The sequence below is a fragment of the Spinacia oleracea genome, chromosome 3, assembly GCF_020520425.1.
Source record: "Spinacia oleracea cultivar Varoflay chromosome 3, BTI_SOV_V1, whole genome shotgun sequence".
Lineage (NCBI taxonomy): Eukaryota > Viridiplantae > Streptophyta > Magnoliopsida > Caryophyllales > Amaranthaceae > Spinacia > Spinacia oleracea.
In genome coordinates, this window is record NC_079489.1 from 1,640,156 (window position 1) to 1,694,669 (window position 54,514).

A 54,514-nucleotide genomic window follows, 5' to 3' on the forward strand; every position below is an offset into this window, starting at 1 on the left:
CTGAAAAAGAACTCAAAAGATTGCACCTGAAATGCTGACAATTTGGAGGGAATATGATTGCTTTGAGCTATAAAAAAACAACAGGTACATTCTCTTCTTGTAAGTATATGACAAAAGGAATTTCACTAGTGTGTGATTTGAAATACGAAGTATAATATTGGCTTATGCTGTCAAAAAGGTACAGAGATAGCAAAACCCAGATTCAAGTACACTATAGGCCCGTTTGGTAGCCAGTAATAAATTGTGGAAATATGAATAAATCGAAGTGTTATTTGGCAAGAAAATAACATCGTGATATCCATGGTAATAAATTTTGTCTCAAACTTGGTGTTTTTCTTCATAAATTTGCATTCCCAGCTAATATCATTCCTCCAAATGGTAATGGATGGTAATGGAAATTTATAAAGAAAAAGAGATAATTACCATGGCAATGAATATTGATTTTCCCTACAAATTTACATACAGATTCATTCCCATTGACACCATTTATGTCCGGCTACCAAACAGGCCGTATGAACCTCGGTAGGCATCACCTGCAAGCGCCAGTGACCTCGCGATTCTGAAAACTCCGGATAATTGATCATTGTGACTTAAAATACCCGTTCAGTCGTCACATTTCAACAGTTGTCTGATTTAGAGCAGTGTATCTCCATCTCTCTTTCTCCACAAAATCTGCATCCAAGAACTGAGCTACAAAAGCCCAAAGCTTATAAGCATCTGCAAAAGTGGCTATGAATCCAAATGCAGCTGTAACTACTCTTACACCAAGGTTCTCCTTTCCTTTCGTCCTTTTGTTCCCTGAATTCTCCTTTGCTTCACATCTTCTCTTCTCAAGAACTTTAACCTTTTCCTGCTCATACTTTTCTGGGAACCAAATATGATGCAGAAACCCATAGCTTAAAGATATGCTTTTCCTATCAGCAAGTTTCTGTATTAGAATTGGCTCAACCTTTTCGCCTTTCCAATCAAACACATTGAAAGCCAAAGCTGGTCCTCGATCAAACTTTATCTTCGGTCCATAAATTTTTACCAATGGAACTTTCTTATCTGCATTTGGGTGTTGAAGCTTTGTCAACCCATTAATGAGCCAATTAACAAGGTACCTGCTTCTGCTATTTACAAGTGACAAACCTAATGAATCAATATGATCCAAACACCTACATTCAACTGGGGAGTTCCTTTTTCCATTGATTGTTGTGTTTCGCGGCTCTACAAAAAGATTACCAGCTTCATCTATTACTTCAATTTCTGAAACTTTTTCTCCATTGATCTTCACTCTAGTAGAGGACTCCCCCTTTTCCATTCTTGTTGCTTGGATAGGCATTGTACCTGAGAATGAATTGGATGATGATGAACCCAACTCAAGTTCTTGTTCAAACTCTGTTTCAGTACCAGAAGACTCATCAGGAAGATAAAACAACTTCCTTGCTGAAACAATACTTACAATTCCAGCAGTTGTTGAACTTTCCAGGTTCGAAATAGCCGATTTCTTGACAAAAAGACACCCAAATCCAGATGGGTTTTCCCCAAAAACCTTGTAAAAGGAGCAAATTAAGAAATCTGGTTGGAAGATTGAGAGTCCCAAACTATCCATATCTTTTGGTCCTACAGCACAGGCATCAAGAAGAACATGCCATCCATTCTCCTGTGCTACTTTCATCCACTGGTAAGAGTATCTAGCCCCTGTTACTCTTGATTGAAGCTGGAAAACAAAAAGCCCTCTTTTTTTGCTGATCAATCTTTTACTTGTAATCATACTCCTCAGTTTTGATGAGTGAATCCTTAACCTTGGCCAGGTAAACTCAGCTGCCATTGCTTGTGCTCCTCTCTTTTCTGAGCTATTGATCATTGCTTCTACTGCTTCACTGTCATGATCATAAACAGTGAGTAGCTTCTTACAAGAACCAAAAGGGAATGATTCTGCAACTAATCTGAAAGCTGATGTTCTGTTTGCTGTCAAAACAACAGAATAATCATCTTCACTGATATTCAGAAATTCCCTGATCCTCTTTTTTATTGCAGACTCCAATTTTGATTCATCTCCTGAATCAAGTAAGTGGTTCTTCAGATTCACTGACTTGTAAGATAAGTGGAACACCGGAAAATCCGAGCTATGAGGCTGCAGTGGAGGTGGCGAAGATGACGTTGATGGATACGTCAGAGAAAGCTGGTTGTGTAGCTGTGAGAAAGAGAACAAACCAATGCCAATGTAATCAAGACATACATGGTTAGAGAGAGAAAGATTGTAATACTCTTGTGCTCGAATTTCGTCTATTTGGTAAGTATCAGTGTAATGTGGATAAGTTCTGAGAAACTGATCAAAGGCTTCTTGCAGGGAAGGAAGGGAATCAGGGTTGTTAAACTCAGTGTTTGGGAATAAACATGAAGAAGTGGTGGAAGCAAACGTGCGCCGGTTTTCGGCCGAAGAATTTCTGGGTTTTGTAATGGTGGATTTATTATCAGCTTCATTTAGAGTGAAGAATGGAGTTGGGCAGCAACCATGGAAGCACAATTCTGTGACCTCCCTTGTTGAAGGTGCCTGCATTTCTTTTTTAGGTAACTTCTTCAAACTGTCTTGATTTTGTGCTCTCTTTTCATACACTATTGCATTTTGTTTTGAGGGTATTGCTTACTTTGGAAGTATTATAAAGCTATATCCCCACTTTAAATGCAAATTTTGGACAAACGTTCATAGTAAGGGCCATAGTGTTGTGACTTTTAACAGGTCATTTTACTAAAGAGACTCCCTTTTTGTCTTTCAATCTACACTAGTTGTGGACTGTCATTTATTTGACTAGTCTTGTATTTCTATTAGCCCTTTTTTTTTTCCCTGAATTTTTGATGATTGCAATCATTTGAGTGGAATGCTATCTGCACTATCTTCTTACCCTTTTTTATTTTTTTTGGGAAATTATCTACGGTAACCTTGTACGTAGTATTTTAGGTTCCTATGTCTATTTACGAAATGACCCTATGCTTCAAAACACGAAACTCCCTTCAGAGATAATTTCTCATAATGATTTTTTTTTTGGGTTAAGTTCAGGTTTTTTTTTTGTTTTAGAAAATGTCAAATGAGGGTTATTCTTGAACATAGAGTTTAATCAGATTTACAATAGATTGTTCCCCTTCTTTTTACACCAAGAATTCATCTAGAAAAGAGAGTGCATGTAGCATTCCTCGATCACTCGTTCCTCGGCTTTGATCTCTAGTTTATGAATCATGATTGGTCCTACCAAAGTACCAATGGAGTGTTAAAACCTCAAAGGGTAGTCATGATCTTTTCTATTTTTCATACAGAAAGGGTCATGATTCTCATACGATTCCTAGATTTTGGGTGAAGCTAAGTCTAAGAAATGAATAAATTTGAAAAAATGTAGCCGGACTTTATGGTTCAAATGTGTATGGGCAGGAATTTGTTGGATAAGTAAAGAATAGACTTTAATGTAGCATAATTACTCCCTGTTCCTGTCCCAAAATATACTCCGTAGTCATATTTTGTGTTTACAATACTTTCTCGGAAACAGATTTTGATATACCTCCATGTGAGTAGAGCATAAAAAATGTGGGTGTACGAAATTCATTTCCTTACGTTCTCTTTCTCTTGATATACCTGTCTGGCTGTCTGTCATGTTAAATTGTTAACTTTAATTTGGGACGGAGAAAGTATGATAAAGTAGTTCACCAATTTTTTTAAATAATGAAATTCCTACCCTTAAGTATCCAAAAAGCCTCTTCTTGTATTCAAACATATGACATTATTCATAATCCTCAGTGTTTAACCTATCAGCTCTAGAGGGAGTTTTCTTTTAAAATGATATTATGTAATCAGAGGATTCAGAGATACATATACAATTATACATGCACTCCATAAATAAAATGGGTAGTGTAGGTCTGAAAGGTAGTTGTAGTGGTAGCACTTTGATAACCACATGCTCTCTAATTAAAGATGGGCGGGCCAGGGCCCAGGGATGCAAAAGCACTTAAACGGTTATCATTAAGGCTTTGTTTGTTTTGACGGAAAACACTTTCTTGGAAAATAAATATCCCATTTCCCTTTGTTAAGAGTGAAAAACACTTTTTCCAAAGGTAGAAAACAATTTTTCCTATGGGAAAAACAACGTTCCTTTTTTAAAAGGAGGAATGTCACGTTTTCCTCTATAATCCCTTACCTTCCTTTTCATCTCCTTCTGCATCTTTCATTTTCACTTATGTGTTCTTTTTCTATTCATCTTTCATTTCCACTTCTATGTTATTTTTCAATTCCGTAATTTTCTTATATGGAAACAAACAAAGGAAAACTATTTTCTCTTGATGTTTTCCATGGAAAATCCTTTGAAAATGTTTTACGTTGAAACAAAAGGAGCCTAAGAGCTTAATATCTTCCAAGTCTTCTCATTTTTCTATCACCTGATCTTGGGGAGTTGAATAAGTCTCTGTGTTAAAAGTCAAAATTTGCAGCTATTGATTATGGATTCTTGTTTGACATGGTAATTAGTTGTCTGTGAACTTCACTGAAGTTATGTTTAGGCTCTATTCGACTTATTTTGTCTGAATTTATTTATCTTACCTGAACTTATGAAAAAACGTATCTTGTCTGGAATAAACTTATTTTTGTGTGAAAATATCTGAGATGAACTTATCTTATCTGAAGTTATTTTGAATAAAACATGTATTTAGTAGAAAACAATTTTAATTCTTACTTATCTGTTATAACTACAAGTCTACAATAACTCGAGAAAGGATTAGTCTATCTCTGAACGTGGATTAGCTCGAGAAACAACCATGGGTCTCACAAGTCACAACCACAATTAAGTTGAATGTGAATGATCCATCCTACTTGATAAATTTATGATGTTAAAAGCAGCCTGAGCCAGAGATTAGGATGTTTAAACTGTCAATTTCGTTGTATTGAAACATCTTATTCATGCATATCTTATCCTGTTTTAAATTCTCAGGGCTATAGCTTAACCAGTAACCACTCTTGTCACTTTATGAGTGAGACAAACACTATCGAGGTAAAAACTGGTAAATTAAACTTCAGATGCTCGAAATAGGATACGAAAAATTCGAGTATGGAAAGATCATTGGATAAACACCAAATCTTAAATGGTTCCATGCCTAAAAAAGGGTCAATAACTAGTTCCTAAGTTATTTTGGCATGTTTATTAGGATTATTATGAAAAACAATATCAAATTGGTGTTGTTGATACATATTGTGTTTGAATAATGGTGAAGTTTAAGTCACAATTCACTTTTAAAAACATAGGGATTATTATGATTTGAAACATGGTTATTACATCTAAGAAATTTGGTGTTTAATTTATTATAGTCACTATATGAATAATGATAAAGTTCCATATGTATGTAAACATAAGGTTACTATGATTCAAAAAATGGTTATTATATCTTAGAAATTTGGTGTCACCATATGATTTTTTTTTTTTTGACGTCACTATATGAATAATAAAGGTCCCATATGCATGTAAAACAAAGGTGCTCGAGAAAATTATTGGTTTTGAGTCTACACAAACATTACTGGTCGTCCACGCAAGAATAATTAGTGGATAAATTAAGCTTATAAGTAGTGAGGTCCTCCAAACAATAAGGTATACCCTCTTTTAGGATGTTCCTTTTCTGCATCTCCTAAGTAATGAGCTTCATATGTACCAGGAACATCAGCAACCACAGTCATTCTCTCATCTTTTGGTTCATAAAACTGGAAATTGGAATCAACAAACTGGATATTTGAAGCATAACAAGTTCTTGTGAAGTCGTCAGGTACGTATGTTCCTGAACCCATTCCTGCAGGATTGGGTACGTTTAAGGGGGTCGAGACTTTGCCTCCTAGTTGCACTACGTGTGCTGAATCCGCCATTGCCGGAAACAGCTCTTTTGGCCAGTAACCTACCGGTTCGTCTGCTGTATCGCCTAGGTTCTCAAACAGCCACCAGTTGCTTGTGTTTGGATCCTGTAAAGCATTATTACAGGTAGTACTTGTGTAAGATTGTAGGTTACTCGTTAAGTCTGTACATTTTTACTAGACCTGATTGTCATAAGCCCGGCCCTGCGAGAAAAGTAGCGGGTTTTGGGTAGAATTTATAGGTCAGGTATTAATTTGTTTGGCGGGTTTTGGGTAACTCAAAAGTCAAGACTAAAATTTTAGTTAAAAATTGACCTGACCCGAGAATTGCCTAAAAAGCCCGCTATGTTTGGCGCAAAATAGCAGGTTTTGGGCACATAGTATTGGCCCTGAGTCTGGCTCAACCTAAACCCGGCCCACATTTTGAGCAGGTCTACTTTTTACAACTATGTTTAACATTTCCGTTTAATAAAAGGGAAATTTGAGAGAGAAAAGACCTTAAAGGTTACCCTTTTTGTGAAAAACACATTTTCAATTGTTTTTTTTTTATAGAAACACTTTATAGGTTAGTAATTTTAATAAATATAACTTAAGGTCGGATTTCGGCTAAAAAGTCAAGTTTTTTAGCGTTGACTAACACTCTTTTCCTTCAACTATGTGCGCAAATTACACTTTTAACAATCACTGTAGGAATTTGCGCACTTATTTAGAGGGAAAATATGAGTGATCAAAGCTCGAAAACTTGGCTTTTTGGCCGGAATACGACCTCAATGTGTGTTTATTAACTAACATATAAGATGTTTTTTCACAAAAACTGTAACATAAAAGGTATTTTCTTACAAATTTCCCGTTTAATAAAATGTGTGGAGGATTATTACCCTGAAGATCTTGAATTCCATGGCATAAACATCTACACCAGGAACTGTAACTGGATGATTAGCTTCACCCATAATCCGTTTTTGGCTCACTTGAACATATCCTGGACAAACAGCATTAAAACATCCTGTGTTTTGAAGACCATCTCCCTGAAATCCAAATAACACATAAGAAAAGTCCGATATTATTATCATAATATACGGAGTACTACCTCCGTTTTATAATGATCTTTACACTTTCTGTTTTCGTATATTTTATAAGTTATTTACATTGCGCTTTATTCTATTTTTTGACATGAAAATTTACTATATTCACTCACCTTTTAACACATTTTTCCTCTTTGATTTTAATATTATGCAAATAGTAACTGTAAAGTTCATTATAAGATAGAGTAATACGAACTACGAAGTATATGACACTAATCAGTTTGATTAGCTCTCAAAGAAGCTTACAGTCCACAAACTGTAGGTTCTCGATAGACCATCCCCGTATAATCCTTGATTCACCTGCAAAATTTGAGACAAAATTTCAATCCACACATGATGAAAGATGGAATAGGGTCGGCCACTCGGCCCGTGGCATGAAAAGAGCACGGCCGGCACGGGCATGGAAAAATCATAGTCCTGTACGAGCACGAAGTCGTGGATCGGACTTGGGCCCCTTTTTATTTGGAAGGCACGATACGACAAAACAAAATATGTTAAATTGGCTAAAATTAGGCATAGATATGGAGGCCCAACCCGACACGAGGGAACGTAACATGGGTTTGGGTCGTGGTTGTGTTTCCTTTTTCAAAATTTTGGCCTGGCCCGGCATGAAACACGTGTGTTTGGTGTGGTTCGGGCCAGTTCAGGCCAGGCACGTGGGCTCGCGCGAAGCTCGAACCACCCCGGCCCACGTTGGGCCGTGCATGTGCTTCCTTTTTCAAAATTTAGCCTGGCTCGGCATGAAACAAGTGGGTTTGGTGTGGGTCGGTCTAGTTCAGGCCATGCACGTGGGCTCAGCGCGAAGCCCTGGCTGCCCCGGCCCACAACCATCTTTACACATGATCAATAGTTTGTAATTTGTCTATCATTTTTTATTACATGATTTTACGGATCAAAATTGATAAAGTGACTTACCGTCCACCCGTATTCTATACCGCTATATGAACCTTGAATGCCGGATCCAATCCACAATAGAGCCTGACTTATTTGGGAACTAATTTGATCTGTCAAATTATACACGCTGATTGATATTGCTGCTCCATATATTTGTTTGGAGGGATCATTTGTTGGAGTTGTAACTAGTCCAAACTGCTCAAAAGTTAGCTTATTAGCAAATGCATGTTCAAACAATATCAATGATAAAAATAGTTGTGGGCCGGCCCGACCTGACGCGGTACGGAAAGCACGACCCAACCCGGCACGAAGTCGTAGGTTGGACATGGACCGTACTTTTTGGAAAAAAGCATAAGAAGGCACGGCCCGTGAACCTTGGGCCATGTTTTGAAACTTTCGGCCCGACCCGACACGATTCAAAGTGGGCTTGGTGTAAGTCGGGCTCATTCTGGCCCACGGTCCGAAGCACGGCCAATCCCACAACCATCTTTATTTAATCAATCTATATAAAAGAATAACAATATAAAGCTCGAAAACATATAGCACGCAACTGGTACGTTCTATTCACCTGATTTTCACTATCTTTTCTGAACTTATTTTTTCTGAACTGACTTTTCCTGAAATAAGTGGAAATAAGGTGAACATAACTGAGCTTAGACGTACGATCATACTTACGTGCACGTTTGTTGCATGAGGTACCGATTCTGGGACGGGTCTTGAATGGTTAAGGGCCAAAGCTGTTTTAGCCCTAATCAAATCTTCCTTTGTAACCCTCTTGAAAGGCACAGTTCCATAAGGACACCCCTCAATTTCCCTTTGAATAGGTAATCTTGAATTCTTTTCTCTTCTCAATTTCATTCCTTTGGGAATAGAGCTAGGTCTCAACTAATTTGGTGAACAAAACTTTTAATTAGTCCACAGTATAACATAATAATTGAAAAGATAAACAGAAAAATAATAATAATTTAAGAATGGTGGACGATATACGTACCTGAAGCTTATGTTCTTTAAGTAACGGGTGGTCAAAAGCAGGTTGTTTGTAAATGTCTACGCAATCAATTAAATCGCCATTTTTCTACCATATAAGAGAAGGGAATATCAATTTCTTGTCACACATTTCTAAAGGAAATACTACCTCTTTTCCTTAATGTTATTTACACTTATTATGTACGAGCTTCAATGCAATATTTAACCACTTATATATCCAATTCCGTATGTGGAAAAATTATAAAAAAAATGATATTCTGAAAATACATAACGAGAAAAATCTTTCAAGATCTTGTATGATAACGTTTTAATGTATATAACACCCGTGAGAATTTACGGTCAAAATTTTTATACTTTGGACACATATTTCAAGGCGTAAAGAACTTTCAGGAACGAAGTTAATTATCAATTACTAGATTGTAAGAAGAAAAATGAAATTAACAATAAAAGCAAAAAAAAAAGTTTAGACCTTGAAGCTCATAATTTTTTTTGGTGCGAATGAGCCACAATGGCAATATAAATTACAAATGGAGACGGGGAGATTCGAACCTGAGACCTATTGTACGCAGGCCCTCAGTACCTTGAAGCTCATAATAGGTGGCTTATTCAAGATGTTGAGTTGCCTTTCAAGCTCCAAATCTTCTTCTTCTTTTGGTTTAAAATTACGGTTTCGTCCTTCGGCTCCGTGGCTTACAATACCAAGCAAAACAAGGATTAAAACAATATATATTGGGAATTTCATAATTGAACAAATTGAACAAAATGGTTTTAAAGAAGTTTCAAGATTTTCTATTGCTTGATTATTGTTGCATTTGATGGTATAAATAGATTGGTAACGTCCAATATGAATACAATAAATGCATAGAGGGGTTATCTTATGTATCCTATTGATCTGATTTATTTCTATAACTAAATTTCATGGACATAGTCTATTTAATTAAGTGTGAATAAACTGAATATGGTTGATGTTGATTGTGATTACATTCATGCAATCTGAATAATTAAGGAGTACCAATGAGATTTTTACCTATTGACAAAAATCGATACTAGAGAGTGATCGATGGATAGCTCAGTTGGTTAGAGATTTTATCCCTATTTAAGGTAATTCTGGGATCGATTCCCATCCCCGCCCTTATGGCTCATTTGAATTTTTTAAAAAAAAGCGATACTACCTATGTCACTGTTTTGAATATCGACTCCCTCATTTATAATTTATAATGCTCATATGGTTCATTTGTATCAATTAGAAAATATGAATATCGAATACAAATATACAATAAATGCATAGTACGTACTCCGTAGTACGGAGTAGTATTTGAGATTGTTATACACTTAGGCTCCGTTTGGTAGAGCGTAAAACGTTTTCAATGTAAAATGATTTTTCATGGAAAACATTTTTCAAGGAAAAACACCACTCCAAACTAGTTTTCCTTTGTTTGGTACCTTAAAGGAAAATGAGAGAAGATGGTAAAGATTGAGGGGAAGAAAGGAGAGGAGGTAAGGAGGAAGGAAGGAAAAGTGGTTTCCCTCCATTTCAAATGGAAAAGGGTTTTCCACATTTGAGGGAGTTATGTAAAATTGTTTTCCATCCCTTACCCAACCAAACAACGTAAAATGATTGAAAAAGTGAAAAATCGTTTTCCATGAAAACGTTTTACGCCCTACCAAACGGAGCCTTATACCAAACTATTTCAGAGTCGCGCCTCTCCTGAATTATGCGTCGTAATTTGAACATATTTTGTCTTTATTTAAGTATAGGAGCGGAGAATAGTTTATTATTTTTAAGTCAGAAAATAGTTTAATTCAGAGGAGTTGTGGCACTTTAGGAGTTGTACTTTTTTTTAAAAAGGGAAATATGTTTCTAGGGCAACGATAAAACACACACAACTTATTTGAGATCTATTATCAAATCAAAATAACATCTTTCTTTATTTCTTGTAATTCATTGATGGCAACAGTTATATTATAAATATCAAGAACAACAAAATGGAGTTATATCTATACTAATATATTAAAAGGTGCCGCGAAGAAAATATATGTGCCACGTAAAACTCTGTTTACGCCATGTCAGTGATCTTATTGACAACAAAAAGAAGTTGAACCATATGTTTTTAGTGTGTACGGAGTATGAGTTTATTCTTTTTTTAGTCATTACTAAGCATCTTGTAAATTGAAGTTGGTCGATATAACAATAAATTTAAACATTATATATTTTTTTAATTATTTTGGCAGTATTGTTGATGGGTATGATTGTTAATATAACCCGTCAGTGCTTTAAAGTAGGATATCAATCCTGACAATTTTGATGTTGATCTATTATCGATAATGGTTCTAGATGGTGCTAAGGTAGTATGTTAAAAAGAAAAAGTGAAAGAAAGAGCTAGAGGACATCCAATGTAAATTATATGCAATCCGTCACTTTTTAAATGAAAGAGTACGTTAGATAACATCACTCATTCAAATTATTTATTAGTATAAACTTCGACTCTGATCCAAACTTTTTCAAGTCTGATCTAACCTAAGTAACTTTTTCAAGTCTGATCTAAACCTAAGTTTGATCCTGTCCGGAAACTTGGATTGGAGTGGACTGTTGACGTTTCTCAGTCTATTTACACCTCTAAGACTCTTAAGTGTAATACAAATTACAAACGGGTCATGAGAATTCGAACGAGTGAGTGAGGAGCCGATAGATGGTGCACAAGCCATGAATCATGATTGGTATATGTCGTATATTTTTGCACCAACAAAAAGACAATAAGATAATAATTAAATAATTAAAAAAAAATAAGGTAAATGTGAAATGCAAGTAAGGTTAAGGCATAGATTGCTGCTCTCCATCCTCTCCCCTCTCTCATCTTGTAGGGTTTATTTTTTTGATCGTCGTAGGCCGGAAATAGTCTAATTTCTTTTGGAATTAGACTATTTTTAACCCTTTTCCTTTATTTAATTCAGTTATTGTCTTCTAAATTTAATAAATTTTAACCATGTGGGCGGAGTTCTTCCTTGTTTGTTAGTCTCCTTGTGGTGGAGTTAGTATTAGTATGTTTGGTTTGTCGTTTAGTGGATTTATGTAGAATTGGTTCGTTGGTAAAGTTTTATGCGGCATCGCAACAAATATCAATTTTTCGAGTACATTCAGATGAATTAAGTGGAAATCATCCTCGCGGCTACAACAAATCGTTAGACCCTCTCTCTGAAAAGGCTGCATGTGCAAGATTCATTCAACGACCGTAGTTTTGATGAAGGAAACCTTTATTTAATTCAATTTATCATGTATTTGTTAAATCTATATTTCTCTTGTAAATGTCGTATGACTCTTTATTAATGAATTAATTTTCCTTTTAAAAAAATAATTAAAAAATAAAAACGTGGAACTAAACACTCCACAAAAAAATCATATTTGATGGATATGCTTTAATGTGCTATTGATGGATATGCTTCAACGTGATAATGGTGCAGAAGTGGGAGAAGTGGGTAAGGAGGTGTTTGTTTTATTTCTGGATATGCAAATTGCGAAAGATAAAGTTCACATCCAGATTAAACTCATTCTATTATAGAAACCCTAATTTTATGGGGTTGTGAGTCGGTTCTTTTATCTCAACCCACTGTGTAGTACTTACCAACTAGTAATTTGTCTCTGTCAATGCATACAAATTTTGTAGTTTGTGGTGTAAGTAACGTATAAGCATGCAAAGTAACGCTTAAAGATTTGTTGTACGGAGGACGAACAATGTAATCAAGTAGTTTCTTTTCGATATTTTTTTAAAAATCGTTTCATATCTGTCGCTCTTTTCAACATTATCTCACTATAGGGAAATTACTCTATTGCATAATTAATGATATGAATAAATGATTTTGAATGTTCAAAATGACGTTTATTTCCATGCCTTATGCATAGTGCTTACCAGCGTGATCAATATCCAAGTAAGCAAGTAAGAGAGTTTGGAAATGATTTAAGTAAGCAAATAAGAGAGTTTGGAAATGATTTTTGTATTGATCGAGAATGATTACAAATGTATCGGTTGAATGTATAAATAAATGGGACAACCTATTTATAGGCACTAAATTAAGTTCTTAGAACATTCTACTCTAAGATATTATACAATACTCTTGCAAATAAACTATCTAGAATGCTCTCGCCTCCAAAGTCCAAACTCCCTTTCAAAAGACTTGACATACAAGAACCTTGCACAGATTACTAGAAGTTCTTCTAGAGATGACTCCATATCTAAATTCTAAGAAAAAATATAAAACTGGAATAAAAAACGATACCTAATAAGACTTTATTAATCAAATTCTATATCCAAATGAGTCGGTTGATAATAAAGTCAACGTGCAAACTGAAGCAATCCTTCGCACCAATAAAAACTTAATCTAAAATTCTTTTTAAATATTTCAAAACATGACAACAAAATAATAAAAATAAAAATAAAAATAAAATACAAATTATCCGTTAAATTTTGTTGATTTATTATCGTAAACCATATACTAGTAGACTAGTACTAGTGTACTACTCCGTACATGAAAACACGATAATTATGAAAACAAGTAGTAGACTAGTTCTAGGAACTTAAAGTGATAGTAAAATTAAAATTAAATGGTTAATTGTAAAAGTAGACTCATCTAAATATCAAGCTAGTTTAGTAAATTAACTTACCATTGCAATACAAATAGCTAGAAAGTTAATTAGCTTTAAATTTTAGGGCATGAAAAGCTAATTAGTTCAAATGCTTAACTAATTGGTTTCAGTGTTTAACTAATTAGTTCCAATACTTAACTAATTGTTTCATTGCTTAACTTACATGACACCAAAGTGGTATTTTATGTAAGACCACTTTATATATAAAGGTTTATAATTTGACAATTAGTTTGTCATTGGAAATGCTCTAATGTTCACAGGGTTCATTTGCACCAAGAAAATCTGAATACTGAGTACAATATATACAATAAATGCATAGTTCATAGGGTTGATTTTGGATCGTCATTTCGGGTCAAAATCGGGTAACGGATCGGATCATTCGGATCGGATCATTTAGATCGGGTCCGTTTTGCCAGGTCTATTAGAACGTAGTGCGGAATAGCATTTAGCATGGTTAGACGAAACTATTTCTATGTTTATTTATAATGTTTTCACTTTTATCAAAATTCTGATATTGGAAAAATGAGAAAAATTTGATGTCTCAATGGAATAGTGTGAGAGATTAATGACTCAATGCATGTAATTGGTTAAAATAATAGTTGGGCACAAATTTTAATAGAATATTAAAGGTGATAATATAAAAAGAAATGGAAAGAACATTTTGGGACATCCAAAAAGAAAAATGTAAAGAACAAAAAGAAATGAAGGGAGTATATAACGACAGGTACAAGGTCAAAGTAATCGTAAAAGATGAAAGTGGAAGTCCATAATTATTATGTTTGACCGATAAGTTTTTCAAATTCTTTGAATATCGACAATTAATTTAAAAGATAAGCTATCCAAGGTAACTAACATATCAATTTATGGCAAATTGAATAATGGAATTATAATTAGTTATTTTATTGCTCCTTGATATTAATAATTACTACGTAAGTTATAAAATTATGAGAATAAAGCCTTATGAGAATAAAGCCTTATAATGTGGACCATATACTTACGTTATTTTAATTCCTTACCTAAGCTATTTTATTTTATTTTGTTTAATTAGTTTCTTGAAAAATTGAATATACTTTTAATTGAAAAATATTTATTCAAGATATTTCTTGTTTAGTGTACATGATACCAAACAAGGTCGAAGTAATGGGATAGATTTTCACTCGATTATAAAACATACGTGCGCATTGAAGCAACCTCTTGCACAAATAAAAACTTAGCCCAAAATTTAAAATATTTCAAAACATGAAAACAAGATAATAACAATAAAATAAGATTTTCATCAGAAAAAAACAATAAAATAAGATATAAATGAACTGAAGAAGGAATTGAAGCTGCAGCCCCCTTGTTTCTGATTTTTGTTGTTCGAAGATATAGTTAGAATTAGTAGTTTTTTTTAATTTCTTTATTTGTAAAAATGTTAAAAGAACCGACAATGTGCCAATCAAATCCTCAAACCTTTGGTGGAACTTGATTTAAGTTAATAGGATGGCGAACTTTCATTAAAGAAGACAACTCAAATATAGGCATAGTAAATTATTCAATTCGAAGCAATTCGGCATTAGATACCGAAATAAGAGCAATCTACCACCTATTGAAATGGCTAAAATGGAAGAATTTGGATGAAATTGATATATTCACGGACTGTGTTCAAATCATACGTTTCATTCAAGATCCGACTACAAAACCGATCAAAATCTGGTGAGTACTACCGGAAATCAAAGAATTAGAGAAGAATTTTCCATTTGTAATATCAATTTTGTAGATAGGCAAGCAATAGAGGATGCCCACAAGCTCACAGTTCAGGCGAGAATATATGGGATTCATATTGCTAATTAGGCTTTTGTTTACTTAGTTATCCTCACAAATTTCAACTTTATTTTAAAAAACCATTTAGGTAAGTCCCCCAGTGATCCTCTAAATTCAAAATGACGTTTATTTCCATGCCTTATGCATATTGCCTATCCAAGTAAGCAAATGAGAGAGTTCGGAAATGATTTTTGTATTGATTGAGAATGATTATAAGTGTATTGGTTGAATGTATAAATGAGTGGACAACCTATTTATAGGTACCCAAGTCCATAGAACCTTCTACTCTAAGATATTATGTAGAAGAATAATATCATAAGATATTATTGTAATTGATCTGAAAGATAATATCAAGACTTTATTTTGATTTGATCTCCAGTATCTTTGTATCCTAGGAATGTATTATCTTTTTAATCCTGTATAGACGTATAGTATTATCTTATTCTCCTTACCTAGTATAGTTTATTACGTACCTAATTAGTCTAAACACTTGTACTAATATTCCTAATGAATAAAGCAACTATATTTCAAAACATGAAAAACAAAAACAATAAAATAATATACAAATTATCCATTAAATTTTTATTGATTTACATTATCGTGAAACCATAGGTAGTAGACGAGTACGAGTGTACTACATGAAAACAAGATAATTATTAATATTTGATAATAAGAACAAGATAATTATTAATATTTGAAAGATAATAAATTAATAGTGAAAAATTACCCAATTAGATAAATAATTTTATTGAAAGTATAATTTGTTACCCCTTATAACTCTTCACGGTTTATTTATTTTACCATATATATATATATATAAGCTATCCTTTTTTATTTTAAAAATTTGATTCAAACTAAAGAGGCGATACTTTACAACGAAATAGCCATGAAGATTGCTTTGTTTTTTCTTGTTCTTTGTATGCTCAATGCGTCCACGCTTGCAGAAAAACAGGTAAAATAAAAAATTTCACTCCCTCCGTTTTTAATTATTAGTCATGTTTTGATTTTTCAACTCGTTTCAACTCAATATTTAAACGAAAATATAAAAATTTGATATTGTTAAACTACACATTAAGACGAATGAATCTCACATGAATTATGTATTTTTAAATTTGAATTATGTATTGGAAAGAAATTAGAAAATTCTGAACAATATCAACATTCCAAAAGAGACTAATATTCGAGAACAGAACAGAACGCGAGTACTTAACATCAACATGCATTATTATTTTTTATATAAAAGTTCTAGATTCGTCACTTTTTATTTACGAATATTAACTATTTTTTTTGGTTATGCTATACAGTCGTACGTGGTTTATATGGGAGCACATTCTCATGGTCCAGATGCAACGTTAGAAGATTATAATCGAGTTACTGATTCTCATCATAATTTCCTTGCTAACTTCGTAGGAAGGTATGCTTATAAAATTGATTAATTATGGACATTAATTTTTTTAATTACTGATTATAACTAATTTTTACGGCGTATTATTATTATTTATTAAAGGTGAATAGCATTGATTTTGTAATTATTAAGTAATGGGTTTTTTTTTTTTTTTTTTTTTTTTTTTTTTTTTGTGATATAGGAATTGTTTAATTACTTATATTTACTTTAACAGATTATAACTAATTTTTACACATATTTTTTCATTAAAGGTGAATATAATTTATTTTGTATTAAAGGTGAATATAATTTATTTTGTATTAAAGGTGAATAGAATTTATTTTGTATTTATTAAGTAATGGTTTGTTGTGCAAATATAGTGTTGAAGAGGCAAGGGATGCACTATTTTACTCGTACACAAGGCATATCAATGGGTTTTCTGCCCTCCTCGATGAACATCAAGCCGCGAAAATTGCAGGTTTGCACTATTCATATATTAACTTTGATTTTTTTTTAAATAAAAATTAGTACACTAACTTTGACTTATTGTTGGGACTCGAGAAATAAATTAAGATATCATGATACTTTATCATCGTATAGTTATATTTTTAATGCTGATATCAACGGTCTTGTAAATTGTGCAGAACATCAAGATGTAATTTCTGTGTTTGCCGACAAGGCAAAGGAATTACACACAACACATTCATGGAATTTCATGTCGATGGAAAACAATGCTGGTGTTCCAAGTGATACATGGAAGGCAGCTAGGTTTGGGGAAGATACAATCATTGCCAATCTTGACACTGGTAAATTATTCAATTTACTCTTAATCATATTATTATAATCATATATTATATAAAAAAAATGTTATTATAATCATATATTATCAAAAAAATGTTATAAATACTCATATATTAAAAGACTGGCGTGACAACATTATTTTTCATGTCACGCCTTGCACCTAACATGTACGTATGTACGTTAGTAATTTATTTTGTGTTTGTGCTTACTGTAAATTAACTATGATCGATTAATTAGGTGTTTGGCCCGAATCTGAGAGCTTCAACGACGTAGGGTATGGGCCTATTCCATCTAGATGGAAAGGTTCTTGCGAGAACTCCGAAAGCTCCGGTTCACCCGTCCCTTGCAACCGGTATTACGCAGACCTTTTTTTTTTTTTTTTTCTCTGGAAAAGAACGGATTAATGATGTATGAGAAACTATATTTACTTAATATTTGGTCAAATTAGCAAATTAAGCATATCAAATATTTTTGTGTAATTAGTATATTAAACATATCGAATATTTTAGTCACACTATATAACATATTAATCCTATCATATTAATTTCAGTCAATTTTACCAATTGCTTGTTGGTTCAGTGGTGATTGAGGCTGAACTTGGTGGGGAGAACCCGTGTTCGAACCCTTACAACAACAATTGGGAGGGGATTGAAGCCTAACCACCGAATGCTAACACTTTCGGTCAATTTTTTTTTTTTTTTATAATAAATGTCTAAATAATAATCTTAAAATATTGTGAGTGTACCACTAATCTTTTTCTCTAAGAAAAGTAGGTGTATAAATAATGAGAAAATAGGGTTACTTAATATTTTGATGAAATTAACATATTAAATGTATCGATTAATTTAGTTAGTCGATCAAAATAGCAAAGTTTTTTTGTTTGTTATTATTTAGAGGAAATTAGCTCTAGATGAGCTAAAACTTTCACATTAATTTTTTTTAATTAATTTTATTTATTTTCAATTTTTCCAGATTCTTGTCCACATCCCTTCAGACTTACTTTTTTTCACTTTAGTCTCGTACTCATTCAAGATTTCTCATAATATAAAAATAGTAATTGAGATAGAATTTATTGTTTAAACTTTTATCATACTCTTCTACTTAAATTATTGCTCAGACTATTGCTAAAACTAGCACTAATTTTACTCTTGTGAAAATCTTGTAGGAAGTTGATTGGAGCACAACACTTCAACAAAGGATACAAAGCCTTTGGTAACGTCTCACAATCAATGGAATCAGCCCGAGACTTCCAAGGCCATGGGTCCCACACCCTCTCCACCGCCGGCGGCAACATCGTCGAACGAGCCACCATCAACGGCATCCTCGTCGGTAATTATAAGGCTAACATTAATTACATAACAATTTGGCAAATTTGTCAAAGACTTTCTTATAAAATTATTTTTTACGAAAAACTACCTTATAAAAGTTACTACCTCCGTTCCTTAATGTTCTTTACGCTTTGGAATATGTGTCTAAAGTGTGAAAACTTTGACCGTGAATTCTCACTGTTGACCGTGAATTCTCACTGTTATATACATCAAAATGTTATCATGTAAGATCTTGTTAGATTGATCTCATTATGTATTTTCAAAATATCAAGTTTTTATAATTTTTTCACATACGGAAATGGATATATAAGTCGTTAAATATTGCATTGGAGTCCGTGCAAATAGTAAGCGTAAAGAACATTAAGGAACGGAGGTAGTATGTTTTAATTAACTATTTTATAAAATTTATGTTGTAAGATATTACCTATTGTCGAATTTTAAACATTGATTCTAGATTCAGAGATTGACTTACCACGTGTATTGAACGTGGTATCTAACGAGAAAAAGGGTAAATAAATGACACGTAAAATGCACATAGTGAAATCAATCCTGGAAGTTTGAGTCAACGTTCATAATTCGGGAAAATGTAGTATCTTACCCATATAAAGATTTTATAAGTAATTAACTACGATATTATTTGTGGTATCTAACAAGAAAAAGGGTAAATAAATGACACGTAAGATGCACATGCTCACTCCGTCCCTTAATACTCGACCCGATTTGACTTTTTGCACTATTCACATAATTCACTCTGACCCTAGCTATTTTATTTCTAGCATATGAAAACAAATGTTAGTATATAATATATTTTTGGCTTCATCTTAATATATATTTTCAAAATAGTAATATTTTTATAAGTTTTATGATATGTAATTAAAGAAATTCGTGGTCAAAGTTATGCATTGACAAGCGTGTCCGATCAAAACAGATCGAGTATTAAGGGACTTCCCAAAAATTTGAGTCAATGTTCCTAATTCGAGAAAATGTATATCTTACCATAATTTTTTTTATAAGTAGTTAATTACAACTTTATATTTTTACAATAGTTTTTTCAATTTTATAATTTAATTTTTGACAAATTTACCGAGTAATTACAAACTAATTAAATTATTGGCAAATTTGCCAAAAAGGACCTTTTATAACACAAATTTTGCGAGAAAGGACCTTATATAATTTTTTTTGTGAAAACACACCTTAAAGTAATTTTTTTTGCGAGAAAGGACCTAAGGAAATTTTCCGGCATTGACTGAGCTTTTCCGGCCATTGACTTGCACGTGAGCAGCACGCGTGGCTTACGTTGGCTAAAGACATTGATTTTCCCGAATCTTGAATTTTCAAACTTGATTTTATTTCGACTTTTTTTTCAACTTTAGGTTTTAAATCTTAGAATTTTGGAGGAAAATTGGGTGTAATTAGCAAAATAAAGCCACACGTGCTTCTCACGTGCAAGTCAATGGCCGGAAAAGCTCAGTCAATGCCGAAAATTTACTTTTGGTTGTCTTTCGCAAAAAAAAAGTACATTAAGGTGTGATTTCACCAAAAAAAAATTATATAAGGTCCTTTCTCGCAAAAAAATTTACATTAAGGTGTGATTTCACAAAAAAAATTATATAAGGACCTTTCTCGCAAAATTTGGGTTATAAAAGGTCCTTTTTAACAAATTTGCCTAAATTATTACATTAATCAATCAGGGACTGCAAAAGGTGGATCACCTCGAGCTCGAGTAGCCTCCTACAAAGTCTGCTGGACCCCACTCCCCTCCGGCGGGTGTTTCGACTCCGACATCTTAGCCGCCTTCGACATGGCGGTTCACGACGGCGTTGACGTCATCTCTTTATCCGTGGGTGGCGACCCGGTTGACTATTTCAGTGATGGGATTGCAATCGGGTCTTTCCATGCGGTTCAAAACGGTGTCGTTGTTGTCTGTTCTGCGGGTAATTCCGGGCCTAATCCGGGCACGGTTTCGAATGTTGCTCCATGGTTGATTACTGTTGGTGCTTCTACTATGGATAGGGAGTTTCCTTCGTTTGTTGAACTTGGTGATGGGAGTCGATTTAAGGGGTTGAGTTTGTCTGCTGCATTGCCGAATGATACGATGTATCCATTGATTTCTGCTGCTGATGCTAGACTCGCCAATGCAAATGCAAGTGACGCGTAAGTACATATTTAGTTATTTACATACGAGTTTTTATTTTATTTGAACGTGCGCATAGAGCTGATTATCTAGAGCCCGACCCGTTGGCCCGACCCGAAGATAATGGGTTTTGGGTAAATTTTAGTTATAAACTTCCTCTGGCCCAAAAATGGCCCAAAAAGCTCGTTATTTTGGTTTGGGATAACGGGCTTTGGGCATTAAAAGATGGGCTTGAAGTATGCCCCGGACCGAAAATAGCGGGTTTGAGGCATATTTAGGCACATTTAAGGCCGGATTAACTCGTTTTTTGCAACTCAAAACTGGAATTTTAGTTTTAAATCTTATCCGGCCCGAATCGCACTATTTTGGCTCGGAATAACGGGCTTTGGACATTAAATTTGCTTGACCCGTTTTTTGCAACTTAAAACTGGGATTTTAGTTATAAACCTTATCCAGCCTGACGGGCTTTGGGCATTAAATTGGCTTGAAGTTTGTCCCGGTCCTGCCTGAAAATAACAGGGCTTAGGCAGATTTAGGCCCATTTTCAGGCCCAGATTGACCCATTTTGTTGGCAACTCAAAACTGGAATTTTATTTATAAACCATTGTCAGGCCCGAAAGCCCACCATTTTTTGCTTGGAATAACGGGCTTTCGGCATTAAAACGAGCTCGGAGTTTGGCCAAGCCCGTACCGACTCATTGGACATAATTTTTTGACCACAACCCAGCCCGAACCCAACCCAGTTCGCCTTTTGATCACGTCTAGAACGCCCATACAATATTTAGCTAACTGATTTACTACACTTTGTTGTTGTTGTTGTACATGCAGACTTCTTTGCAGGCCCGGTACGTTGGACTCGAACAAGGTGACAGGCAAGATCTTGGTGTGCCTTCGGGGAGACACGGCGAGGATTGACAAGGGCCGGCAAGCCAAGCTCGCCGGTGCCGTTGGCATGATTCTCTGCAACGACAAACCTAACGGAAACCAAACTGCAGCTGACATTCATATTCTGCCTGCTTCACATATCAGTTATCAAGATGGAGTATCTGTCTTCAAATACATCAATTCCACACAGTAATTAACCACTTCTTCTCCTTAATCCTTAAAAAAATCCTTTTATTTATTCACTAGTATGTGCTCGTGCTAATGAATTAGATTATATAAAGCTACTCTGTACTATATGCATGTTGAAAATGATAATATAAAATTTATAACTCGGTTTAATTCATCATTTGTCTGAACTTTCCTGTTTTTAAAACTAAAACACTCATTTTTTTTTTTTTTTTTGGTATGCAAAACACTCTAATATGAGTTAATTACTGTTAAAAAATATGATTTCCATTTTCTAAACATTTTCCCCAATTTATTTTAGCCATTTTGAATAATAGTTTGAAAATAGTCAAACGTTATGTTTTTGTTATTTAAGGTTTCTTTTACATTTACCATCATTTCGCTTTAATAATATAGATTTGTGTGTTGTTTTAAGCTTTAAACTTGATTTTACAGCGCGCCCATGGGTTACTTCACTGCTCCGAAACCAAGCTATGGTGTCAAACCTGCTCCCCAAATGGCCATCTTCTCTTCTGTTGGGCCGAACCCGGTTACACCCGAGTTTCTGAAGGTTTGTCCTAGGACTATTTTGTTTTGTTTTAGTAATCATTCTAAATAATTAGGCAAATTTGTTAAAAAGGACCTTTTATAACCCAAATTTTGCGAGAAAGGACCTTATATAATTTTTTTTGTGAAATAACACCTTAATGTAAATTTTTTTGCGAGAAAGGACCTTATATAATTTATTTTTTGTGAAATCACACGTTAATGTAATTTTTTTTTGCGAAAGACAACCAAAAGTAAATTTCCGGCATTGACTGAGCTTTTCCGGCCATTGACTTGCACGTGAGAAGCACGTGTGGCATTATTTTGCTTATCACACCCAATTTTCCTCCAAAATTCTAAGCTTCAAAACCTAAAGTTGAAAAAAAAAACCGAAATAAAATCAAGTTTGAAAATTCAAGAGTCGGGAAAATCATTGTCTTTAGCTAACGTAAGCCACACGTGCTGCTCACGTGCAAGTTAATGGCCGGAAAAGCTCAGTCAATGCTAGAAACTTTCCTTAGGTCCTTTCTCGCAAAAAAAATTACTTTAAGGTGTGTTTTCACAAAAAAAATTATATAAGGTCATTTCTTGCAAAATTTGACTTATAAAAGGTCCTTTTTGGCAAATTTGCCAAATAATTACTCCATAAAAGATTTCATACTTTATATATTAGAACAGACACCATGAAAGACACGTGTTACTTACTGGTGCTAAATTTTCCCGTCAAAAACCATTTTCTATATATATATATTATTAATTTTCTACCCTATTTATTGATTGTTTATGGAAATTGAATATTTATATATAGATTATGGGAAAAAATTGATGCCGCATAATAATAATCTCCTAAAATTGGTTTTTGTTAATATTTTAATCAAATCGGTATATTAATAATGAAAAATATATTACTCAATGTTTTGGTCAAAATTAACATATTTCATTATTATATCGAATATTTTGGTAAAATTAGCGTAAAGTACGTGATAAATACGTAGTAGTAGGTAGTAGGACGAAAATCGCATATTAATCGGTATATAATTAAATGAGTATATTCAAGATTTATTAATGATACTCTAACTTGAGGGATAAATATTTCGGTCAAATATATTGTATAAAAATGGTCAAATAATTTTAGAATCCGTGCGTGCACGAGACCTGATCTAGTATCACACTAAGACTGTGTTCTTGCTGAGAGTTTCTGAAGATGTGTCCTAGGATGTTTTTTTCTGTTTCAGTAATCTAATCTGATTTATCAGTCTAGTTTTCAGAATTTGAGGTGTTTTCCTTACACTAATCAATCAAAATAGTTGTTAACTTAAAGAAAATTCAAGTGTATAACAATATAAAGACTGTGTTTTTCTGCAGCCTGATATAACAGCACCAGGTGTGGATGTTATTGCTGCATACAGTCAAGCAGTAAGTCCAACCGAGCAACCTTACGATCATCGCATAAGTTATTACATGATAGATTCCGGCACATCCATGTCTTGTCCCCATGTTTCCGGCATTGCTGGTCTTCTTAAGACAGTTCACCCTACTTGGAGCCCTGCTGCCATCAGATCTGCTATAATGACTACTGGTATGTACTACATATTTATCTCTCTTTGTAATCAACTTTCATATTGTTATTGTGCATTATGTGAACCAACCTAGGGTTGAGCGGTTGAGCCCCATCAACTGCATAGCTTGGCTGAACCTGTAGGATTTGGTGAGAACCACACCCTATAATGAGAACTAAGAACCAATTTAGGCCCTTAGGTCATCAAAATTGGATTGTCTAAATGATTCCCCTTGTCATTAATGGCATTTTCGTAATTATGCAATTTTTCAAGGATGGTCCAAATGATTCCTGGTCATTAATGGAATTTTTGTAATTATGCAATTTTTCAAACCGGCTCCCCGTTTCTTTACTTTAACTGATTTCATTTACTTTTACTATAAAATTACATAAACTTATCCAAAATGACATTTAGTTGTCAATGTATACTTTATGGTTATTAATGTGTTTTCTTCCTTAAAACTTGAAACATCAAGTATAAGAAGTTTCACGTTTTGGCTATTTACTTTTGATCCAATATAATTTACTTTAATGACTTTTTGCTTTACTTTTAGGGGGCAAATTGGTTCTCATTCTCATTATAAAATTTCACTGAAACCTAGTCTTAGGTGCTGGTTTAGTAGGGTCTCTTCTTTTTCATTAGAAACTTTCACTGGAACCTAGTCTTAGGAGCTGGTTTAGTAGGGTCTCTTCTTTCTCATTATAAACTTTCACTGGAACATAGTCTTAGGTGCTGATTTAGTAGGGTCCCTTCATACGTTATGTGATTGTATGTCAATGATTTACAGCTAAAACACGAGACAACACGAACAACCCAATGGAAGACGCAGAGTTCTTCAAGGGAACACCCTTCAATTACGGTGCAGGACACGTGCGACCTAACCGTGTCATGGATCCAGGACTAGTCTATGACTTAACCCCAACAGATTACCTTCACTTCTTATGTGCAATTGGCTACAACAAAACCAAAATCGATGCTTTCTACAACGGTCACCACAAATGTTCAAACTCAAACTCTAACAGAAACAGCATTCTGAACTTGAACTACCCTTCAATTACAGTCCCAAATCTATCTGAAACTGTTACTGTTACAAGGACTGTTACAAATGTTGGGTCTGCAGGAACATATTTTGCTCGTGTTCGTCAACCGTCAGGTGTTTCAGTTACTGTTAGGCCAAATCTGTTGAGGTTTGGGAGAGTTGGTGAGAAGAAGAAGTTTAAGGTGACATTGAAATCTGCTGGTAAAGGTGGAAATTCTGATGATTACCAGTTTGGAGAGTTGTTATGGTCTGATGGGAAGCATTATGTCAGAAGTCCTATATCAGTTGCTCATTCTCAGTGATTTTCTGAAGTTCAGTTGTCAGAAATCCTGTATCAGTTGCTCATTCTCAGTGATTTTCTTAACTTCAGTTGTCAGAAGTCATATCAGTTGCTCATTCTCATTGATTTTCTGAAGTTCTGTTGTCAGAAATTCAGCATATATGTATTAGTTTTAGGTTGGATTTTGAATTAGTTTTAGGTTGGGATTTTTAGTAGGATATAATAAATAATCATTAGTAGGATTGTTAGAAGTGAGTTGCTTGCTCATTGCTTGTTAAGTACTAGTCTAGGTTTATGTTATTGACATAAATTTTTATTATGAAATTCGCGGTTTTTTATTAAATTTTGTTAGTTTTTGCAAAGCTGCTAAAATGTCAAGTAGGAGGTAAATGAGTCATGACTCTCAGTAAACTGTTCGGGTTCGACTAAATCTCGTTCAAGTTCGTTTATTTGATAAATGAGCCGAGCTTGAACAATTTTTGAAGCTCGTTTAATAAACGACTTTGAACATGAACATATGTATGTCCTTTCATTTTAAGTTCATTAACAACTCTGATGGCAAACATTATGCCAGAAGTCCTATATCAGTTGCTCATTCTCAGTGATTTTCTTAAGTTCAGTTGTCAGAAATTTTATTTTAGCATATATGAATTGGTTTTAGGTTTGGATTTTAGTAGGATAATAAATAATTTCATTAGTAGGATTGTTAGAAGTGAGTTGCTTGCTCACTGCTTGTTAAGTAGTAGTCTAGGCTATGTTATTGACATTGATTTTTATTATGAAATTCTTGGTTTTTTATTGGTTATTAATCCAAAAATTTGTTAGTTTTTGCAAAGATGCTAAAATCTCAAGTATGAGGTAAATGAACTCTCAATACACTGCTCGGGTTTGGGTTCGACTAAATCTCGTTCACATTTTTCTCGGGTTCGGGCTCGGGCTCGGGTTTGACTAAATCTCGTTCACGTTTGCTCATTCTTGATTTCTTGGTGATTCTGAACTCGTCTGATGGAAAATATTATGTCAGAAGTCCTGTATCAGTTGCTCATTCTCAGTGATTCTGAAGTTCATTTATCAGTAGCATTCGACTAAATCTCGTTCACGTTTTGCTCGGGCTTGGGATCGGGTTCGGGCTCAGGTTCGACTAAATCTCGTTCACGTTTGCTCATTCTTAGTGATTCTGAACTCGTCTGATGGCAAATATTATGTCAGAAGTCCTGTATCAGTTGCTCATTCTCAGTGATTCTGAACTTCATTTATCAGTAGCAATTCATCATATATGAATTAGTTTTAGATTGGATTTTAGTAGGATAATAAGTAATAATAATCATTAGCAGGATTAGTCTAGGCTATCTTATTGACATAAATTATTTATTATTATGAAATTCGCGGTTTTATTTGTTAATCCAATAAATTTGTTAGTTCTTGCAAAGCTGCTAAAATCTCAAAATACAATAATATGTTTGCACAAGTTTTGATTTTTTTTTGTCATTGAATAAATCTGAAATATAAGCAATATATGATCAGTAAATTGTTTACCAAACATTTGAATGGAAATTTACATGTACGTGATCCTGTGATCTAATAATATTACAAAATACAAACTACTTATAATTTTGTTCGTCGAATATGATTTATTTTTTGAGTTAACCACACATTTAGAAACAATTAAATGCATGATTTTCACAAAACAAAGAATCATGTATTCTCTTTTTTGGGTTCCTTTAACAAAGAATCATGTTTTCTTCTGGTCTTTCCCCGCCTTTCAGACTTATCTTCTTTCTGCTAGAATCTTCTGTCCCACGTATCTGCATTCACAAATAAAAGACATTCCAGTTTAGTAAACAACATAAAAAGATGCTAGTAAGTAAAGATGGCTGCGGGTTGGACTTCGGGCCTTGACCACAGGCTGCGGGCTAAACGGGCTGGGCCACACCAAGTTCAATCTGCATTTTGCCGGGCCGGACCATCGTGCCTAAGCCTAATTTCACTAACTTTATCGTGCTTTTTACAAAAAAATGCGGCCCAGGCCCAGCACAACAAGGCACGCTAAGTTTAGTAAAATTAGGCTTAGATAAGACGGTCCGGCCCTGCGGATAGCATGTGGGCCTGGGCCATGTTTTGAAGTTTCCGACCTAGACCAGCCTGGTCCGCAAAATGCAGATTGGGCTTGCCGCGGCTCAGCCCATTTAGGCCTACTGGCTGTGGTCTCGGCCAAAGCCTGGCCCGATCCATGACTTCGTGCTCGTGTCGGGCCATGCTCTTTTCCGTACTCGGGCCGGGCCATATTTTTTCGTTCGCATATCGGACTTTTTGTGCCCGTGGGACATCGGGCCTCAGTCCAGGCCGTATTTTCGTGCACGGCCCGCCCGGACTTTTTGTGCCGGGTCGGGAAGCGCGTCTCAGCCCGGCCCGGCCCACAACCATCTTTACTACTAAGCAGTGTGAATAAATCGACATACCTTCCGAGCATCATGACAGTAGCCTGAGGGTTAGTCCCCGGCGACTCGTAAAACGTAGACCCATCCACAACCCGTAACCCGACCGCGCCAAGAACCTTATAATCCTTATCAACAACCTTATTAACCTGACAACCTCCATGATAATGCCAAATACTCAACACAGTATCAATACAAAACTGTTCCAAAGAAAGTGCAGTTGAAAAATGCCTTGGCCTCAAATTCAGTGGGAAATTCACCACAACATTGATAAGTGACTGAATTGTCATCCCTGGAACTCTGAATTTTGAAAAGGGTTCTGATTCAATGACCTTGATTATGGTCTGCATTCCCATAACACACGTCTTTAAGTCATCTGGGTCCTGGAAATAGTTGAATCTTACTGCCGGGTTGTCGTTCGGGTCGAGGGTGGATAGATGGAGGTAGCCCGATGAACGCGGGCCCGCGATCTTTTCGAGGATGACTCCTCCGTGGATTGTTCCGTTTAGGAGGGAATGCATGTATTCAAGTGCTTTGTCTAAGTCTCCTTGTGTTGTTATTACATTTGGTCTTTCTTTTGATTGGCTATTAGTCTGCACATGTTCAAACAACAACAACAACATCAACATCCTTTCTGTTAGTGTCAAGTAGTACTAGACCTGATCAAAAATCCGGGTCGGGCTGGGTTTGGGCCCGGCAACAGCAAAAAATTCTTGCCGTTATGCCAACTGTCAGGTACTAGACCTGATCAGATAATGTGTCGGGCCGGGTTGGACCACGGCTAAAAAAAACGGTCCATTATGTCGGACCGGGCCTACTCTTGGGTTGATTTTTTTGCCCAAAACCCGTTAGTTCGGGCTAAAATAGCGGGGTTTTCTGGCCATTTGAGTCGGCCAATTTTATGTAACTAAATTTTCCATTTGAGTTGCCCGAAACCCCGTCCAAAAGAAATTTAAAATTGGGGAGGGCCACGACTAAAAATTCTGCCTATTATGTCGGGCCGGGCCAAACTCTTGTTCCCAAAACCCGCTATTTCGGGCCAATATAGCGGGGTTTCGGGTCATTTGGGCTTGGTCAATAATATAACTAAAATGTCAATCTTGAGTTGCAGAAAAACCCCCCAAGATTTTTATGATTGGGCCGAGTCGGGCCAAACTAAAAAATGGGACTGGAGAATCTTTCCAAACCCGTTATATTTCGGGTCGGGCTCAAAATGATCTTAAGCCTAGTGTGAACATATCTTTCCACCACAAATTTCACCTTAACAAAAACATTTTAAACGGGCTGGGCTGGGGCGGGGCGGGGCGGGCCATGCTCAACAATCTGGAAAATCTGTCCAACCCCGTTATTTTTCGGGTCGGGCTCAAGATGTCAACATAAATTTCACCTTAACAAAATAATAACATTGTCTCACAGACTGATGAAAAAAAACTCTAGTATGTGCACTTTCACACCTTATTTCTGTTCCCTTTTTCAAAAATTCCTTTGTTACTCCAAACTTAAATTCCAAACTCAAACATCAAATATCAAACAATTTCATAGCATACTAATCAAACATTTCAATTTAATTAGGGACAAAATAGCGGGTTTTTCGGATCATTTGGGCCGGGCCAATATTATAACAGAAATTTCAATTTTGAGTTGCTCAAAACCCGTCCAAATTTTTTTAAACTCGGCCCTGGTAGCGTCGTGCTCAAAAACCGGGCCCGGAAATCTGTCCAAACCCGTTTGTTTCGGGCCGGGCTCAAGATGAACTCAGATCTAGTGTCAACATAAATTGTCTTTGTTTCACAGACTGATAAAAAACTCAGTATGTGCACTTTCACACCTTATTTCTGTTCCCTTTTTTCAAAAATAACTTTGTTACTATAAACTCAAACATCAAACATCAAACAATTTCATAAATAATAATCAAACATTTCAATTTAATTAGAGGAAGATTAAATTAAATTCCAAACCTGAGAAGCCAAATTCTGAGCAGCACTAGGAAGATTCTGCATAAAAGCTCTTATATTAGTAGAACCACTAGTAGCTTCAATAAAACTATCAAACTCAGTAATCCCAACAGCTTGAATCAATGATGTTTCAACAGCAATTGGTGAAGGAATAAACAATATATTCATTGGATTATCAGCCATTCCTTGTCCAACTTGTGGTTGATCAACTACAACTTCAATTCCATGGAATCTCAACTCAGTTGCAGGTCCAATCCCACTTAACATCAGCAATTGTGGTGAACCAAGTGCACCTGCTGATACAATGATCTCGTTTTTCGCGCCCGGGCGAAGAAATGCTCTGTGGAGTATTCCTACTGAGTCCTTGAATATTACTCCATATGCTCTTGGTTTACCTAGCTCTGCATCACAGTTAGAAAATGTTGTTGTTGATGTTACTGGACTTTCTAATCAAATAGTTATAGTTTTTCTAGTCACATATAGTTATCTGTTTTTAATGCTGACATCAGGGGTGTTATGCATATGGCGGTCTCATTATAGGAGACGTGGCTCGTAATTAGAAAATGTTGGTTGTTATTGTACTTTTTAATCAAAAAGTTATAGTTTTTAGTCACATAGTAGTTAACTTTTGTTTAGTGATTACATCAGGGTCTTGTGCATATGGCGGTCTCATCATAGGAGACGTGCTCATAATTAGAAAATATTGGTTGTTATTGTACTTTTTAATCAAATAGTTATAGTTTCTAGTCACATACAATTATCTTTTTTAATGCTGACATCAGGGTCTTATGCATATGGCGTACGAGACGTGCTCATAATTAGAAAATGTTGTTGTTACCGTACTTTATAATCAAATAGTTATAGTTTCTAGTCAAAAAGTTAACTTTTTTAGTGCTGACATCAGCAATGTTATAGTCCGCTAAAATTTTATATGGATTCTTTTCTAAATGTTGATATCAGCGATCTTATGCATATGACAGTCTTAATTAGACTCTGATTATATCAATGTGAAAAGTTGTGTTTCAGTCTATAAAGAGTAATAGAAATGGTTTTCCCCAACATTGCAGTTTTGTAGGACCAGGGGATAACAATAGAAATTGACTAATGTTGGAGGCTACATTAACCTGATATTTATGAAATTGTAACTACTTGGCTATTTTTAAGAAAAAAAAGGTTCCATGCATGATTTTGATTTCAAGATGAAGGGTTGAAGTGTCCATAGCTCAGACTGGTGTAGACCTGAACAACTACAGCCCGACGCCGAAAATATGCAGGTTTGGGCTCCCTTAAATATGACCATCTTTTGATCAAAACCCGAGTCCGGCCCGAAAGTCCATTACACCCCACACCAAATTTATGGGTTTGGACATGAAATTTTGTGTTAGAGTCCGGCCTGATCCGAATTTTTATCACCTCTACACTGGTGTAAGGATCTGACACGGGTACTTAAAGTGAAATGAACAGTCCGAGTAACCTCATGCAGAAGAAATCAACAAACAAAACTACCAGTAGGAATTAGAAAAATTCTTTACCTCTTCTGCTAAACAAGATTTTCTGAGCAACAGCAAACAGGTAAACCGTAGTTCGAACAGGATCAGCATACTCAAGCAAATCCGCAGCTGTATGTCTATGCCCATTTTTATCAAAAATAGTCCCACCAAACTTAGTCCCTTTAATATGATCAAACGTAAACCCGTTATACGGGTTCACACCCGCCTGCAACAACCCGTCTTTAACCGCGGTCTGAAACTGAAGCATTGCAGGCTCAAACGCCACCTTCCTCTCAACCCAAGCATAAGAATCGTTCACCAACCCGTAATCCAACCCGACCCGTGTAATAAACTCGGGTGGGGCCCGTGTGTAGAACCCGGCATTGATGGCGGATCCTCCACCTAGGACCCGGGCCCGGGCATTTAGGACACCGTCTTCTGATACGAACCCTTGTGAGGGTGACGTAGGTGATACGTCAGCGAGGTTGACACCGAACGAGCCTATGTTTTCTACGTTCTTGTTGCCGTACGGTACGCCACCTCTTTCTAGGAGTAAGACGGTCGCACCGTTGGATAGAGTTGCGGTTATTGAACAACCTGCTGTTCCTCCTCCGACAACTATGTAGTCGAAGTAGGAAACAGGTGGTGCTAGTGTTGCTGGTTTCACGAACGAATAGTGTGGGGCTGTAACCATACACATACACAGAGGGTCATGAATGTAAGAAGATTATAACCATCGTTTTTAACTGTAAATGTTTTTATGTAATACTTATAATCACAAAATGAAATGCGTCATACTGTGGTAAGAGAAGATTAAACATCATTCTCAACTGTAAATGTTTTTATGTAATACTACTAATAATCACAAAAATGAAATGAGTTGATAGTATGATTCATTTGTTACACAGGGGATTAAAGAAGATTAACATCTATTTCAACTGTAAATGTTTTTATGTAATACTAATAATCACAAAAATGAAATGAATTTATAATATGTTTCATTTGTTACACATTGGGAAAGAAGATTAACCACCATTCTCAATTGTGAATGTTTTTTTATGTAACACTACTAATAATCACAAAAATGAAATGAGTTATACTATATATGTTTCATTTGTTACACAGGGGAAAAAGAAGATTAGCATCTATCTCAAATGTAAATGTTTTTATGTAATACTAATTAATAATCACAAAAATGAAATAAGTTTATAGTATGGGAAAGAAAGAAGATTAACCATCATTCTCAACTGTAAATGTTTTTATGTAATAATCACAAAAATGAAATGAGTTATATAGTATGTTTCATTTGTTATATACATTTGAGTATTTGACCATATATTATGTTTTTGTTAGGTCACACAATTGTTACTTACTTACTTAAACTTACATATTAATGTAGTGATACAGAACAATGAGATTGAGAAAGGTACCTTTCTCAGCAGAGGAAGAACAAAAGCATGAAAATCCGAGAATAGCAAAGAAGACGAGTCTCCAACACCCGGAAAAATCCATGAGCTGAATTGAAGTAGGAAGTTATATGAAATTATACAATTTTGTGAAGAAGCAACAAAATATAATGAGAGGCAACTACTCCTCTTTAAATAACTTTCTGAATGAAAAGAAATGTTATAATTTCACTGCTAGAAATTTTAGTGGGCATGCATTTTCCTTTGAGGTAAAAAGATCTTCTTCCCTTACACTTAGTCACAAAATAAGGGTAATTATTGTTCAACAACATTTAGCAAAAGCAATCTAAAGATTGCATCATTTTGCATTTTGCTAGATTCTAGTAAAAACATGCTTAATCCCACCCTCTCTTATTTATAATTCTCGGTATATCCCGATTTACAGATCGAAAACTTAGGAGTAGGAGGTTATTGATTGTAGGTTGTTAATAGTTGAAGTTGGTTTTACTTAGGCGTTGTTTTCAAACACCTTATTCTTATTGTTTATTAGACTAAATCAGAAAAAACAGAGCATATCAGACCAGAAAAAGCAAAAAACACTGACAGAAAACGTTCAGATCAGACTGGACCAGGAAGACTTGAGACTAGTCTTCCCTACATCCTGTCCCTTTCTTCATTTTTATCCTTCTCACAAATTTCTTCTGTTTTTTTTTTCCTTTTCTTTTTACATTTTGGTAAGGTTTCTTTCTTGGGAAATGGTCATTTGTTTTATTACATGGATGAAATTATGAAATATGCTCCATTCACAACTCATCCTTGAGATATTGCTGCAGTTTGCAGTAATACTGTAGTAAATGTGACAAATCTGCAAGGACGTTTACAGATATATGTATGGTTATTCTGCTGATATATTTGTCTATTTTAAGATCCATTTTTTTGTCATTTAAAGCTTCTCTTTTCTCTGTTTTTCGTGGAACGAAGAATATATACACTGGTTGGCTATGTTACTTCGACACTCTGGTTGACGGAGGGTGTATGACACGACACCCAAATAAGAGTCTGAGCAACATAGATGGCCGACATCTTGTTCGTACATGAGTTATAAGGGCAGTATAAATTACAAATGGGGTGGGGGATCTGAACATGTGTGTACACAGGACCTCATTGGTATGTTGTCTGTGATAATGGTTATTGGTTAGTATTTATGACTGACCTTCCTGTGGTTTTGAGTTAAGCCAGTTTGGTCAAGCAATATAATGTGCATAGACATGTAGTTTAAGTGTTTTATGATTATGAAGCAAGTTGACACATGAGGTAGTAAAGCATGAATAATGTTATGTTTTGTGTAAGTAGTTTGATCGTACATCTTAACTTGTAACTTTGTTTTTTTTTTTTTTTTGGTATAGAGAGGGCCACAAAGGGGAATAACGATAAATAGCTAGCGTACGTACACCAGATTTGATCTCAGGTCTTGGATATCACCCTCTCAAATTAAAGCAGCTTTTACCTTCTTCTAGACTGCTATGGGGTGTATATCAAGGTATATAAAGGGACGTATTCAATGCATTTTGACAAAAATGGCGAGGGTAAAGAAATTAAATAGGGGTGACTAGGTGAGAATGAGCTCTTGAATCCACTCTCTGAGATCGATCAATACCGGTATCCTTTCTAGTAATGTTAATATAGGATACGTACACAATATTTTCTTATTGTGTAACCGTGCCCTTTTGATTAAGGAAAGTGGTTATTACAACTTTGATTAATAGAAATGATTATCCCAACTTTCTTGGGAAGTAATTCCTTAAGAGAAATGGTTTTTGTCAATTTTCCTTGGTGTAGTAGAAGGCATACATGATACATGCCATATTGAGGTTAATGGTTATTTTAGGGATTGAACTTTGCATTGTTCTAGTCTATATTCATGCCCCCCATTTGCAAGAAATGCATTGAAAAAACGATGTACTTTCGTACTTTATTGGTAATGATAACTAATCGATAAAAACAATCTTAAATTAATGAAACCAAAAATAGTCTCGATGCGAAGTTGACATTACTTTTTACATGTCTCTAAGTAGCTACTTCCTCCGTCCCTTAATACTCGACCTGTTTTGACTTTTTGCACTATTCACATAATTCACTTTGACCCTATTTTATTTCTAGTATATGGAAATAAATGTTAGTATATAATATATTGTTGGATTCATCTTAACATATATTTTCAAAATATTAATATTTTTATAAGTTTTTATAATATTTATTTAAAGAAATTGGTGGTCAAAGTTGTGCATTGACAAGCGTGTCCGGTCAAAACAGGTCGAGTATTAAGGGACGGAGGGAGTACTTCTTTTGAAGGAATACTTAAGTAGTTACTAGTTGAGGGATAAAGATATAAGCATCAATATGGCATGTGAAATTGATTGGACTCGAAGATTTAATCTACAATATTTTTTGTATTCCTTGAATGCAAATTATAGTATAATAGTACGTGTATTTTAGTTGAATATATACTGATAAAATATCCTCAATAAATACTCGTTTACTTTCTCTTTTTACCTCTGTTTTTGAAGTATTTAACATCTGTAAAAATGCAAAGAAAATTATTTTCTCTTATATTTATGCAATAAATTTCGGCGAACACTTATTAAATATTTTAAAGAGAAAGATATGTTTGATACTTTGTTTCATGACTCATAATGAAAAATCACATGAAATTCTTTCTTAATTTGAATATTTTATTGATCCAATTCATCATCTAGTAAGAACAAGTGATGAAATTTGAGTTGGCAATTGGGAGAAATCATTAATTGCAGATTGGTGAGGATTTTCAAAACATGCCAATGTTGAAAATATATGAAGAAATGCACAAGATTGGTTATTCACAAAAATAAGTCTCTGTTTTAGTGGGGGCACAAAATTTAATGAAAAGGCAGTGCATATTTACTCCAAAAAGTTAGCACCATTCTACCTATCAAATTATAAGTATAAAAAATCAAATGAAATAAGATTAAGAAATTAAAAATAGGAGTTTTTTTATTACGATATTATCTTTTATAGTTTTATTCCATGTGATTTGTGAACTTGGGGGCATTTTGGTCCTTTTTTGCATGGGAAATGGGGGGCCAATTTATGAATGGAAATCTTAAGTTGTTGAATAGATGAGGCAAATTCCTTAATATAGCCCTTTATATTAAGGAAGTTAATCCACAATAGCGTGAATTAGCGTAATTAATATTCATATACTAGTATATTATACTAGTACGGAGTAACAAATATTTTAAAATTGACAAATAATACAATTGAAAACTCAAATGACGAACGATGTGAACTAAAAACAATTGGGTTTGAAAAGTACATTGATGAAAATTTGCTATTTTTTCAAATATAAGTCTCCAAATTGGTTACTTGATAATTTATTATTGTCACATATTTGTATGGTGAAAATTCAAGTGCATTAAATAGTTAAAATCTCACCAACCCAATTGGGTGGAAAAGAAGAAGAAAAAAAAGTAATAAATGTTCATGTTAGGTTATGGCCTACGGGAAGAAAATTCATCAACTATTATCACCCTTAATTATTTTTCCCTCTAGCTAGCTAACACATTTTTGCAACTACCAACTCCTAACCTAGTGTTTTATTATTTTTTATTTTTTTCCAGGAAACCCGACATAATTCCTATTTAATTTAGTTCAATTCAATTCTGTTCAATTTTCGACGTTTCTACTGCAATAAAAAACATAATGATCAAAGCACATACTCTATGTTTTCTACTTGCATGTTATACTCCAACACAAAGTGGTTGCAAGAAGGATAGTGCAGGAAATATTAAATTGGTTTTCAGCGCATTGGATCATTGCCCATAACTAGAATGTTTATATTTTCAATTGTTTGTAATATCTCATCAATTTTCAACATTAGTTGATTTTCCCAAGTGATTCTTTCAAATTTATGACGCAATAATTCACAACCCTTTACAACAGAAAACCTATTCCTAACTATTGTGGACTTTCCCTCAAAAAAATTTAAACAAAAATCAGAATTTTCTTAAAAAATGTAACAAATTTTTTTAATTTATAAATTGGAAATATTTCGTAAATTAGCACGTTTTTTTTTAATTTATAAATTGGAAATATTTCGTAAATTAGCACGAATATATGATATATCCTAATAAGAGTTATAAATGCAAGGAGGTAAGTCATTTTTTGCTCTCCCCTCAACAAACTTTGATGGGGTCTAACAAACAGGCTGACTTTTATAACACGTGAGTAGAGTGAAATGGTCGTGACTAAACAATATATTTATTATTTCATACTACGTACTTGTATTAGGATTAGTTGTTGTCTGGAAATTTAATAGGGCTGGGTTTTTTTTGGTGTAGTTTTAATGCACGAAGGTGTCATGTGACAGGTGTGACGTGTTAGTAACATTTACGGTTACAACAAAGAAATTGCACCAAATAACGACTTTTTCACAAAAAATCACCCCTATTATGCCACATATGTCAATCAATATCATGTGCTCTTGTCCATCTTAAACACTCACTTCCAATTTATTTATTTATATTAATCTTATATGCAGGCGATGTTTGCGTTAATTATTTGGAATCAAAATTTGTAAAATTTTATTTTAAAGTTGCTAAACTTGATTATTAATTAGAAGAGCAAAAACGACAACTTTTTGAGGAAAAATTACATTAATATTAAATCACAAACAAAACCAAATCATGCAAATATGCGGTCTTATGCAAATATACCTTGGTTATTGAATATGGTAGTAAAAGTTATAAATCTTATATAAAAAATATAAAATTATGTTAGAAACAAAGTACGATAAACAATATAAACTTACATATTTCAGCGAATGTTGTTTTGTTCGTCTTCCGATTGAAAATTGATTTGATTTATTCAAATTGATTTGATTAATTCATGTATATATAATATCCTAAAAGTTATAGGACTAAATATCATTTTCTTTAGATAGAAAAATTCCACCACGATTCCATATTTTATGACAATACTTTTTAATTCAAAGTTATAAAGACAGATATCATTTATCTGGTTTGGATAAATTCTAAATTTAACATGTGAGAAATTACATGAAATGTAGTAATAATGTAAATCAATTACTAAATTTCATCATTTTTTAAAAACTTCTATTCTGTAAAGGAGTGAGTAAGACAATTAATTTAATATTTTTACGTGGACACCTAAGTTCTTATGAGCTCGCTTCTCAACTCTGTAAGGGAGTAAAGACATTTTATCTTTTTATGTGAATACTAAAGTCTTCATAAACTCCATACTAGACTATCAACAAGAATGGATGTTTTCGAGCATTCGCCATAAAAGTAAGAATTTCAGCAGACGCGTCATTCACAAGGTTGATCGAGATCAAGTTTAACAGGCTCATAACTTGGCGCAAGCAGCAATTCAACTGGGAATTCGTGTGGCGCAACATCCTTTGGAGCCAGATTAGATTAATTTTTATGTTGTTTTTCTTTTCCTGTAAGTTTAGCCGATGTCAAAAAAAAAAAAACTAAAGTCTTCATTAACTCCCTTATAGAATACAGATCACTAATTAAAGTCCAAGTATATAGTTCAAATTTTAATAAGTGTCTAAGACTATGGGACCGACTTAACAATGTAAATTCTTGTATAAGGCGGTGTTACAAATTATCATTTTATGATTGAATTTGATTAAATATACACTTGTGTAGGAAAATTTGTTAATTTGTGCCCATATTTTGTAATTTATCACCTAAATTAATTAACATATAATGGACGTTATAAAATCTATCAATCCGTTGAGTCGACCCGAAACCCGAAAGTTCTGGGTCTTGAACAAGCATTTGTAAATCCGAAAGTGACCGACCAGATTCAACCCGAACCCAAAATTTTTTTTTTTACAACCTGATCCGACCGACCCGTTTGACAGGTATACCAGTAACCCTACTTGCTGCATATTACTCGCTAATTTATTCATTTCCACTACCCATAAACATTACTAAAACTATTTTTCTATTTGACATGAAGTCTTACAATAATAAAGTATCTGAATTTTATAGCGAACTCAAGAGTTACTCGATTAATATAACACAAGAATATAAACTTAACTCGATCTAAAGTTGAACCGCAAACCAAATCCATAATTAACCCGAATCCGAACCGCGCAAACACAAACGTTTGGGAGTATTCAGAAACGAAGAGAGCATTATTTCCAATTACCTTTGATGAGGAGAGAGAAAACTATGTCAGAAGTCAATGTTTCACTTCAAGTGGTTAGTGAGTAGTGAAGCCTCTTTGCTGTCAAATTTGATGTTTACAACCATATTTATTTATTTTCAATGACAAATTGAAGTCTAACGTCAACTAAGATGTCACTATAGGCTTAACCACGTCAACTAAGATGTCACTATAGGCTTAACCTGCATTTACTAATGCCTTCTAAATGCAAGTACAAAATAGACTTCACAAGACCAAAAGGGACTTGCTAATGGCACAAGTCAATGGTTCACATAAGCTTTCCACATTGAGCCGGGTAACATCAACACTAGCGGTCCTAATCGAGCCCGGTAACATGCCCGAGTTCATAAAGTCTCGGTATCTGTTTATTACATACTAGACCTGGTTATTTGGCGGGGCGGGGCGGGTCAGGGTCAGTGCGGGTCAATAGTGGACGGGTCAGAGCAGTTCGCGGGCCGATAGTAGGAGGGTCAATAAACAAACAAGGAGAAATGTTAAAGAATAGAGACGTATGCAAATACAAGTGAACACGAAGACAATTTTTTATATCATAATTATTTTAGTTTTCAAAATTATTGTGTTATAAGTTTGGCCATATATTGACCTTGTCCAATAAAAGACCTGTCCAATAAGAGCCTTGCACATTAAGAACCTTATTAATTTGACCCAAAACATATACCCATTGGGCTACCCTGTCCAATAATCCTTCAAAAAAAAAATACCCTGTCCAATAACCAGGTCTACTACGTACGACGGTACGAGTAGTATTTAGGATCAACCCAAGATAATCATTACTGTAGAGATGTCTATTTTCATATTTTTGACAGGTTGAAAACCCTATAAACCACACTATTATATGAAACTGAGAAAGATAATGGCAGAAACAGCAAAACACAATGCCAACCATTACCAAACTGTATTGTTTATCATAACCAGGTACATCCATTTCCAGGAAAAAAAAACATGTAATTTGCTATTTAGATTTTACAAATACAGTTCTTAACAGCCGGATCGAATTCATTCTGGCATGAGTTTAATTTAGTTAGTTACATTTTTCAGGGAAATTCATACATGAATCAATCAGTTTTCTCTGTTTTCCTATTGAAAAGCTTATAGAATAATGAGATTAACCACTGCCAAAAGAATGCTAACCAATTAGTTCTCTCGGGCTTGGGTTCGGGCCTTGGTCCGAGTATTCCTTTGTACATCTCCTTCTGTTTCTGATAGACAACCTTATCATGTTCAGCAAGCAACTGCAACTCTCTGGCAACGGCTTTATCATTAGGTGCATATTTACGCGCCTTCAGAAGATCTTCTTTAGCTGCTTCTGTTTGTCCGAGTTCTGCTCTTGCTTTTCCTCGTCTGTACAGTGCTTTGACATTGTTTGCATTTTCAGCTAAGACCTAACAGTGAACCACCAAGTAAGTATTCAGTGTGAAAATTAGGCATGGCTAAATGAAAATTATAATTATACTGACTACTATGTGTATATACACCTAATTTTATCAGAAAAGCTGATTCTGACGTTGCTTATTGGACTTTTTACCGGAAGAAATAAGTCATATACTACCTCCGCTTCATAAAGATCTTTACGGTTACTATTTGCACAAAAACTAAGACAAAGGTAGAAAAGTTGGTTGAATATAATAAAATATGGATAAAATGTGTAAAAAAGTGGGTGAGTATAAGAAGAAAAAATTGAATAAAGTAAAAGAAAGTGAAAAATTGTAAATATCATGGCGTAAAAAAGGTGAGGTAGTAAATTTTCATGTTCAAAAATATAATAAAGCAAAGTGTAATAAACATTATGAAAATGACTAAAACGGAAAGTGTAAAGATCATTTCGAAAAGGATATAGTAGTAGATTCTGTGTGATTCTTCAGGATTCAAACCCACGATATACAAAAGACAGCAAAGAAGAGTTGGATGCCATAATTTCTTAAATGTTTTTGGTCCATTAGGAGTTGCGAAGGCCAAAGGGCAATGATGCAAATGACTTTCAAACACAGGTTTGTGGTGCCTGGTGCCATCCACCAAGGTATAATGCAAACGGATTATATATGTATAAATAGATATACGGAAAACCATAAAGATCAACTGAATAGAATTGGACGTAGGTATGTTATTTTCTGAGTCTTGCAATATGTTCGATATTATCACGAGGAAGAGAAAGTAACTTCCAAGACTAAACTCCTTGTTAACACAACCATGTAGTAGTATATAAGAAACATAGACAATTCTGCTGAAAAGCTGAACTGAGGAAAGCTGCACTGAAGTAGGTGAAAATAAAGGGAATATAATTCAAACAAAAGGAATTTTGCACAAAATAAACAAATTGTCCCAGAAATAACTGTGATCGAAATATGGATGTCCTGTAGACCAAGTGTACAAGAGTTTTACTAGATCTTCTGTGAATGATGCCAATACTGAATAGAATGAATACCAGAACTTTTTAATGCATTAAGCAATAGCATTATTTTACCAAATCAGGAAAGAAAGCTTAATTTATTCTTTGGTGGGAAAGGAACTCACAATGTTGCATTGCGTAATGGCATCCTCATATTGCTTGAGCTTTATGAAACATGCAGCCATGTTAAGGTGACAAGGATTCTTGACACCCAAAGCCATATCATGGTACTTCCCAAAAAGCTGGAACATGAAATCATCTCCCATATATGCTATTGCCTAATCATGCACAAGGAGATAACAGAAACAAATTAATTATTGAGATACAATATGAAGTCAACACCATGACAAAAAAACATGATAATAGTGATTAAGGAAGTAACCATTTCATACTGTTGCATTGCGTCCTCCAGTTTCTCCTCTTTGAATAAAGCATTGCCATCCATCCTTCGTCGATCTGCAGCACCAATCCTTTCCTCAACCGTCATGTCACTGCGTTGTTTACCCTACATCACCGATGCAATTTAATTTAATACAAGACAAAAAGTGAATTTAAGCAACTCTTGAGATAAAATTAAGTGTTTAAATTTGACAAAACATAGCATACTTGGTTGGTTTCATCAAAACCAATGAGTTCAACTTCATATAAAATATCTGCCATGGGTGGAACATTTGGAAAGGAGAAGCTTCCTTCTTTCCCATAGCATAGTTCCCAACCAACATGTAACAAGGCACGTTCTCCAGACTTCATGTTTGAAATACCAATTCTTAAGCCTTCCATCTCTTTCTTCTCTGAAAGGGACACAAAAATACCTACTCAGTATTTGAGTCTACTGTCCAGATGAATATCATCAAGGTCATCTTGTTGCAAAGACTTGTAACTAAAATGCTTTCAGACACTTTGTAGCAATTCTCGTCTTTTTAATTACAATTACGAGTGTGAAAATACTACAGTCTACAACAGTGCACATCCAACAACATTTTCTTCAATAACTTTAAAGAATGACAAGGAAAGAGGCAATCAACAGTAAACAGTTAAACACTTGGTAGTTCAGGGAGCTAGAAACCAGAAAACATGCATGGGCGTGCACTACCAGGTACTGTCTCTCTTGGATATGTGATTGTAACATAAGTACAGGTTAGTTGTGAAGAGGAAGATGGTGACCAACTGACCACTAAAGGATATGAAATATACATTATTATACATTATACAGTTAAGATTAGTCAGGCAAACAGACAGGCTAGCACAGTAGCACTGACAGGTATCTTAAACCTTCAGTGACTGCTTAAGTGCCCTAAGATGAAATTTGTGTTCACCTCCAGCAAGCAAATAGAACTGCCATTTATTCATTGCCCCAAAATTCCTAGCAGGGTTTTTCACCATATATAACTCGATTTGGATCCAGTCACTAAAAATTAAAGATGCAATATATCCTTATATCGAAGTGCCTTCAGATAGACACCACTTGAAATTAATTCGGATTTCCACTGCAAAACGCTATCTGGTTGATGGGCATCAGAAGCAAGTGTACTTGATAAACCAGCAATGAATACATAACTACATAGCCAACAAAGTATTTAGCGTTACCTTTGCCCAGAACTAGCTCTATTGGCCGCTGCTCCTGCCATGTGTCTTCAAACTTGTGTTGTGTGCTTTCCGTCCATGCCCTGTAATGCACTATTAGAAGAGGAGAAACAGTCACTTTCACATTAGGAGTGTGAAGGAAGAAACTAATAGTACTCTTCACAAGTGAAGTGTTGATTTACTGAATGGAAAGAAATTGTAATTTTAAAATGGTAAGTCTAGCCATCAAGAAAATGACACTGATACATGCAGTTAAAAACTTATAGCAACGGTAATGTGCCAAACAAAATTTAAACAGATTATTTCACAAGTGCCCATCTCAAAAGTTTACTTAAAATTTAAGTTATCACTAAAAAAATAAAAATTGTTAAAAGCATTCCTAAAAACATTAACATCCAGTTGTCATCAATTATTATACTGACTAGTTATGCACTTATGCAGTTGAAGGGGGAGGGGCCGGAACTAGATTCAAATGTTGAATTTTTTTTCCCATGAAGTTAAATGAGACGTATCAATATAGTAATATAAGAAAGTTAATGGTGAATGTAAATCCATCTATACAAACCCAAAGTAAAAATTAATTTTGCAGCAATTTGAATTTTCAGAACGGAACATCTAGATGGAGGCTGAGAAAATACTGACCGAAGCATGTGGAATATTTGGATGGTTTTTCACCATGACCTTCCTTAATAATTTGCTTGGTAACTTTCTCGTGAAGAACCTCAACTTCAGCGTCTGGTTTTGGAGGGGCATTACCATCTTGATGTGGTTCTTCACGGACAAATGCAGCCTCCTCAGTTATGATATCACTCTCTCCTTCTTCACCTAGAAAGAAGTTTGGCAATCTGAGATGTTTAGAAAGATATAGAAAAAGAATTTGCAGTGTTGCTTAAATGATGATGCAGACATGACTCTAGAAAGAAATGATCACAGAAAATCTATTCAACAGACTCCATAGCAGAGTTTTATTTTACCATTTTCGGAAAAAAAAAATGCTACATAGAGCTCGAAATTTGCAACCTGCCATTCTCCCAATCCCAAAGGTTCAACTCAAAGCTAAAAACACTAACTCCGTCTGTCTAAACTGCAAGGATCCTCTCCCTCTTCGGAAAATCCATATATGTTCATCTAATTTAGGCATAAAAGTCACAACAATTTGAATTTTTGATAAGAGAAGGGGAAGCCAGTAGGGAAAATATGAAGATGTATGCAGTCTTGCATAAACATATCCCAGGTTATAAAAAAAAATCTTTACCTACAAATTGACTTTGTTGCTCTACAACATCCTCCATTTTCCTCTACAAAAACACAGTAAGGTCTCCTAGATTACCTGTTCAATAAACCAAGGCCATATTAAAATTCTGCTTAATTCCCAATTTAATATACAAATCGTTGCATAATATGGAATAGTGAACTTGTAAAACCCTGAAATATAAATAGGTGAAATGAATAAAACTAAAGGAGAATTTGGATTTCAAAAATATGAAAATATATTTTAATCTTTGTTCACGATACAGCATCAAAGCAGCGCAATGCACGGCATGACCACAATATTGACAAGGCTACAAAGACCAACCAATGAGCTGAACTCAAATCATGTGATAAACTCCTTCCCACAATATTTTTCAGAACCCCCTTAAAAAAATTGACCTTTTCTTTATCACAATCAACCCTTTATCCTGCATCCTTCAACTTCTCCTTCCTTTTCCTTCTCTCTCTACCCACTAAATTCTACTTTAATTACATCCATTCTCTCATAATTTTACTAAAGCACCTACCACATCTTATTCCCCACCTATATTCTACCCTCAATTATCATGCCAAACCCTATTGTGCAAATTATTTAGGGACAGAGAATTACTATTAATAACCAAGAATTTAAAGAAAGAAAACTAAAACAAATTACAAATGAATTTAAAGAAGCCCCTTGTCAAAAACTCAACATTGATCGAAACCTAATAATTAGTCGACGCGTTCATCACATCACAAGTCCCCTCCGCAGAAGATCATATAAATACTAATGAAAGATGACCATATTGTCGCCTTATCAACATGTCAAAGACTAATTTTTAACCACATTAAGCCATAATCCAAAATCGACATGACCATAACGACAAGTCCAGAAGATCACATTCTCATTTCATAACTTTATTCAATACCATCATGCACGAATAACTACTATGATGACACAACAGTTTCCCAAAATTATTCAAAACCTCATTTTTATTTTCTGTAAACCCATCTTAAGAAGAACTAACACATTATACCTAACTCCAATATAGACTCAATTTCAGCACAAACTTTCCCATAAGCACTTTAACCCAACTATTTCACTCTCAAAAATTAACACAATACAGCATAGTATGCCAATACTCCATAACTTCGAATTTATACTTTCCAACACCACAACAATTAGCATAATATAATCCGTCACAATTGAACTACAATAATTTCATGTGAGCATATATCAAAGCAAGTCCTACCAATAGAATTGAGATTAGGACACTGCTCACATTCTAACACTTCGATCACATATAAGAAGATCTAAAATTTGAATTTCACAACATAAATTAGATTCAAAGCCCCTTTAACAGCCTTAAGTTGGGTTTTGAACAATAAAACACTCAAAACAATCAAACAGCTAATGATTCATTGAAAACAACATGATAAGTCAATCAAATTGAACAAAGATCTTATCTAATCGAATTTGTATCAAAATTAGAGAATTTCCACTGCTCAAATTCTAACACTTGATCACATATAAGAAGATCTAAAATTTGAATTTCACAACACAAATTAGATTCAAAGCCCCTTTAACAGCCTTAAGTTGGGTTTTCAGCAATAGAACACTCAAAAAAATCAAACAACCAATTATTCATTGAAATTAACATGATAAGTCAATCAAATTAAACAAAGATCTTATCTAATCGAATTTGTATCAAATTAGAGAATTTCCACAACGGCATACAATCATACTTCAAACTAATTAATGTTCTGGAACAACAAACTAGTACATGGAAATCGATTGAGTTTCGCATCATAATTCAAATACAAGGAGACATAAATTTATGCTAAATCAATTCCAAAATCAAAATGCAATCTTTAACAAATAAAATAGAGTAAAATAAGCAAGTTTAATTGTTTTTTTTTCCGAAAAAGAGACCAATTAGAAAGGAGGACTGAGAAGGGAAGCTTACAAGGGTGGCACTAATGGCGGAAGATTCGCCGGAATTGGTTCCGGTGGTAGGAGAGAGAAAGTGAGAGGAATCGGAGCTGAGAAAGCGCGAGTGAGAATGACAGTTCCACAGTGTGTTCATCCATCATTTAGGTAATTGGGCTAACCGGGTAAGGCCCAAGCCCAGTTTAGGTAATTGGGCTAATCGGGTAAGGCCCAAGCCCAGTTTAGGTAATTGGGCTAACCGGGTTAGGCCCAAGCCCACTTTAGTTAATTGCACGATTTCTACTTTGCGGGAAAGTTAGACTTGATTCTTGATGTTGTTTACTATATACATTGATGAAGAGAAGATTAAAGATAGAGGTGGGTAGGGCGCAAATTTTTGGCTATACCCGGGTACAGCCAAAGCTGGCTGTACTCCCATCCAAAACGATGTCGTTTTGTGTTGTTTAAAATGAACATTAATATACTGGTACAAAAATGAACATTTACTATTTCAGAAATGAACATTTATTTATTTATTTGAAATGAACATTTACTATTTTGGAAATGAACATTTATTTATTTATTTGGAAATAAACTACAAAAATGAACATTTACTATTTCGGAAATGAACATTTATTTATTTATTTGGAATGAACTTTTACTATTTTGAAAATGTACATTTATTTATTTATTTGGAAATAAACAATATAGGCGCTTGTAAAAACATAAAAGACCAATGAAGTGAACAATTTCATTATGAACATTAACCATATATTTATTGTGAACAAACAAATAAACAAAAAAGAACAAATAATTCAACAAAAAAGAACAAACAATATAAAAAAGAACATAAAATTCCAGAAAAAGAACAAACAATACAACAATTATGAACAATTTTATGATGAATTTTAAAGCCAACATGAAAGAACAAACAATACAACAAGAAAAAACAAACAATAAAGCAGATAATTATCATGAACAAACAAATAAACAAGAAAGAACAAATAATTCAACAAAAAAGAACAAACAATATAAAAAAGAACATAAAATACCAGAAAAAAGAACAAACAATATAACAATTATGAACAATTTTATGATGAATTTTAAAGCCAACATGAAAGAACAAACAATACAACAATAAGTTTGATGAATGAATTTAAAAAACAACAAGAAAGAACAAATAGTACAACAAGAAAGAACAAACAATACAAAAAGAAAGAATAAAAGATTAATGAAGAGTTTAATTATGAACATTAACCATATGATTATTATAAACAAACAAATAAACAAGAAAGAACAAACAATATAAAAAGAACATAAAATTCCAGAAGAAAGAACAAAAAATACAACAATTATGAAAATTTGATGATGAATTTAAAAAACAACATGAAAGAACAAACAATACAACAAGAAAGAACAAACAGTACAACAAGAAAGAACAAACAGTACAACAAGAAAGAACAAACAATACAATAAGAATGAACAAACAGTACAATAAAAAAGAACAAACAGTCGACAAGAATGAACAAACAATATGAGCGCGTCGTTTTGGGGGTACAGCCAGAGCTGGCTGTACCCGGGTACAGCAGTTAGCAATTGTAGGGTATCTTCAGGTCGAGCCCATGGGCATGGACAGGCCCGGCCTAGCCTACACCAAGCCCGCTTGTAATGTGTCGGGCCGGACCAAAACTCCAGGTATGCGGCTTGCTCAAGCCCACGTGCCATCGTGCAGGAATACGAGGCCATCGTACAGGAAAACGGGGCCGTCGTGCATGGTCTAGGTCTAAATTTACTCAATTTAACGTGTTTTGTTGTGCTACATCGTGCCTTATCGGGTTTTTCAAAAAATATGCGGCTCAAGCCAGCCAACAACACACGACTTCGTGCTCTTGTACGGCCGTGCTTTTTTCATGTATGTGTCAGACTGTACTTTTTTCATGTCATGTCGGTTCGGGCTGTGCCACTGCCGGTCCGCCCAAGTACCATCTTTAAAGAAAATGCCATGCAAAAGGAGAGAAGGGGAAGATTAGCTAATCAATTCGACGGCCCGGCCAAGCCCAGCCAAGCCACTTTTAGAGAAGTTGATATGAAAAGGGAGAGAAGGGGGATGATCACTTTATCAATTTAGGGAGTTAATATCTCTTGTTTTTCTTATCTTTACAATTGTAAAAAGATGCAAAGACAACCTCAATATCTCAATTCCAAAATTATGTGACAGATTAGGCATTGACAACAGTCTGAAGATGCAACTATGTGGGCATTTGATCATATCACTCTATTGGAATTGAACAAACAAATAAGCATAAAAATCGAGTGCTAAATAATTTCTTGAATTGCAACCGGGAACTTTACCAACAACTAGATGCAAAAAACAAACATCCAGAATCGTCCACTCCGAATCAGATACAAGCCTTACAAACTAATTCAACTAAGAAAATTGTCGAATCCATCAAGGTTCGGTTACATGTGCACAAGTATTAATCAGAAATCCAGAATACATCACAATACGACCATTGATCGAGATTTTATATGCAAACCACCATATAACCAAAGCAGATGACACCCAATAATCTTATATTGGCTTGATTTTGAAGTGAAGTGAGATAAGTGAGAATACAAAACACTTCAAGTCCTGCAAAAATAATGAGGCAAAGTTTAGTATTGCCATAGTTTTTCATAAAGTTTATGTGGACAAAAAGAAACTTAAAAGACAAATCAGTATTCAAAGACAACTTATATCTAAAGATGGTCGTGGGACGGGTCGTGCTTCGGGTCGAGCCCATGGGTCGTGTGCCTAAACAGGCTGGGCTCACTCTCCATCGTGTCGGGCTGAAAAGTTCAAGATATGGCACATGGGTTGTCGTGCTGGGTCGGGCCGTACCCTAATTTTACTAAATATAGGGTGCTTTGTTGTGCCGGGTCGAGTTGTGTCGTGCCTTGTCATGTTTTTTCCTAAAAAAGGCGGCCCATGGCCCACGACTTCGTGCCGGGCCGGGCTTGGCCTGGCTTTTTTCGTGCCGTGTCGAGCCTCGGGACATCTTTACTTATATCCGACCAGCATAACATTCAGCAATAAGCTAAAAGCTCTTTGTTTGCAACAAGAACGCCTACAATTCAATGTTACCCAGAACCCCAAATCCTTATCTTTACCAACAGATAACCTTTATCCCCAACCTATAACAGAACCAAACAAAAAAGACCTTTGTGTATCATCTCCTGCAGACAACAGATTACCTCACTCCACTCAATCTCATGTTCAGAAATCTATAGCAAATAACAATAAGCTCATTCAACCTGCACCTAATGTTCAATGACACTGCAAAGAGGATCATCACTGTTAATGGTGTTCCTTCTATACAAAATTGATCTCCTGGAATTTTTCAGTTAATGTCTTAATTACAAAAAATAATCACTGGACACTATCCCAATTTCCCAAAGCCTCTAAGATGCTCCTGTTGGGGCAAGGGTGAGAGAAGGCGATGAGGGTTGGATATAAGCAGCCTCATCGCAGCAATAACAGAGAGGCTAACAGTACAAGTTCTTCGACCTAAACATGTATAAGTCCTGCATGATTTCCTTCAAGTACACTTAAACTTGGAGAGCAAGCAAGAACAAGGTGGCAGATTCGTCTTTCTTGCATGCCCGGTGTACGCGAAGGAAATCATGCTTGCTTCTGCATCAGTCACGACCACTAGTTGGCCTGCAAAATCATGTAAAATTAGGGCATGGACATATGCACGGCCATGGGGGAGGGGCTTTGCGTGACTGTTGACCTCAAAAGAGAAAGAAAGAGATTGGTGTGTTGGAGGGAAAAGGTAAGCAGCAACGCTCAGGGTATTAACATCAAAGGCAAAGATAGCAGTGGAGGAGCTAGACACAAAATGCAAAGAGGCTACATCCACACTATTAGCATCAACGCTTGAGGAGATTAACCAATATTCCAATGCGGGTCAACAATCCTTCATTTAATATCCATCTAACAAGTGTCAATTTAATTCCAATTTTACAGATCTCAAACTATCACCTGAAAGCAACCATGCATAAATGGAGTCCATACTTCCAAGTTCCAACTCTTGGTGGGAGATTGACAAATCCCTAAAATTTTCTAGCGGAGTATTATCAGAGGTTTTGATTAGGAATTTACCACTCATATAAAAAGTAAAAAGAAAAAGGAAAGAGAACATAGGAAATCCACCAAGAGTTTGTGAGGAATCCGTTCAATACCAGCATACAAATGCAAAAAAAATCCAGCAAAATAGACTTTATAATTATAGTTTAAAGAATACAATTGCATACAACTAAACCAGAATTATACCGCTTGCTATAAAAAGTACATAACACATCCAAAATATGACCCACGATAAGAAAATTAATGATGATAAACTTGTAAAGCATTCAAAAGAACACACATATATATAGCAAGAAATTCAAAGAACAACAAAACTGCATTTCTATGTGCAAACACTTAAAAATGGAAGAAACAAGTAATAGGGAGCCTTTAAACAACAGACCTCCAAAAGCATACTTAAAAGCAGGACCCCAAAATAAATAAATATGTGAACTAAGCTAAAAAAGACCGAAGTAATAATAAGCACTGACCTGAACAAGATAGTAGAATATGCGAAGTCCTTCAGGATCTTTACTACTCTGGACATCAACAAGGGAACCAATTTTTGAAGTTGTAAATGAGATATGCTCATTGCCCATCACAATCTCCAGCTCTTGCCTCCCAATAACATCAGGTTCTGGCCAGAGGTTATCATCTTCCTTCATAATCTAGTTGAAACAAAATTTCGACAAAAAATTTAAAATATTAAAGGAATGGTGATACATCAGAAACTATAGGCAGTTAGGCACCACAATCACAAGCATCGTCTATTTTCTATTTTTCTTCCGTTGTAATGGTCCTTTATTACAGTTCAAGCAATCTGCTACATATCAAGAATCAAAAACCCCCCAACAAATAACAAAAAGTAACACCACCCATTAAATTTGAAGCGGGTGCTAAATGCTTATACAAACAAAAAAAATCAACACAACAAATCCAAAGAGCTATAAGACCTAAAACAACTGAATGACCAATCAACCAACCAACCAAACTACACTATAATCGCTTCCTTCTACTCTAAGCCGCTGCCTTGTTACTAACAAGTAGCCAACCAACTCCAATCCAAAAGACACTATCTCCATCTTTTTGAACTGCTTACTCAGAGCAAGTGCTGAAGTTGTCTTCATTTGTGATTCCTTCCTAAAAATGTAAGTGAGGCTAAGAGATGGTTAACCATTCTTTTCTAAGGTGCATTGGCTTTTTCCTTAGTTTTCCTTTCTCTCTCCTAGTCCAAAAGGGATACCAAATTATGACCTCAAACAAAACTTAACCAATTCCTGACCTACCTAACGACCTAATTGACAATTTAGGTGCAAAATCTTGCATATCAATTAGTATATTCAGACTAGTGCAACGAAATAGGAAGAAATGACTAAAATTAGGGTTTCCATTAAAAATTAGGGCTTAAAAACTAACAACCTGTGCCCAACAAAATTGAAACCCAAAACCCAAATATTATCAACGAATCAAAGCAACAATGGAGAAGGGATCCATAGATAAAATGAAATGCATATATATAATAGCTTCCTTCTACTCGAAGCCGCTGCCTTGTTATTATTAACCAAACAGCTCCAATCAGAAAGACATAAGTTAGGAATACCAAATTATGGCCTCAAACAAAACTTAACCCAATTTCTGACCTACCTAACTACCTGATTGACAATCTAGGCGCAAAATCTTGCATATCAATTAGTATATTCAGACTAGTTCAATGAAATAGGAAGGAATGGCTAGAGTTGGGGTTTCCATTACAAATTAGGGCCTTAATAATTTAAAACCTTGAAACAAATTGAAACCCAAACCCCTAATTATTGTCAACGAATCAAAGCAACAATGGAGAAGGTAAACCAAGCTAAAATGAAAGGGAAACCCAAACCCCTAATTATAAACGCTTCCTTCTACTCAAAACCGCTGCATTGCTACTAATTATTAACCAACCAACTACAATCCGAAAGACATAAGTTAGGGATACCAAATTATGACCTCAAACAAAACTTAACCCAATCTCTAACCTACAAACGACCTGATTAACAATCTAGGTGCAAAATTTTGAATATCAATTAGTTTATTCAGACTAGTGCTACGAAATAGGAAGAAATGATTAGAATTAGGGTTTCCATTACAAATTAGGGCTTCAAAATTTAAAACCTTGCCCAACAAATTGAAACCCAAACCCCTAATTATTACCAGTGAATCAAAGCAACAATAGAGAAGGGAAACCAAGCCAAAATGAAAGGCATATATACTACATTATAATCGCTTCCTTCTACTCAAAGCCACTTCATTGTTACTAATTATTAACCAACCAACTCCAATCCGAATGACTAAGTTAGGACTACCAAATTATGAACTCAAACAAAACTTAACCCAATTCCTGACCAATCTAAGCCTGATTGACAATGCAGGTGCAACATCTTGCATATCAATTAGTATATTCAGACAAGTGCAATGAAATAGGAAAGAAAGGCTAGAACTAGGGTTTCCATTTCAAATTAGGGGTTCAAAAATTAAAACCTTGCCCAACAAATTGAAACCCCAATCCCTAATTATTACCAATGAAATCAAAGCAACAATGGAGAAGGGAAACCAAGCTAAAATGAAAGGCTGGAAACCAAGCTAAAATGAAAGGCTGGAAACCAAGCTAAAATGAAAGGCATGTATGCTACATTATTATCACTTCCTTCTACTCAAAGCCGCTGCATTGTTACTAATTATTCACCAACCAACTCCAATCCGAATGACATAAGTTAGGAATACCAAATTATTATGAACTCAAACAAAAGTTAACCCAATTCTTGACCTGATTGACAATCTAGGTGCAAAATCTTGCATATAAATTAGTATATTCAGACTAGTGCAACGAAATAGGAAGAAATTACTAGAATTAGGGTTCCCATTACAAATTAGGGCTTCAAAATTAACCTGTGCCCAACAAAACTGAAACCCAAAACCCTAATTATTTATTATCAACGAATCAAAGCAACAATGGAGAAGGGAAACCAAGCTAAAATGAAAGGCATATATACGACATTATAATCCCTTCCTTCTACTCGAAGCCACTTCACTGTTACTAATTATTAACCAACCAACTCCAATCCGAATGACTAAGTTAGGAACACCAAATTATGAACTCAAACAAAACTTAACCCAATTCCTGAGCTACCTAACGACCTGATGAACAATCTAGGTGCAAAAGCTTGCATATCAATTAGTATATTCAGACTAGTGCAACGAAATAAGAAGGATTGGCTAGAATTAGTGTTTCAATTACAAATTTAAACCCTTGCCCAATAAATTAAAACCCAAAACCCTAATTATTACCAATGAATCAAAGCAGCAATGGAGAAGGGAAACCAAGCTAAAATGAAAGGCATATTTACTACATTACAATCACTTCCTTCCACTCGAAGCCGCTGCATTGTTACTAATTATTAACCAACCAACTCCAGTCCGAATGACATAAGTTAGGAATACCAAATTATGAACTCAAACAAAACTTAACCCAATTCCTAACCTATCTAACGACCTTTTTTCGACCTGATTGACAATCTAGGTGCAAAACCTTGCATATCAATTAGTATATTCAGACTAGTGCAATGGAATAGGAAGAAAAGACTAGAATTAGGGTTCCCATTACAAATTAGAGCTTCAAAATTAACCTGTGCCCAACAAAATTGAAACCCAAAACCCTAATTATTTGTTATAACGAATCAAAGCAACAATGTACATAAAAAATGAAGGAGAGAGAAAGTACCTCGCTCTCGGAAATTATGCGGCGGCATTCGCGAAGAACAGCGGGAGTTAGGAAGACCTCCTTACGAATCATGGTGTCGTTCTTGTAGTTGGAATTATTAGCGTAACGAAGCTTGCCATCGGGGCGAAACTCGAACTCGAGGAATTCATGGCCGAATTTGCCTTTGTGACCGACGTAGTATCTGAGGTAGAACTCTCCTGCGTCTTCCTCACCTGCCATTGCTGCTCTTCTGGTTTTAGCTGAAGAAATTGGGTATATTGCGATTTTGAGAGCGAAATGGTTTTCTCGCAATTTTGGTTTAAAATGATTTAAGTGTTTGGTTGTAACTTGTACGGGTAAACGGGAACGGGTACCCGATAAAAAACTAAGAACTGGTATCGGAGTCGATCAAAATCGGAACTTGATTTTTGGAACCGGTCAAACCGAGTCTACAAATTTTGGAACCGATTACGATACCGGGTACCAAAATGAAGAATAATAAGTACCAAAATAAGATCACCAAGATTATTCTACAACGTCTAAAAGAATTAAGAAACAACTACGGAGTATCATATTGGATTATAGTAAGTTCATACTCCATATTAGTTTAAGA

At 34.8% G+C, this 54,514-nt stretch overlaps 6 protein-coding genes and 1 long non-coding RNA gene across 7 annotated transcripts; 2 read left to right on the top strand and 5 right to left on the bottom strand.

Moving 5' to 3' along the window:
- Nucleotides 1-250: 250 nt before the first annotated feature.
- LOC110782447 (uncharacterized) lies at nucleotides 251-2,649 on the bottom strand. The gene has a single exon (XM_021986601.2). The coding sequence runs from the start codon at nucleotides 2,543-2,545 to the stop codon at nucleotides 611-613; it is 1,935 nt and encodes a 644-aa protein (XP_021842293.1). The 5' UTR covers nucleotides 2,546-2,649; the 3' UTR covers nucleotides 251-610.
- A 2,926-nt stretch (nucleotides 2,650-5,575) lies between these two features.
- On the bottom strand, nucleotides 5,576-9,591 carry LOC110782239 (uncharacterized). Its single transcript, XM_056841227.1, has 7 exons — nucleotides 9,404-9,591; nucleotides 8,828-8,911; nucleotides 8,512-8,721; nucleotides 7,858-8,031; nucleotides 7,189-7,242; nucleotides 6,739-6,885; nucleotides 5,576-5,968 (listed from the first exon to the last, which is right to left on the bottom strand). Exons 1-7 carry the CDS (start codon nucleotides 9,563-9,565, stop codon nucleotides 5,576-5,578), a joined length of 1,224 nt encoding a protein of 407 aa, XP_056697205.1. The 5' UTR covers nucleotides 9,566-9,591.
- A 6,481-nt stretch (nucleotides 9,592-16,072) lies between these two features.
- Nucleotides 16,073-25,729, top strand: LOC110782287 (subtilisin-like protease SBT5.4). The gene is made up of 11 exons (XM_021986405.2): nucleotides 16,073-16,217; nucleotides 16,570-16,679; nucleotides 17,030-17,127; nucleotides 17,294-17,455; nucleotides 17,688-17,802; nucleotides 18,616-18,779; nucleotides 20,470-20,932; nucleotides 21,741-21,986; nucleotides 22,419-22,533; nucleotides 23,874-24,087; nucleotides 24,855-25,729. Exons 1-11 carry the CDS (start codon nucleotides 16,152-16,154, stop codon nucleotides 25,406-25,408), a joined length of 2,307 nt encoding a protein of 768 aa, XP_021842097.1. The 5' UTR covers nucleotides 16,073-16,151; the 3' UTR covers nucleotides 25,409-25,729.
- A 1,096-nt stretch (nucleotides 25,730-26,825) lies between these two features.
- LOC110782448 (protein HOTHEAD) lies at nucleotides 26,826-37,578 on the bottom strand. Its single transcript, XM_021986602.2, has 6 exons — nucleotides 37,519-37,578; nucleotides 32,697-32,781; nucleotides 31,309-31,950; nucleotides 29,780-30,177; nucleotides 27,846-28,414; nucleotides 26,826-27,191 (listed from the first exon to the last, which is right to left on the bottom strand). The coding sequence occupies exons 2-6, from the start codon at nucleotides 32,776-32,778 to the stop codon at nucleotides 27,155-27,157; spliced, it is 1,728 nt and encodes a 575-aa protein (XP_021842294.1). The 5' UTR covers nucleotides 32,779-32,781; nucleotides 37,519-37,578; the 3' UTR covers nucleotides 26,826-27,154.
- Nucleotides 32,052-34,573, top strand: LOC130469246 (uncharacterized). Its single transcript, XR_008929668.1, has 2 exons — nucleotides 32,052-32,941; nucleotides 34,079-34,573. It is a non-coding gene; the product is annotated as an uncharacterized lncRNA (long non-coding RNA).
- A 2,211-nt stretch (nucleotides 37,579-39,789) lies between the features above and the next one.
- On the bottom strand, nucleotides 39,790-46,234 carry LOC110782449 (peptidyl-prolyl cis-trans isomerase FKBP42). The gene is made up of 8 exons (XM_021986603.2): nucleotides 46,098-46,234; nucleotides 44,156-44,230; nucleotides 43,543-43,725; nucleotides 42,904-42,993; nucleotides 41,923-42,107; nucleotides 41,699-41,821; nucleotides 41,442-41,594; nucleotides 39,790-40,312 (listed from the first exon to the last, which is right to left on the bottom strand). Exons 2-8 carry the CDS (start codon nucleotides 44,190-44,192, stop codon nucleotides 39,986-39,988), a joined length of 1,098 nt encoding a protein of 365 aa, XP_021842295.1. The 5' UTR covers nucleotides 44,193-44,230; nucleotides 46,098-46,234; the 3' UTR covers nucleotides 39,790-39,985.
- Nucleotides 46,235-48,403: 2,169 nt separating this feature from the next.
- LOC110782450 (protein mago nashi homolog 2) lies at nucleotides 48,404-54,222 on the bottom strand. Its single transcript, XM_021986604.2, has 3 exons — nucleotides 53,923-54,222; nucleotides 50,660-50,836; nucleotides 48,404-48,692 (listed from the first exon to the last, which is right to left on the bottom strand). Exons 1-3 carry the CDS (start codon nucleotides 54,139-54,141, stop codon nucleotides 48,633-48,635), a joined length of 456 nt encoding a protein of 151 aa, XP_021842296.1. The 5' UTR covers nucleotides 54,142-54,222; the 3' UTR covers nucleotides 48,404-48,632.
- Nucleotides 54,223-54,514: the final 292 nt, after the last annotated feature.

What these genes read in the sequence shown, in the direction of transcription:
- LOC110782287 (XM_021986405.2), top strand. Translation starts at nt 16,152, where the DNA reads ATGAAGATTGCTTTGTTTTTTCTTGTTCTTTGTATGCTCAATGCGTCC. An exon ending in CCACGCTTGCAGAAAAACAG is followed by an intron (nt 16,218 to 16,569) that starts GTAAAATAAAAA and finishes TATGCTATACAG; the next exon opens with TCGTACGTGGTTTATATGGG. An exon ending in CATCAACGGCATCCTCGTCG is followed by an intron (nt 18,780 to 20,469) that starts GTAATTATAAGG and finishes TTAATCAATCAG; the next exon opens with GGACTGCAAAAGGTGGATCA.
- LOC110782447 (XM_021986601.2), bottom strand. Translation starts at nt 2,545, where the DNA reads ATGCAGGCACCTTCAACAAGGGAGGTCACAGAATTGTGCTTCCATGGT.
- LOC110782449 (XM_021986603.2), bottom strand. Translation starts at nt 44,192, where the DNA reads ATGGAGGATGTTGTAGAGCAACAAAGTCAATTTGTAG. An exon ending in AGAGCTAGTTCTGGGCAAAG is followed by an intron (nt 42,108 to 42,903) that starts GTAACGCTAAAT and finishes TGTCCCTTTCAG; the next exon opens with AGAAGAAAGAGATGGAAGGC. An exon ending in CCATTACGCAATGCAACATT is followed by an intron (nt 40,313 to 41,441) that starts GTGAGTTCCTTT and finishes GTTCACTGTTAG; the next exon opens with GTCTTAGCTGAAAATGCAAA.
- LOC110782448 (XM_021986602.2), bottom strand. Translation starts at nt 32,778, where the DNA reads ATGGATTTTTCCGGGTGTTGGAGACTCGTCTTCTTTGCTATTCTCGGA. An exon ending in AATCTTGTTTAGCAGAAGAG is followed by an intron (nt 30,178 to 31,308) that starts GTAAAGAATTTT and finishes ACTGTGATGCAG; the next exon opens with AGCTAGGTAAACCAAGAGCA. An exon ending in CTCAGAATTTGGCTTCTCAG is followed by an intron (nt 28,415 to 29,779) that starts GTTTGGAATTTA and finishes GAACATGTGCAG; the next exon opens with ACTAATAGCCAATCAAAAGA.
- LOC110782239 (XM_056841227.1), bottom strand. Translation starts at nt 9,565, where the DNA reads ATGAAATTCCCAATATATATTGTTTTAATCCTTGTTTTGCTTGGTATT. An exon ending in CACCTATTATGAGCTTCAAG is followed by an intron (nt 8,912 to 9,403) that starts GTACTGAGGGCC and finishes CTTATATGGTAG; the next exon opens with AAAAATGGCGATTTAATTGA. An exon ending in GAACCTACAGTTTGTGGACT is followed by an intron (nt 6,886 to 7,188) that starts GTAAGCTTCTTT and finishes TTTGGATTTCAG; the next exon opens with GGAGATGGTCTTCAAAACAC.
- LOC110782450 (XM_021986604.2), bottom strand. Translation starts at nt 54,141, where the DNA reads ATGGCAGGTGAGGAAGACGCAGGAGAGTTCTACCTCAGATACTACGTC. An exon ending in GCATAATTTCCGAGAGCGAG is followed by an intron (nt 50,837 to 53,922) that starts GTACTTTCTCTC and finishes TGTTTCAACTAG; the next exon opens with ATTATGAAGGAAGATGATAA. An exon ending in TATTCTACTATCTTGTTCAG is followed by an intron (nt 48,693 to 50,659) that starts GTCAGTGCTTAT and finishes TTATTTTTGCAG; the next exon opens with GACTTGAAGTGTTTTGTATT.